The following is a 72,089-nucleotide window of genomic DNA, read 5'->3' as shown; positions in this document are numbered from 1 at the left end:
ATGACCCACGATATGTGTTTATGTCTGACCAACAAAAGGTATGGCCGCCGTGATTTCAATATTACATAATGTACTTGGTATGTGATTTAATTTTATCTGTGATTTGATCAATACATTATGTACTGGAACTGTGATTTTGTGGTAATTTTTGTTTTTATTGTGTTGCATCAGGGCCTTGCAAAGTTGATTGTTGAGGAATTCCCACAGAGCGAGCATCGCTTCTGTGTTCAGCACATATACAACAATTTCAAGAAGAGATTTGTCGGAGAAAATTTCAAAGACCGGTTGTGGGAGATTGCCGCGAGTACCACCCTCGAACATTATGTGGACAAGATGGATGCTTTGCAGACCGAGTATCGCCAAGCACATCAGTGGCTTTTTGGAGTTGCTTCCAAAGAAAAGTGGGTCAAGGCATTTTTCTCTCCACACACTTGTTGTGATGTGCTCCTCAACAACATTTGTGAGACATTCAATTCGAAGAGTGCATTGGCTCGAGAGAAAGCAATTATCAGCATGTTGGAGGACATTCGAATAAGTCAAATGGAAGGATTCAAATAAGAGGCTAGTGGATCAAAAACTACGATCATGCAGTCCCTCCTGTTATCAAGGAGCTTGTGGATAAGTGGTACACGCGGGCTTCATCGTGGAGGGCTACATGGAACAGACAGTCTTCGTACCAAGTAACTGGGCCGTCTGGCCAATATGTTGTCAACATGCGCGATTTTACATGCTCCTGCAGATTGTGGCAGCTAACCGGAATCCTGTGCACTCATGCTATCGCAACAATCAACAAGAATGGCGACGACGTGACGCGATACGTTTCCCGCTATTATTTGAAGTCAACAATGATCATGTTGTACGAGAATGTCCTTTACCCAATCAATGGGGTGGACAATTGGCCCAAGATTTCTTCTGATGGTGTGGTGGAACTGGCGCCCCCGAGGTCAAAGTGACAGCGTGGTAGGCCGAAGAAACTGAGACGTGAGGAGCCCCAGATTCGTCTTCATGCGGACGGAGGTGAGTCATTGCGTCGAACCTTCGTGATGAAATGTCGTCGGTGCGGTCAAGAAGGTCATAATAGGAGGACATGCAACAATGATCCTCGGACAGATGCTCGTTCTCAGGTTGGGGAGACTTCGCAGCACAACGGGTCGCGTGAGCGTGGTGAGAGTACTTTGCCTGAATCGTCAAACAATCGCCGACGCCAAGAGGTGCTATTCAATAAGCATCTGCAACTATATTCTCTACTTGTACACAATGTTTTCTCATATATACTTACTGTACTATTAATTGTTGCAGCCTAATGTTTTGGATCCGGGACCAAGCACTCGGACCAGGACTCAGCCTCAGAGATTTGGTCGCCGCGGTGATCAAGATTGACGGGCCTTACTTACTCTAAAACTTTGTGTTTGTTTGGGATGGGTGAACAATTCGTATGTTACAAAAATACTTGTTTTTGGTTAATATTTTGTGGTAGTGATGATATGATATGTATGTTAACAACGAGTTGTTATATTTTGGTGGCAGTGATGATATGATATGTATGTTATGTATTATACAGACTAGTTTGTAACAAATTACTCTAGTATTTTGGTGGAAATGATATCATGATATATTTTGGTGGCATTTGATAGAGTACTTCGTCGGTTTGCATTCATTTGTATACATAGTTTGTGATTTCAGTCATAGTTGAGTAACTTCATTCTTGATTTCAGGCATAGATGAAATCAAAACGTAATCAATCAACATCAGAAGATAACGAAGGAGTGAACACGACATAGCTTTGTTATAAAAGTAGAAAAATTACAATGCATAAGAACAAGATTGTGATTTTTAGCTTTCGGAAAGTTGTTGCCGTTTTAGCAATTGTTAGCTTCAATGCTTAACACTCTTCAGTTTTCATGCCTAGTTGTAACTTCAAGGCTTCAAACTCCACAGTTTTCATGCGCAATTTCTCTTGCAGAACACCTTCAAGTAGCGATTTGGCTCGAAGTTCAGATTCGAATTGGTCTCGCTCAAGTTTCACTCTCTGAAAGTAACTGTCTTGGCTTGGGGATAGACTCGCATCAACCCATCGAAAAAACTTGCAATCATATTCCTGCATAATACTTTCTCATTAATCTTTCTGCCAATAAAATTAATGGAAAAACGAACAAAATACATGATTTTAACCTTCCATATTGGGCAGCGATAGTAACGTCTACCCGGGTTAGCAGCCGTCCTAGATGTCACAAGCTCAGCCTCAAGATCGTGATTACAATTCACATTTTCGGGACGAGGCCAATTCCAATTGATGCTTGGACCGAAAGATTGAGAAGAAGAAGACATTGCAACACGACCTGAATTCAATTCGACAGTACAAAATTCAAATCAACAATTCAATTTCGCCGAAACATAGCACATAACACAAAAACTAAAATCATAATTCCAGATGTCCAACTGTAAACTTCAACCAAGAATTGCAAAATTTTTCAGATGCCCCGACTGTAACCCTACAACCATAAAATTCGACCAAGAATTGCAAAATAGTTTTTAAGATGCCCGACAGTAACCCTACAATAATAAAATTCAACCAACAATTGCAAAATATTCCAGATGAAATCGCCTAAACCCTTGTGGATACCCTAAATTTAGCGAAATATAGATGAAATCCCCTAAATTCCAGATGCCGAACAAATGCAATCCCCTAAATTCCAGATGCCGAACAGATGTCGAACAAATGAAATCCCCTAAATTCCAGATGCCGAACAAAATAAAATCGCCTGTTATGTTTAGAGAGGGAAAGATGAAAGCCGACGAAAGGGAATGAAATCATTTAGAGAGGGAAAGATGAAAGAAAATTGGAGAATGGAAAAATAGTGTCTATTATGTTTGAAGAGACATCTCTTACACATGCAGACTAGATGTGCAGCATAGGGTGCAGGTTTGGTAGGTAAAGAGACTAAACTGCCCTTCAGCCCATTTGGGCATTTTCGTCCGGAAAATGACAAAAACACAAGGTTTATGATTATATATTTTGTTAGATACCTGTGATGGGATTTTTAAATATTAGTGGTCTCTGCTGTTACATGGCGAAAAGTTTGGGACCTTTTGTGCAGTTCACTCTAAAAGAAAATACTTCAACATATTTTGTCCCACAATGAAAGTGAAACATAAAACATTCAAGGATGTCTCTATAAAAGAGAAACAACCAAGAATGGTTTCATAAATTTGCAAGCCCATCAAATATATATGGGCTATTATGAATTTCTTGTATTCATTTATTTGTAAAAATTGTTTTTAAATTTAAAAATCAATTTTTATAAAAATTTTTTTTTAAATTTTGGTTGAACCGCCGGTTCATGAACCGGAACCGGCGGTTCAGGCCAAAAACCGGTGGTTTTGAACCACCTCGTGAACCGGCGGTTTTTTTAACCGGAACCGGAACCGCCGAGACCCTTGGCGGGCCGGTTCTAGTTCATGCATATGATGAACCGTGAACCGTTGGTTCATGAACCGGAACCGGCGTTTCCGAACCATTGTGCATGCCTAAAGAAAGCATAGTTCTTTAGTTTCAACACTTGAAGATTTGGCAGCGAACCAACAATCGTCATATCATTCCAAGAAATACATCGGCCATTCAGTTCTAACTTCATTAGCGATGCAGGAGAAACAAGATTGTCAAGATGTGGCACAAATGAACTATGCACCTCGAGTCTTAACTTCTCAAGTCGAAGCAAATGTATAAGATTGTCAAGATAATAGCCTACACTAAGTTTCTCTTCAGAGTAGCATATTCCCAACTTTATTGTGTTTGGGGTCACTTTCACCATCCTTTCACTGCAAACAAAGTTTGTTGCCATGGAAAGTGTTTGTAAGTTTTCTGGAGGAAGAGTTGCTCCTTCTTCAGGAAGGGGTAGAGGACAAAATGAGAAGGCAATAAGATGTCTCAGGCTCCAAATCTCCGCTGGCAAACGAACATCAGATCGATAAATAATTAAAGTCTGCAGATTCTGAATCTTTGCTATAGCTGGAGGGACAATACTATCAGGAATGTTGGAAGCAAGGTAAGTGAGATAAATCAATTCAAACACCTGACCTAGCTCCCAATATGAATGATCATTTCTACGTAAAACATGAAATACCCTTAGTGAACTAGAGTTCTCTACATGGCCTTTGGGCCGGCAACCTCTCTGTGGAATGCATATAATAGACGTGGTACATGAGCTATGCGTAGAGTCTTTAAGATGTAGATCATACCAAGCAACACTGATGCGCGGATGGTTTTTGAGGACTTGTGGAAGAAAAAGCCTCCTCAAGATAGGATTAGAGAAGTAGTCCATGACAGAAAGAATGAACTTCTCTTGCCCGGCCTGTCTCACACAAAAATCCCGCACCATACATTGCAGCCTGCAACTTTTGGTTTTGCCATCAATTTTTTGGCTAATGGGTAAAACCAGACTTTGCTTGATTAGACCCTCCAAGTACTCCTCTGCCACTACTTCTTTGCTAATATATGTATTTCGCCTTTCCATAACGCCCTCAGCTACCCAGAGTTTGATGATTTCAGAGGCACGGATCTCGTAATCTTGAGGGAAGCTTGCCATATACAAGAAACACTTCCTCAAGTGTGGAGGCAAGTGGTTGTAACTCAAAGATAATATCGATCCCAACTGCCCATCATTTACTTCAATTTTCTGCCACGACTCGGAAGTTATAGGAATCCTAGATAAAAGTCCCGCCACATTAACAATGGAGTGGGGGAGTCTTCCACATCCTTTTACAATCTTTCCCCAACACTTTCTAGGTGAAGAGGAAAATCTTCATCTCAGAAAACCTTCCTTTGGAACAAACGCCAACTCTGTTCGTCATCTAGGAAACGCATCGTATGAATATTGTACGATATGGCAGTAGCCACATCCATTCGCCTTGTGGTTAGTATGATCCTGCTTCCATTATGATTGTCATGAAATAGCCTCCCTACGCAATGCCAAGCTTCCTCGCTCCAAATGTCGTCCATTAACTATGAGATACCTCATCTCGGATAAAACTCGAAACATCTCTGCGTCGATTGCTTCCAATGAATCCCTTCCAATTGGATCAACTATTCCTCTAAGAGCATCTCCAATCATACTGCATATCCCATTTTTGCAGTTAAAATAAGCTCCAATCATATACCAAAACCCATCCCAAATTGTACTTTTTTCGCGTTTTTGAACATGAATACCCCATCTTTGGTGTAAAACTGTAGCAAACACAAATTGCTTTATGAATTTCAGAAAATTACAATTAAATCCATCTTGCTTTGTGTATTTTCGGATTGAGCAAGAACATGTGTACCTGATTTAGGGCATCCGCGGTGGTGCGGATGTCCCGGCGGACATCCCCGCGGACATCCCAAAAACACATCATGCCACGTCATACAGACTTCTCACTGCGGATGCCACGTCATACGGACATCCCACTGCACAGTGGCGGACATCCCGACGGACTTCCCACATTAAAAAAATCACAAATTCACCAATTTAACAATTTACGGAATTAAGCAATTTACGGAAGTAAAATTTCGACACAAATATGGAGAAAACGAGAACACTTTATTTAAAAAAACATACTTAATTAAAAAAATACATAAAAAAGTTACATAAATATATAAAAAAAACCGCCTTCTCACTCCTCGGATTCCCCGCCGCCTGTACCCTCGTCGTCGCCGCCGCTGCCGCCGCTGCCGCCACCCCCCGCCATCGCTATCCGACATCTCATCGAACCCCAAATCGCGCCGCATACTGTTGAGGAGGGGTTTAAGCTTCTGCTTGTAATGCGGTCGGTCGCTTGGCGCCATTCAACCATCGCACGTAACAAGGTTTCATGTGCGGCGATGAGGGCGTAGGATGGGTTCTCGCGATCATTTTGGGTGGGTGCTGCCGATTGGGCCTCGACGATGTGGGTGTCGGGAACTCTGCCTCGACGGGGGGAAGCTTGTAGGAACCAGCATTGCTACTGTACTCCCCGGAGGCGCTGATCCTCGTTCGCTTCGGCCAGCCAGATTCAACACCCGCAGTGAACTTGGCCGAATCTTGCACCACAAGATAGACATCCCAATTCTTGAATTCCCCGAACCCCTTTGAAGGATTGATGTATTGCTGGTGCGCGGCAAGCTTCACATCCTCGACAGACATGCCGCTGGACGCCATGCAGAGACAGTTCGTGTAAAGGCCGGCAAAGCGGCTGAGCTGCCTCCTCAGCCGATCCCACTGTTTCCGGCATTGCTCGCCGTTGTGAGGCTTCCTCCTGGCGGTTTGAACTGGAGGTAGCTTTGGCTAATGCGGCACCACATCCTGTCGATGTGCTGGTTCGCCCGGATGTATGGATCCTCCACCACACTGATCCACGCCTTCGCCAGCGCAATGCACTCCTCCATGCTCCAGATGGTCCTCTTGTTCCCGCTGGACCCCTCCCCCACCTCAGCGGCCCCGGACCCACCATCATATACCGCCGCAGGCGATGTAGTGCCCCGTCCCCCTCCCCTTCCCCTTCTCCTAGTGGGCGTCGGCGAGTTAGTGGGAGAATCCTGGATCGGAGACAGCCCTAACTCCTCTAGCGAGAACGTGTCGAGGCCAGTGAACTGGGTCTCGACAGGAGTACTCACCGGGTTGTCCGGCGACAGTTAATCCATGTAGGGCCGGTAGACGTTGTCCACCGGTGATTGGAGGACCCCTACCTACTCCCCCCGTACCCGCCGGCAACCCTACATCATCCCCGACATCATCATACCGGGCATCTGGGGCATCATCTCCGGTATTCCAGGCATCATACCCCGCATTCCGGGCATCATCCCCGGCATTCCAGGCATTCCGGAACTCCCCCCAGGCATCTGGGACATTTGGCTCATCATCCCATACCAAGCGGGTACATGTTGTAGCACCCGGGCATCATCCCCGCCGGCATTTGAGTTTGGGGCATCATCCCCGGCATTTGGGGCATCGCGGCGGACATCGACGCCGTCCCGACGATGGGAAAAAAAGGCGACAGTGAGTCACTTGAAGCGGGGGAATCGCTAACGTGGTGCTCCATTGTTCTTCGGAAGAAAAGTGTGTTAGAGAGAGAGAAACTTGTTAAAACAAGTGGTGCGATTGAAATGAAGTGCAACGAGACGTGTTTATAGAATTTTTTACCGAAAAAAATTTAATGCAAAAATCGGGAATTCCGCGCCGACGTCCGTGGGAGTCAACGCAATGGCGGAAGTCCCGACGGACGTAGCGATAGACGTCAGTGAAAAGGCGCGGACATACGGTGTCCGCATCGGACGTCCGTATCTGCTGAACAGTTGCACAATGGCAGACGTCGCGCGCGCCGGTCTGACATCCGCGCGGAAGTCCGCCATTGCGGATGCTCTTATGGAAAACTTCTTGTCTGCAAAAGTGGAGGAAGAAGATAGAGAAGCAGAATGGGGGAGAAGACCGAGAAATGATTAATTTCTATAATTAGCTACAAATTTCTATAAATATGCCCATGTAAAATATGAAATCATTACTTCAATTAAACTATAATCATAAATTTTCCACTTTTCGATATTTTTTTATTAGGATTTGTTTAAATATGCCCATGTCAAATTAGAATTTTAGATTTATATTTGAGTATTTATTCAAGGATTTGTTTGAATATATTAGGATTTTGTGTGATTTGTGAAATTATATTTAATATAATTTATTAAATAATTTATTGAGTAATAGTTATTTTATTGAGTATGAATTGTAATAATAGTATTTAATATTATAATACAATAAATTAAATAATAGTATAATATTTAGTAATAAAAGCACTCCTATTACATAACACGTCCGACAAATGGAAATTACGTTCCAATGACATAAACTAAAATAAAGACAAACGACAAATTACAATAACAAAATGAAAAAACACAATCTAATAATCCGGTAAACCAAAACCAGAACCTCCTATATTATCGAAGTACGAAGGATATGTTCCAGTTGCATAGTCATTTGGTTGTTCTTATTGCTGAGCTCTTTTTTGTAAAATGTGTCTTCTCTCGGCTTGAAAATAAGCACGACTATCACGGTCGACTATGGAGCTCAAGTCCATAGCAATGATTTTATTTTCTTCCTTCATAGTTTTGAGATCATGGCTATTCTTTTGTTGTTTAAAAAACATAGACATATTATCGTTTGCTTGTTTCATGCCTGCAGTATATTGTTCATTTTGTTTTTCTAGAGTAGCAATAATTGATTCCGAGTTATTAGACTGCTTTTTCTTCAGTTTAGCCCTCTTCACCCCGATAGGCCTTGATGAAGAAGAACCACCAAGGATTTGTTCCTCGCCATCATCACAACTCATAGGAGATGAAGACAAAGTTTGTGAGCCATGCAAAGTATGAGCCTGACTTTCTGAATCAGAACTTTGCATCCCACGTGATGCTTGTTGTCTAGAGCTCCATGCACAATCTTCAAAATTTTTCAAAATTTTTAATCATTTCCCAAACATGAGAAAATTTCCAACCCGATTTGTATTTTGAATCTGTCTTGAGCATTTGCATGGCTTCATTCATCTACAAATAATTACAATCAATTAATCGCATGTACAAAGAGAAAATGAAACATTAAAATATGATTAAACACTCACTATGTCTGCATTTGAAGAATCGTTTCGATTTCTTACTTCAGCAGCTCGGATACATCCATGGAATTTTTTTGTTGCTTTCTCGATGGCTTGAATACGAGCCTGAATAGATCTTTGCGTATGTTCTGGCCAAGTCGGATCTCTTTCTTCAGCTTGATTGAATCCATCTTCCACGCGCTGCCAGAATCGTTGTGCTGATTGTGATGTGCCTATGCTAGGATCTTGTGAAATTTCCATATAAACTTTATGTTGGGATTCGCACACACAAGGCTTTCACACACTCAAGAAGATCACACACACACTCACTGTTGTATGAGATCACACAATGCAGAAACACACACACTCACACTTTGAGTATTGAAGATGATAATCTTGGAGAGAAACTGGAAAACTCTTTATTGATAAAACTACTACTAAACTACATACACGGTTTATGAGCTATTTAAAGCTCTACAAACAAGTAGCAACTGCTACTAACTAACTACAACAAGAATCAAGAAAACAAGAAGAATAACCGCTACACCTCGGCTAACTAACTGCTTCTTCCTTCTCGGCTCAAGACCGAACTGGTTGCTTCTTCCTTCTCGGCTCAAGACCGAACTGGTTGCTTCTTCCTTCTCGGCTCAAGACCGAACTCCCTTCTCGGCTCAAGACCGAACTCACTTATCGGCTCAAGAACCGAACTCCCTTCTCGGCTAGTTCCAGCTCAAAACCGAGCTTCCTTCTCGGCTAGTTCCAGCTCAAAGCCGAGCTTCCTTCTTCTGCCTTCTTCTTCCAACTGAAATGAGCACTCCATTATTACAATTCTCCACCTGAGGGCTCATCTCAGTTTTTGCACAAACATTGATCAACTTCTTGCAATGATCAAACTTGTCTCTACCTAGAGACTTTGTTAGCATGTCAGCCGGATTGTGCAAGGTGTTAATCTTAATCACCTTCACTCTCCCCTTCTCAATCTCGTCTCTAATAAAATGCAACTTTATGTCTATGTGCTTGCTCCTTTCATGAAAACCCGGATGTTTAGCCAAGCACATAGCTGAGCTGCTGTCACAATGAATCACCATTGTCTTTTGGTCAAAACCAAAGTCAGAAATCACTCCCTGAATCCAAAAACTCTCCTGTACAGCTGCAGTGAGAGCTATATACTCTGATTCTGTTGTTGAGAGAGCAACTACACTTTGCAAACCTGATTTCCAGCTGATTACAGTTCCAAACATGGTGAAAAGATAACCTGTTTGGGACTTTCTGTTGTCCAGGTTTGCAGCATAGTCTGCATCACAATAGCCCTGCACAACCTCCTCAGATTCACCTTCCCAGCCATTGAAGACAATTCCCCAGCCACTGGTTGACTTCATGTACCTCAATATCCACTTAAGAGCATTCCAATGCTCCTTCCCCGGGTCAGCCATGTATCTGCTAGTCACTGAGATAGCATGTGCCAGATCTGGTCTGGTACAGATCATAGTATACATAACACTTCCAACCACACTAGCATAAGGAATAGACTCCATCTCCTCAGCCTCTTGCTTAGATTTAGGGGCCTGCTCCTTTGAAAGCTTAAAACTCTGGGACAGAGGAGTTGATGCAGCTTTTGCATTTTCCATTTTGAATCTCTGCAAAACTTTCTCAATATAGTCAGTTTGCAGCATCCACAGCTTCTTGCAGCCTCTATCTCTCTGAATATGTATGCCTAGGATCTTCCTTGACTCTCCTAGATCCTTCATTTCAAAGCTTGACTTCAGATCTTGTTTAACTTTCTGAATTTCTGTCATAGAAGGCCCTGCAAGTAGCATATCATCCACATAGAGTAATAGGTAGGCAATGGGAGTCCTGCCTGCCTTCTTGATGTAAATACAATCATCATATTCTGACTTGGAGAAGCCAATCTTCTTCATCTGTGCATCAAACTTCTTATTCCACTGTCTAGGACTTTGCTTAAGTCCATAAAGACTTTTCTGTAACAGGCACACCTTGCCTTCTTCTCCAATCTTCACATAGCCCTCTGGCTGTTCCATGAAGATAGTTTCCTCTAGATCTCCATTGAGGAAGGCTGTCTTCACATCAAGCTGTTGTAGCTCCCAGTCAAGCTGATTCACCACAGCCAATAGGATCCTAATTGAAGTGTGCTTCACAACAGGTGCAAACACTTCATTGAAATCGATTCTCTCCTGCTGTGTAAAGCCTCTAGCCACCAGCCTTGCCTTGAACCTGACTCTATCCTTATCAGTGGTCTCAATCTTTCTTTTAAACAACCACTTACAGCTTACCAGCCTCCTTTCCTTACCATCTGTACTCAGCTTGGATTTGTCCACCAAAATCCATGTTTTGTTCTTGAGTAAAGACTCTATTTCCTCATTCATGGCTTCAATCCATCTTTCTCTATCTTTACTCTGCATAGCTTCTTTATATGTGAGTGGATCTGCACCATCAATACTTTCAGCTGCACACAGAGCATAATACACAACATCAGAGAACTTTGTTGGTGGCCTTGTTTCTCTTCTAACTCTGTCCCTTGCATGATTATGGCTTAGTCAGTTTGTCTACGTGATCTCAATCGACTTTTTAGCGTAGATCTAAAGTTGCAAGTTCATTATGTTAAGTTTGTTTGGTTGTAAGTAGTAAGGAAATGTTCGAGATCTGGTTATGTTCTGTTTTATGCTGATCCTGTGAGGAAGATGAAGTTGTTAGTAAAGTTTACTTTATCGTACATTCTGCAGGGAACTGACACCCGCTTACTTTCACTTTGTTTGGGTATTTCAGGAAACTACAGTATGAGTTCTTCCGTTCAGACAGGTTGATCAATTAGAGTTCACAAGTTTAGTCAAGTTTTACATCAGTTTAGTTAGCTTAGTCTCTCAGTTCGTCTAGTCAAGTAGTTTAACTTAACCTACTTTGAATGCGTGGCAGCAGCCATCCCCAACTTGTCCTCAACAAATGTAAACACATCATCTCTATTGGATTCGACCCTTACTTCCCTTTACTAGTTCATAGTATCGTGGGTTAACGTTTTAAAAGCCCTGAGTTCTTCCCTTTGCACACTCAACAGAACTAGAGTAAGTTGGATTAAGTCAAGTTGATTAGTTTGAATTGTCACTGGATCTGTTCACAGGCATCTGCAGGTAAAAGCGTACATCAGCCAGCTGGATCAACTCAGTACTCTAACTTGATCAATCCACAATGACAGGAGAACTCAGAAGACAACTACAAGACAGATAACACAAACAAAACATCCGAGCTTTCAACAAACTAAGCTTCTGAAGAAGGGGTAATGCACTTACCTTTCCCAATATGTCTTCCATTCTAAATATTTTAAGAGTTAGACTTTTCAGGGAGTGAGAAAAGGTAAGCTGTCACGACAGCCCTTTAGGGTTAATAAATGCGGGCGATCGTGATTAAACGAATTTAATAAACAGACGAAGAGAACTAGGGTTTCAATAACGGATTGGACCAACAATTAATATTCAAAGAAAATGAACAAGAGTTTGACATTAACTAATAAAATCTCAAGTATTCAATATCCAAATAATTTAAGTTGCAGGCTCAATAATGATAAGTAAAAGAAATGTCACAGCGGAAACGACCAAGAGAAAGAGTGACATCATGTGTGAAGACACAACGACACTCATAATTCAAAGGTAAACAATTCATTCTCCAATTAACTTGCTCAACACCACCATACTCTCGTCGCTGCTCAACCTGCACATAGGGAAAACACATGCAGGGCTGAGTACTATAAAAATACTCAGTGGGCTCATGCCGAAAACATTTTCAATAAAACTATTATTTATCATGCCATACGTAAGTAACCATCGGGGTTTAGCTTTTGAAAGGCCCGAGGCACTCAAAATCATTTCCCATAGTAAAAGCCGACTGATCAGTCATTTTCCCATAGACGTTAACCATATCTGCCAATACATGACATGGAATGTGGCCACAAACCAAGTCACTAGACCGGCCAGCCCGTACGCTAGCACACGGTCTACCATAGGTGTACACTAATCTAAGTAGGGTTTCCGGCCCTACGAGGACTCGAATTCAATTTAAATAATAATGGCAATAGCCACATCAGATAGGCACGTTAAAATCAAAACACGGCATGATAAACATAGTTGCATTTCCGTCGATAAAAATATTTGAGACATTGTCCTTATTTAAAAGAAAGCCCACCTCGACCGCTCAAATTTCAAGTACTTTCTTCCCTTTGCTATCACGCTTCGCGCGCGAGTTATCACCTTTAGATAATATGTATCACGAATCAGTCTCAATCAACGAACTTAAAATCATGCATGCCCCCAAACGTTTCCCTTTTTCCACCGATTGGTTTTATATTAACATTCACAATCATGGCATGCTCATAATATCAATATATTCATACTTCAATGTTAGATCTACCATCACAACATGGTCACTGACGATATGCTTTCAGGTTTGTGCATGTGTCGTGTCAAACAAGGGTGTGTCCTACTGATTAGGATAGAAGCCCTGGTTAATCCTGAACCTGATCGTCAATAATTCCTCAACCCCATTCTACTGGGTAGTATAGTGGAGGCAAGGGTTGAATCCCACAGAGATGATGCGTTTTGGTATTGTGGTGATATTCTGGAAAGGTTGGTTAGCTACCACGCTTTGGTTGAGGTTCTACCTAGACAAGAATTAAAGGGGGTACTATACTGACTAGGAAGAGAGGTGAAAGGTGATTGACATGTATCTGTGTACGTGAGAGTGGGGAACATGGGTTTCAGGAACATGTGGAAAGTACTAGTTTACTATAAAAGGCTAAACGGAATATCAGAGAAAATGTGGTAGTTAGGTGCCTAGGCTGACATATCTATAAAGTAACAGTTGAAAAGTAAAGGACAAAAGCAAAAGTGGTTAAAAAGCAAAGGTGGTCCCAAAAATGGATGTGGATGTCTTCTTCTTCGACATGAACAAACTCAGATTATCAAACCCAGATTCATCAACATGAAAACACAGATTAACAACTTCATGAACACAGATCTACAATTAAAACTCCTAATCAAAAGATCAAACACTGAAACTGCAACTACGCCTACTGGGTAACATGCAAGGTGGTAAGAAACACGTAACTGAACTTCGCACGTAACAATTCCCAAACACAATCAAACAGTAAATAAACTAATAAACTCAGAGAAATTAACTACCAAATGAAAACATGCGATTCAACACTGAAAATTACCGAAAACACTAGATCTAAACTAACTAGGCAAAAGAAACTGGATCAAACAAGAACCGATGCACAAAAACAACTTCATATCATTAAAACCGTTTGGATAAGAACTAAAACTTCAAAGTACGAAAGTATTAAGAAAACAACAGATCTAACGTAAGAAAACAAAGTGCGATTAACTAGGAAAGCGATTAAAGATTGTTTTGCCACTCCGGGAGATGGAACTGCTAAACTACGATCACGCTGACTGGAACGAGAGAATGCTGAACTCCGTCGAACTGGTGAACTTCAGGTGACCATGGCAGTTGGCGAGGAACAAGAATATGAAGGATTTTGCTGAAGGACTCGATCTGCCGAGAGAGAAATTACTCTACCTAAGAGTGTTTTCTAAAGTTGATCCTTCTTCTTCTCTCCAAGTGGCTCCCTTTTATATGGAGGCCTGCCCTTGATTTTTAGGGTAGACTCTCTTCGCGAAATGACCTCTCTGCCCTTACTTGTGGTTGATCTTCCCAGCAATCCTTCTTCTCCATCTCGAGCCTTTCTGGCATGCATCCTGGTCAGTATTGCACCCTTCTAGCGCCCTTTCACCTGAGTTGTCTGAACCTTCCCATACTGGCTAGAACACTTCCCCTGCACACTTTAGCAACTGTTTTGCAGATATATACCAATTATGCACGTTATACTGACCAGTAACCAAGGCCTAGAATACGACTTATCAAACTGCTCACACTTACCACATGCTTGTCCTCAAGCGTGAAGAACAAACAAAAAGAAATAAGTCGAATTCTAGCCTGGTTACTCCCCTAACCGACTCTATCCTAACCTATACTCTAAACTATGGTGCAAAGAAAAACACAAAAACGACAAACACACAAAACAGACACAACAAACACTTAAACACATTAATCGGGCTATATTTTCAACCATCCCTCCCCTTGGGATTAGGTGCAATCCGGCCTTAGACAGCCTTGAACTTCCGCCGACCCCTTTTCCTTCCCAGCCATTATATCTGCTCGTCAAGATCGCCCAAACTCTCGGCCAAACACTAGGTTCGCTCAGTCACTCATTCCTCACCAGGGATGTTAGGACTGCATTTTCTCATAATGCTAAACCACAATTGTTTCGGATTTAGATCTCACGTGCGGCCACTGAAGGTCTTTAAGGCTTATAACGGGGCTATTGGTTTATAGTGTTTGGGGTGGTTGTTCCTAAGGCTCTAAGGTTTAAAAACTACTACTTTATTCTGATGTGGGGGAACTGTGTGCACTTGGGGCTTCTTGGTTGTTGCTTCTTTTGGCCGACGTTTCTGACTCTGACTTCCAACTGGTCAGTAGCTTCTTGTGGCTTTGCCACCCTTATTCCTTCTCATTTTTTTTGTGGTCAAGTATTTTCGACCATTTTCTTCACATTTTTCTTCTTTCTTTCCTTGTGGCTTCTCCACCCTTATGCCTTCTTATTTTTTTTTGGACCTGGAATGATTTCCTGGTTAATTTTCTCCTTCCAGTTTATCTCTTCCTCCAGTTGGTTCTTTTTCTTTTTGTATGTCCTTCTGGCCAGTAGCCTTCTTGCATTATGCCTTGCACACACAGTCTCAATGGCTGGTGGGTTATATCTGGGTACATATGGCTAGAGAGTTGGGTTCTAAAGGTGAGGTTTTTTTTTATGGGGGGGGGGTTTCCTACTGCCTTCAGTGTTTGCTACACGCGGTCACTTCACCCTAGGCGTCTTGTGGTAGCCACTCGTTTCTTTTCTGAATTAGTGGTTCCACTTTAGGCTTTTTAACTCACATTTTAAGAGGGCTTTTGTGTTTGGCTCTAAGGATGGGACTTTTCTCTCATACTCGCATCATCTATCCTGACTAGGAGATACTAAGGGGGGTGGTTTCCATTTTCCAGCATGCCTTATCTCCTTCAATTCCCCTCACCGTCAGTTCGAGACAGTTGAGTTTTAAGCCCAATCAACACGTATAAGAAAAAAAAATAGACCTAAAAAAAAAACTAACACAAACACCAAACACAGACTACACATATATACATATGTCATACTGGCCATTGCATCCCCTCTCCCACTTCACAAGTGTCTGCCCTCAGATAAGGCTGTGAAGTGGAAAAGGTAATGGCCAGTATGGCTGACACACAGACATACCAAACAAGAAAAACACATGCTTATTCTAAAACTTCTCACACTTAGACTATGTAATAGGCTAAGTGGGAGAATTTTATCCTAAGCAGAACCCAAACAATCACAACACATATATACATAAACTCCTCACACTTAGGCTATACAATAGACTAAGTGTGAGCTAGCATGCATACGGAAAACAAATAAACATAAAAACATGCGCCAGAATAGCAAACCCTTAACTTCTCACACTTAGACTATTGACTAGGCTAAGTGTTATAAACGGGTTTGCACACACAAAACACACAAATTATGCTACCTAAAAAAACGAAACACTAAATACGAAAACTAAAAACTGAAAATTAAAAAGAAAACTAACTGGTCAACGGGGGTGGTCATAGGTTCCTCCTGCTCCTCCGCAGGGCAGGGGTTGGTGCGGGTGGTTCTTCCTCAGCCTCGGACTGCACATCTCCAGATTCTGCTGACTCCTCAGCATCTCCTTCTTCTGGTTTCTCCTCTCCTGCCTCGGGTCCCTGTGATCTGACTTCCTAGCCTCCACGGCCACTTGATCCAACTTCTCTTACTAACTTCCCAGCAGCCAACTCCTTTAGGATTCCTTCCATCACGTTAGTCAGGCGAGCCAATTCTGCCCTAGCTTGCTGATTCTCTTCCGCTAGCTCTTCCATTTTCTTCTCTAATCTGTCCTGCCTCTGCTCTTGCACTTGTGTTCCTCGGCTCGCTGCAGCTCTCCCAGTTGGAATAGCTTCCTCTCCCATACCGTAGAAACGCGGTACCCCCTGCCTCACGTAAACTGTATTCGTTCGGACGAAGAATGGTGTGTCGAACAGACCAGGAGGGTCCACCATTTTGAGGGGGGATAAATCTTCAGCTTCCGAGATTATGAGGTTGTTCCTCACGAATACGCCCAGGATATGGCAAAGAGTGAGGTTTCTCGCTGGGTGGGTGGCTATAAGATGACACTGGTACGCTGTCCAGAATCCTAGATGCAATTTCTTCCCTCGCTTAGCACACCACAAGAGGTATAGCTCTGTCATCGATGTACGGACAACGGAATTTGACTGCCCCAGCAAATTAAAATCTAGGAGGAGTTGTACCAGACGTAAAATCGGGTTATTAAAATGGATAGAGCGAGAGAGAGTGGAAGCAAACTGCCCAGCCATCGGGTGAGTTATCTCTTCCCACGCCTCTTGGGGCTCAAAATCAACATGCCTACGAGGAATTCCCCGCTCTCTGCTCCTCCACTCTGGCCCAATGGCCTCCTCCAGACTACACATACCCAAACGTACGGTCCATTCAATCAGACTCATGCGTATCTCTCCACCAAACAACCTAAAGCTTATTGACTCCTCATCCAAATCTGTGGTCACCTTAAATCGGAATGAAATGAAAAATTCCTTCGCTAGCTTAACAGGGATATTCAGATCCCCATTCTCCAACAACCAATCAAATCCTAATGCACGCATATAAGATAGAAAAGGCTCACGAGCATCCAACTCATCGAGGGAAGGAAAATGGAGTACCTTTCCATGCTTAACCTGCTTGTTCTTATCATCGAAGGCATCTTGTAGCTTTTTGGAGTCGAACAGCTTCATCTCCTCCGCCCGCTCATCAGTGAGATCCACTGTCCAACGCCGATATTTTAGCCTCTCCACTGGAAGATGTAGGAGTTCCCTATGGTTGTGAGAGAGTTGTTGTTCACCGTACTCCTCGTCCTCCAAGGAGATGTCGCTGTCGGAGTCTGATTCCTCGCTGGCAGCATAATCGGTATCGCTCAACTCACTGCGGCCTGGTGGGGTTCTCCGAGCGGCTTCAGTTATGACCACGTCTGTGTTGGCTGTTCGCTGCCTCTTACTGCTGGGTTTCTTCTTCAAAGGGGCCTTCCCCTTTCACTTCCTTTCCTCTTGATACCTTGCTTCATCTCCATCATCCTCGACGTCCTCTTCTCTGGGATCCTGCTCAGCTTGTGTTGAGGGCTGCTCCTGGGCAGTAGGGCTGGTCTCTACGCTGGTACGGGTATTGTCAATTCTTTGGTCCACGTGGCCTACTGACTTGGATGCTAGGTCCAGACCCTCAGCCATCCCGCCAGTTTCTTCACCTTGGCCACTTGGCGCTGGAGAGACCGCTTCGGTTTCCATTGCAGTATCCTCTAAGTTAGTAGTAGGTACGGACTCCTCCCCAGGTTTTGTAGGAGTGGCCATTTCCTCTTCACTCAAGATCTCCACAGGATCTGCCGCCGTGCTCGGCTTCACCTTACTAGCTGCCCACTTTCCTAAGCACCTTTGTGACACCCTTTGCGGCTTCGGCCGTTCCGCCTTGGGGTCATTCTTCAACACTAACTTCCGCTTGACGGCCTTCAGTTTCACTATTGGAGGCGCCACTGGGATGGGTTCTTCTGGTCTTGCTTCTGTTTCTTCTGCCTCCTCATGCACACCGTTCTCCCCTGCTTTTATCTGGGGAATCACTGACTCAAGTTCATCGGATCTAGCCTGCTCTTCCTCCACTCAGTCTACTGGCTGGATAGATAGGCTCTCTATGATATTCTCAGCTTCGGCTTCCTCAACTTCTCTTACTGCCCTAGATGCGAGGTCTGGACCCTCAGCCATCGTGGCAGTTTCAGCTTCTTCCCGGTTTATCCCATCCAGAATGGCTGCAAACTCATCGTCGGTCATTAGGCCTTGTTTCTTGGCCGTCTCATTCAAATCTATTTCCTCCCTCGCCATTTCTTGGGGAACTGTCTCCGCCACCGGCGTTTTCTCTTGCTCATCTCTCTACTCTTGGTTCCCCTGCTCCTTGCTTTTCCTCGCCTCACGCTCCTCTGAATCGGAATCGTAATAGGCGGAGATGGGATCATCTTCCATTGAGTCGCTCGGTTGTGGAGTTTGAGAGGGTTCCGACGGTGCGGTCGCCGATGGAGATTCTCTTTTGGGTGGAATTTCGGAGGAAGTCGGAATGGAGATGGGTGGTGTAGCCGTGGATGGCACAATCAGTTCCGATGGGGTTTCTTCGGTCACGCTCCCTTTTTCCCCGATTTGACCAAAACCGGCCAGCGCCACCTAAAGAAATTCCGCCATTGGTTCCAAGGAGACCATTGTTGGCGCCTGAGGGGTCGGCTCCGGTGGTTTCGGGTTCGGTGGCGGTTCTTCCCGTGGCGGTTGTGTTTCTGGGATTTCTTCCCTGCGGGTTGAAGGGGGTTTGATTTTCGTCGCCCATGCTTTCTTCCCCATGGTTTAAATCGGTGATTTCTGGGGTGAATGTGGGTGGTGGTTTTTTTCTGTGGAGCGATGGTGGAAATTTGCAGAGAGAAAAAAATTGCAGGTGAGGGTTTGGAATTGAAATGGGAGCGACGGTGTGGGTATGGGTTGGAATAGGGCAGTTGTGGGTTGCAACCGGTTATAGGCGGTTCCAAGTTGCGTTGTTTCGAGTGAGAGACGGTTTAGAATGTTGGCTCCTGATTGGTTGGCACGTCTCCTCTCTCTGCTCACGCGCCCCTTCCAGCCGCTGCCACCCTGCAAAGGCTGCAAAAGTTTAAATTCAAATTTGCCCCCTTAATGATTTTCCCCCTATAATTTCCTAGATTAGTAACAAAGTGAAAAAGGACACTTAAATAAATTCAGAGTTTCACCAAATTGGCATCCTGGTGGTCAGTACGTACTCCAAATAAATATTTGAGGTCCGAAAAATATTTTTGGGTTTTAAAACTTAACTTGCATGCAAAGATTAAAATTAATTAACTACCACATATTTACAATATTTACATTTTCCCTAGGAAATTTGGAATTCTACTTGGCCAGCGTATGTAAATTGCGCTAAAAGGAACTAGCCTAGTGGAATCCCAAATTCCTATCCTACTGGTCAGTATGTAACCTGAGTATGTGGTTGCAGTGGAATCTCATCCACCACAGCCACATCACCATTATCCCTAAATACTTTTAGCCTATGTCCATTCACAATAAAAGGTTCAGAGTTAGGAGGACTCCCTGAAATCTCCACCGCTCCATTAGAACGGAGTGCGGTTATGACATAAGGCCCTGTCCACTTCGACTTGAGCTTCCCAGGCATTAGCTTCAATCTCGACTGGAAGAGTAGTACTTTCTGCCCAACATGGAGATCCTTGGTCCTCAGATTCCTGTCGTGCCACAATTTGGTTCGCTCTTTATACCACATGGCTGAGTCGAACGACTCCAATCTAAGTTCCTCTAACTCCTGTAGCTGCAGCTTCCTTTCCTCTTCACAGTCCTTAGCATCCATATTCACTTGCTATACTGCCCAGTATGCTCGATGTTCGATCTTCACTGGTAAGTGGCACATCTTTCCAAAAATGATCCGGTAAGGGGACATGCCTATGGGGTTTTGTAGGCTGTCCGATACGCCCATAGAGCATCCTCTAACCTCACACTCCAGTCCTTCCTAGAAGGGTTGACGGTTTTCTCCAGAATCTTCTTTATCACTCGGTTAGAGATCTCTGCTTGCCCGTTTGCTTGCGGGTGGTAGGGGCTAGACAATCGGTGGTGTACACCATACTTCTTCATCAAGGCATCGATTGTACGGTTACAGAAGTGGGTTCCTTGATCGGATATGATGGCCCTTGGTACACCGAACCGGCTGAAAATGTTGCTTTTGAGGAACTTGGCCACCTCCTTTGCTTCACATGTGCTCGTGGCCTTCGCTTCTACCCATTTGGAGACGTAGTCAACTGCAACTAAAATATATAAGTTTCCATAAGATGAGGGAAAAGGACCTATGAAGTCCAACCCCCATATGTCGAACAACTCACAGAAGATAACCGGTACTTGTGGCATTTCATCTCGCACTGATATCCCACCTGTCAGTTGACAATGCTCGCAGCTTCTACAGAATTCGTAGGCATCTTTGTTGAGGGTTGGCCAATAAAAACCGCTATCCAGAATCTTCCTTGCCGTCTTCTTTGGACCGAAGTGTCCTCCACATGCCAAGGAGTGGCAATGTGTCAAGACGTCCCTTTGCTCCCAGTCAGGAACACACCTCCTTATCACTTGATCTGCTTCTACTTTCCAAAGATATGGGTCGTCCCAAAAGTAGTATTTCGCTTCACTCCTGATCTTCATTCTTTGAGTCTTGGTGATGCTTGGTACTTCTGGAAGCTCCCCTGAAACTAGGTAGTTGGCTAGGTCCGCATACCATGGTTCCTGCACTACCTTCTCCTTTCCTTTCGCTGTACTATCCTGGCCAGTAAGCTTCATCACTTCCTCCCAATCTATCTTTCTAACAGCAAAAATTACCTCGCACAAGTGTTCCTCCGGAAATCTGTCGTGCACCTCCCCGCTGTTTCCATCTTGCACTATTCTCGACCCCTTTCTTATCTTCTACCTCCCAATCAAATTCTTGCAACAGAAGTACCCATCGAATCAAGCGGGGTTTGGATTCCTTCTTGGCAATCAGGTACTTAATGGCTGCATGGTCAGTATACACGATGACCTTGGATCCCAACAAGTACTGCCGAAACTTCTCGAACGAATACACCACGGCCAATATCTCCTTCTCCGTGTGGTGTCATAATTTCTTTGGGCCGGATTCAATGTTTTAGATGCATAAAAGATCACATACCTTTTTCCTTCGATCTTCTGACCCAGGACAGCACCCAATGCGTAATCACTGGCGTCGCACATAATCTCGAATGGATGATCCCAGTCAGGAGCCCGGATAATTGGTGCAGACACCAACTTTTCCTTGAGAAGGTTGAAAGCAGCCTTACACTGTTCATCAAAAATAAACTCTACCTCATTTTGAAGAAGCCTGGTAAGGGGTTGGGTGATTTTGGCGAAGTCCTTGATAAATCGTCGGTAAAATCCTGCATGCCCGAGAAAACCCCTTATCTCCTTCTGGTCAGTAGGGAATGACAGTTTGGGAATTATGTCCACCTTGGCTTGATCCACCTGGATATCTCTTTCTGACACCACGTGCCCTAGGACGATCCCTTCTGTGACCATGAAATGACACTTCTCAAAATTCAAGACTAGGCTCTTTGCCTGACACCTCTCCAAAACTACGTCCAAATGATGAAGGCATTAGTCGAAGGAGTCTCCGTAGACCGTAAAGTCATCAATGAATATCTCTATGCACTCCTCGATCAGATCGGAAAATATACTCATCATTCATCGTTGAAATGTCCCCTGAGCGTTGCAAAGACCGAATGGCATACGTCTGTACGCATAGGTTCCAAATGGACAGGTGAAGGTGGTCTTATCCTGGTCTTCAGGATCCACGTTAATCTAAAAATACCCGTTGTACCCATCCAAAAACAAAAGTATTTCTTCCCAGCCAGTCGCTCCAACATCTGGTCGATGAACGGTAGGGGAAAGTGGTCCTTCCTGGTTTCGACATTCAGTTTGCGGTAGTCAATGCACATGCGCCAGCTAGTGACTAACCTGGTCGGCACCAGTTCATTCCTCTCGTTTTGAACCACTTGAATCCCGGACTTCTTGGGAACCATATGGATGGGACTGACCCACTCGCTGTCGGGCACCGAATAGATGATACCCAATGATAACAACTTCAAGATCTCCTTCAATATTTCTTCTCGCATGTTGGGGTTCACCTTCCTCTGCGCGTCTCGATGTGCCTTTGCTCCTTCTTCTAGCCGGATGTGATGCATGCAGACGTGGGGCTTATTCCCACCAAATCTGTAAGACTCCAGCCAATTGCTCTGTTGTTCTTGCCTAGCACGGTCAGTAATCTTACCTCTTGTTCTGTTGTCAGACTGTTGCTGATAATCACCGGATATGAGTCTTCCTCCCCGAGGAAGGCATACTTAAGATTCGCTGGCAGCTTCTTCAATTCAACTTGTGGGGGTAGTGTGTCAGCTGGTAGGACGCTCCTTGCAGCATCCCCCTCGTTTTCCACTCCTGCATCTGAAAAATCTTCTGTACTGACTGGTAGCTGAGCCCCTGCGGCTCCAATGAATTCCGATTTCTGGCAGAAGTCCTTAATTGCTCCTTCTATCTCTTCGTCAGTTAACCCTTGGTTACTGATCAGATCACACCATGCAGCTGCTTCTACATCAGCCTACCCATACACATCTAAAGCTTGGAGCTTCTCTTGCAATAATTCGGTCTCAAGAAAATCTTGGACAAGGGGGTCAATTACATCAACATAGCATAGATTTTCAGAATCGATAGGCTTTTTCATGGCCTCATTGATATCAAAGGTAAACTTCTCTCCATGAAAATCAATGCAAATTGTACCCTCGGCCATATCCACGATCGTCTTGGTTGTTTTAAGAAACGGCCTTCCTAACAATATACCGCTAGACTCCCTAGCTTCAGATTCACTCATCTTGATCAGGTAAAAGTCAGCAGGATAAGTAAAATCATGTACTCTTACCAACACATTTTCTAACACACCCTCAGGACTTATGCATGATCTATCAGCCAGTTGGATCAACACCCTAGTATTTGACAACTTTACTCCCTTCAACCGGTTATAGATCGACAGTGGCATAACATTTATGGACGCACCCAGATCACACATTGCATGCTCGACTTTTACATCTCCTATAGTTATAGGCAGAGTGAACATACCTGGATCGGCTCTCTTGGGCGGTAGCTTTTCCTGCACTATCGCTGACGCTATCCCTTCCACCATGATCTTTCCATTCTCCTGGGCCTTCCCAGCTATGAAGTCTTTGATGAATTTTTCAAGTAGGGGTAGCTTCACGGCCTGGACGAATGGTATGGTGACATCCAGCTTCCCAAAAATCGACAAGTAATCCACTGGGTTTTCCTTCTTTCTCTTGGTTACGAATCGGTAGGGAAATGGTTTCTTTCCTTTTTCCTCGTCTACCGGTCCTTTCAAATCCTTCCCGGGGTCTTTCTGGGGTACATTCTGGGCAGGAGTCTCCTTCGCGGGTTCTGCTTCCTTAGGAGGGTCTTCCCTAGGTCGTACGCCCTCGGTTTCATCTCTTCCCAGTGGTGCTTCCTCCAAGAAGAACGGATCTTGCATTTGAGGTAGAGGTCTTTTGAGCTCTTCTTCTGAGACGACGTCTCTCAGTATCTTCGTCCTACTAGGCTCTCCGCTGGGCTTCCTTGGTTGGGGTCCCTCATAGGCAGTTCCTGACCGTAGTGTAACCTTACTCACGTTTGCCTTCTCGGGTACATGGACTGTAGACGGCAGCTTCCCGGAATTTCCCTTCAATTCACCCATCGAACTCGCCAGCTGGGCCAATTGCCTATTCATCATATCTATGTTCGCCTTATGCTCCTTCTGGGCATTCTGCATCCCCTGCACCACTTCGTTATGGGATTGTAACTCACCCTTGATACTTTGCTGTGAAGCGAGCAATTCTCCCATCATGTCCTCCATTGATCGCCTTGACCTGTTAGGATATTGGGACTGACTTGGCCCTTGGTGCTGGTAATTTTGGAAGTTTTGCTGGTTCTGGTTAGGTGGGTATTGGTTATACTGGGCAGGAGGGTTGTACTGGTCTTGGTGATATTGGTTCTGGTTTTGCCCTTGGAACTGGTTCTGATTCTGCTGAAGTTGGGGGCCTGGGTTGGGCTGATTCTAGAAATTTTGGAAGTTTCTCTAGTGGGGTGGTATATAAACAGGGTTCGAGTTTTGGTTCTGTGGGTTTTGGTTGTGGGGTTGGGGATTTCTTCCTGACTAGTTGAATTGGTGGTCTTGATTTATTGGGCGACGGCTTAGGTTTTGGTTCGGGTTGGGGGTTGAATTGATTCTGACCTGGACCTTGGTTTTGATTCTGGTTCCCATCTCCCCATCGAACGTTTGGATGGTCCCTCCATGGTGCGTCCCGTTGTCTCCCCTGGATCTAATGCCCACTAGAATTGTAGTACCCGGCAGCATTGACTTGCTCCATATTCACGAAGTCATTAGGCTGATCATAGCTCGGCCCTTGATTTCCATGCTCTACACCTTTGTAGTTCCCAACTGGGGAAGGTGGTGGTTTGCTCTTCTCGATTGCGCTCAGGAGCGTCTTCTTCAGTTCTTCCATTTTCAAGTCCATTTTCTGTTCTATCTTCTGCTCCTGGTCAGTAGATGAGGCACTTGCAATCCTTTCCCTGCTATAACTATCCCTTGCATTGTCGTATCTTTCTTCGCGCTCAAGAGTTTTCCTAGAACCCTCTTCGCTTCGCTGACCCTTAATTGCGTGAAGCTTCCTCCTGACGAGTAGTTTGCCAGATCCTTTGTTACCTTGTTCATCCCTTCATAGAACGTATGATGTATCTCTATATCCGTCATACGATGGTTAGGACACGCATCCAAGAGGCTCATATACTTCGCCCAATAATCACTTAAGGGCTCATCGTACCCTTGCTTTACACTGGTTATCTCTCTCTTGAGCGCGCTTGTCTTCGACGACGGAAAGAACTCGCCTAAGAAGGCTGACTTGAAATCGGCCAAACTCTCAATGGAGTTGGGGGGCAGTCGCATGAACCAGGTGTTGGCCTCCCCTTTTAGAACAAATGGCTACGCCTTCAATCTATAATCATCCTCGGTCGCCCCTGCTGGCCTTCTTTGTGCCCTACAAATCTTGCAGAACTCATGAAGGAATTCGTAAGGGCCTTCATAGCTCTTTCCGCAATACGTAGGCAGAATTGCGATAACATGGGGCTTCACATCACAGGCAGTCTGCCCCGGGGTGACAACAATAGCCTGCGGCGATTCTCCTTCGGTATGTACGTTCAGCGTCCCGATCTCCGGGTCATCATCTCCTTGGGCGGCCATCTCCCTTGGGTTGCCTTCCAACAGTGGTATCTCTTCTGGTATTGGTCCTTCTATGGTGTCTTGCTCTTCGTCACTACTCGTGCCTAGGTCAGACAAGGCAGTCGACAGGCCAGAATGAGTGGTTACGAGTATAGATCCTGGCTGGAGTATTTTCGGTCTCCACTGGTCAGGAGCCGAACTGCTTCTCATAAACTGAAATAAAAAGAAAGAGAAAAATTATGCACAGTATATACGCCAAAGTATCACACACAATAACAGTTAATAACGTCATTCATCCCCGGCAACGGCGCCATTTGACGAGATGCTTTCAGGTTTGTGCAGGTGTCGTGTCAAACAAGGGTGTGTCCTACTGATTAGGAGAGAAGCCCTGGTTAATCCTGAACCTGATCGTCAATAATTCCTCAACCCCATTCTACTGGGTAGTATAGTGGAGGCAAGGGTCGAATCCCACAGAGATGATGCGTTTTGGTATTGTGGTGATATTCTGGAAAGGTTGGTTAGCTACCACGCTTTGGTTGAGGTTCTACCTAGACAAGAATTAAAGGGGGTACTCTACTGACTAGGAAGAGAGGTGAAAGGTGACTGACATGTATCTGTGTACGTGAGAGTGGGAAACATGGGTTTCAGGAACATGTGGAAAGTACTAGTTTACTATAAAAGGCTAAATGGAATATTAGAGAAAAGGTGGTAGTTAGGTGCCTAGGATGACAGATCTGTAAAGTAAAAGCTGAAAAGTAAAGGACAAAAGCAAAAGTGGTTAAAAAGTAAAGGTGGTCCCAAAAATGGATGTGGATGTCTTCTTCTTCAACATGAACAAACTCAGATTAACAAACCCAGATTCATCAACATGAAAACACAGATTAACAACTTCATGAACACAGATCTACAATTAAAACTCCTAATCAAAAGATCAAACACTGAAACTGCAACTACGCCTACTGGGTAACACGCAAGGTGGTAAGAAACACGTAACTGAGCTTCCACGTAACAATTCCCAAACACAATCAAACAGTAAATAAACTAATAAACTCAGAGAAATTAACTACCGAATGAAAACATGCGATTCAACACGGAAAATTACCGGAAACACTAGATCTAAACTAACTAGGCAGGAAGAAACTGGATCAAACAAGAACCGATGCACAAAAACAACTTCATATCGTTAAAACCGTTTGGATCAGAACTAAAACTTCAAAGTATGAAAGTATTGAGAAAACAACAGATCCAACGTAAGAAAACAAAGTGCGATTAACTAGGAAAGCGATTAAAGATTGTTTTGCCACTCCGGGTGATGGAACTGCTAAACTACGATCACGCTGACTGGAACGAGAGAATGCTGAACTCCGGCGAACTGGTGAACTTCAGGTGACCATGGCGGTTGGCAAGGAACAAGAATATGAAGGATTTTGCTGAAGGACTCGATCTGCCGAGAGAGAAATTACTCTACCTAAGAGTGTTTTCTAAAGTTGATCCTTCTTCTTCTCTCCAAGTGGCTCCCTTTTATATGGAGGCCTGCCCTTGATTTTTAGGGTAGACTCTCTTCGCGAAATGACCTCTCTACCCTTACTTGTGGTTGATCTTCCCAGCAATCCTTCTTCTCCATCTCGAGCCTTTCTGGCATGCATCCTGGTCAGTATTGCACCCTTCTAGTGCCCTTTTCACCTGAGTTGCCCGAACCTTCCCATACTGGCTAGAACACTTCCCCTGCACACTTTAGCAACTGTTTTGCAGATATATACCAATTATGCACGTTATACTGACCAGTAACCAAGGCCTAGAATACGACTTATCAGTCACGCATGAGTGTTCTTCGCACAACACACATCATACATATACATCGACACACACACACGCCGACACACACACACACGCCAACACACACATACACATACACACATATACATGCTTCCCTTTCATCAATTGTTTTCCCCCCTTTCACTTAATATATATGCATGAGGGTTCAAGAACACTGATTGATCGGTTAGATGAGAAAAGATAGATCTAAAATACCCTTCCTTGATAGAACGAATGGTAGAACAAAGTAATAGCCTTGATTTTTCAACAAATTCTTGAGTTTCTACTTCAATTCTTTGCAAGGAATGAAGAGATCTTGAGTAAAATAGAAAACAAGCTGAAGAAGAGTGGAAGAGAGAAAAGTGGCGTGTGGGAGTGAGGGAGACGTGTAGTTTGGCTAGGGTTAGGGTTTTCCTCTCTTATTTATAGGGTTCAAGAATATAATCCCACAATTAAATAAATAAAGAGTTGGGAAGATATGAGGGAGAGAGGTTGGTGTGATTTTTTGGGGAGAATTAAGGAGGTTTCAAATTCTATGCTAATTAATTAGCATATGAAATAGTTCTCACGGAGTGAAATAAAATATCACGGAGCAGAATAAAATAATAAAATCCCACTATTAAATAGGGAGTAGGCGATTTTTGCCTATTAAATATGTGTATGATTTATTTAGATTTTCGCGGAGAGCAAGAAATCACGGAGCATAATAAAATAATAATTCCCTCAATAAAAAAAATAGGGAAGTGGCGTGAATTATGCTTCCTCCACAAGGAATCAATTTCAAATCTTTAATTTGAATAAGATAAGGCAAGATTTGCTAGGGTATTTGAATTTATTCATGTGAGGGAATAAACAAGGGATCAAATAATATAATAAATAATTCATTCTCCCTATAGATAGGAGATTTTCGAAATCTCCCTAGGAACAAGCATGGGGGTCGATTTTCTCATGAAGAAAATAAAGAATAATTGGGTTTTGGATTTAATTTGGATAAATATCTCTAGCAATTAATTAAATCCAAGAAAATAGGATTCCTCTCCAATAAATAGTCATGGTCGAAATTTCCAAAAAAAAATAGGTATAATAGTTATCGATGAACCTATTCAATCTCACTCACCCTTAAGAATATTTTACCACAATAAATTTCACCCTGCATCAATTATTCGCAGAGCCACGTCATAAAACTCAACCAGATTGACTATTCCACCTCCACGTCACATATTCAACGATATTGACCATTCAAACCAAATCTCAACTCCAACACACAATTAGGTCACAAGGAAAACATGCAATTAATTCACTCATCATTTAATCCACATACTTCACGGCATTAAAAGCATTTAATGCACAAATTTTAGGGTTCGAAAATTAGGGTTCAAAAAGTGGGGCGTTACATCCTACCAACCTTAATAAAAATTTCGTCCCAAAATTTGGTACTCTCAAGGAAAGAGTTCAGGGTACAATTCTATCATCTTGTCCTCATTCTCCCACGTGGCTTCTTCGTGCCCATGATTTCTCCAAAGTACTTTCACGTAAGCAACCGGTTTATTTCTCACGTTCTGGATCTTTCGGTCCAAACTCATTTGGGGTCTCTCTTCGTAGCTCAAGTTCGGGTTCAAAGCGACTTCTTTGTAGTGAATCACGTGCTTTTGGTCGAACACATATTTCTGCAATTGCGACACATGAAACACGTTGTGCACATCTCCAAGGCTTGGGGGTAGCGCCAAACGGTATGTAACAAGACCCACTCCTTCAAGGATTTCATAAGGCCCAATAAATCGCGGTTTTAATTTTCCCTTGACACCAAAACGCGTTATCCCTTTCGACGGGGATACTTTGAGGAAAACTTTGTCGCCAGCTTGAAATTGTAAGTCGGTTCGCCGAGCATCCGCGTATGACTTCTGTCTGTCTTGAGCTTCTTTTATCCTTTCACGAATTTGTCAAACAATTCCAACCATCTCTTCAACTGTATCGGGCCCAAGCACTCTTCTCTCGCCAACTTCGTCCCAGTAGAGCGGGGATCTACACTTTCTCCCATACAAGGCTTCATACGTCGCCATGTTTATTGTTGCCTGTAAACTGTTGTTGTAGGTGAACTCAATCAGTGGTAGTACGGACTCCCAACTTTCTCCTTGGTCGAGCACCACAGCTCTCAACATATCCTCGAGAGTTTGGATCGTTCTTTCAGACTGCCCATCTGTCTGCGGTGAAACGCTGTGCTAAAATTCAATCGAGTTCCTAGCTCACGTTGTAGGCTGATCCAAAATCTTGAAGTGAACTTCGGGTCACGGTCAGACGTGATCGTCACTGGGACTCCATGCAGTCGCACTATTTCCCTTATATAAATTTGAGCTAGCTTGTTTGATCCATAGGTTATGGGAATCGGTATGAAGTGTGCACTCTTGGTGAGTCGGTCTATAATTACCCAAATGGCAGTGTTCCCTTTAAGAGTCCTTGGCAATCCCGTCATGAAATCCATGGCGATGTGCTCACATTTCCACTCGGGAATCTCTAGCGGTTATAGCTTTCCATACTGTCGTTGATGTAGAGCCTTCACCTGTTGGCAGGCTAAGCAGCGCTCCACAAATGCCGCTATATCCCTCTTCATACCATTCCACCAAAAGGACTTCTTCAAGTCTTGATACATCTTCGTACTCCCCGGGTGAGCGGTGTAAGGAGTCTCATGTGCTTCACTCATGATTTCATTTTTGAGTTCCTCGTAACTCGGTATGCAAAGTCTCCCTTCAAAGGTGAGGGCATTGTCGGATTCTTCACGGAAATTCCCAGATTTGCCAGTTCTTACTTCGACTCGAATTTCTTACAATTTCGCATCCATTCGTTGGGCATCAGCAATTCTTGTTCTTAGATCAGGTGCAACCACCAAGGTGGCAATTCGGCCTTCCACCGTTCAGGTGCCCTTACCACTTCCAAACGCATCTTGCTAAATTCGCGTATCAAGCTTTCTTCTTTGGTGAGAAAGGTGGCCAGTTGGGAATGGCCCTTCCGGCTCAAGGCATCTGCCACTACATTTGCCTTGCCAGGGTGGTAATTGATGCCACAATCGTAGTCCTTTACCAATTCGAGTCATCTTCGTTGTCGCATATTTAAATCCTTTTGCTCGAAAAAGTATTTCAGGCTTTTGTGGTCCGTAAAGATTTCACATCGTACCCCGTAGAGATGATGCCTCCAAATCTTTAGGGTGTGTACAACCGCTGCTAGCTCCAAGTCGTGGGTTGGATAGTTCAACTCGTGTGGCCTCAATTGTCGTGATGCGTAGGCAATCACTTTGTTGTTTTGCATCAAAACACACCCAAGTCCCACTTTCGAAGCGTCAGTGTAGACCACGTAGCTCATTCCAGGCTCTGGCACAGCTAAGATTGGTGCAGTGGTCAGTTTCTCCTTCAAAAGTAGAAAACTTGCCTCACACTCCGTGGTCCAATTGACTTTTACCCCGTTCTTGAGTTGTTGGGTCATTGGTCTCGCTATCTTAAAGAATCCCTCTATGAACCTTCGGTAATATCCTGCCAAACTCAGGAAACTTCGAATCTCGTTTGGTGTCGAAGGTGCCTTCCATTGTTGTACCGCCTCAACCTTGGCGGGATCCACTCGGATTCCTTCTGCCGACACAATGTGGCCAAGAAAGTTAACTTCTTTCAGCCAAAACTCACACTTGCTGAATTTGGCGTATAACTTCTCGGTCCTCAACGTCCCCAAGGTGATTCCCAGATGCTCCTCGTGCTCTTTCTCATTTTTCGATTAGACAAGTACGTCATCTATGAAGACCAAGACGAATTTATCCAAGTATAGGTGGAATACTCGGTTCATCAAATCCATGAATACTGCGGGTGCATTTGTCAATCCGAACGGCATTAAAACAAACTCATATTGACCATATCTTGTGCGGAAAGCGGTCTTCGGTATGTCTTCCCTTCGGACCCTCAATTGGTGGTATCCGGACCTCAAGTCCATCTTTGGGAACACACCGGCTCCTCGGAGTTGATCGAATAGGTCATCTATCCTTGGCAGTGGATACTTGTTTTTTAGGGTCATTTTGTTCAACTCCCTATAGTCGATACACATCCTCATCGACCCATCCTTCTTCTTGACAAAAAGCACAGAAGCGCCCCACGGTGTGACACTGGGTCTAATGAAACCCAGGTCCATAAGCTCTTGAAGTTGTATCTTGAGTTCCGCTAACTCTTTAGGCGTCATTCGGTATAGTGCCTTGGACACAGGTGCCGACCCTGGCTCTAGGTCGATTGTGAACTCTAATTGTCGATCTGGCGGTGGTCCAGGCAAAGCTTCAGCGAAAACGTCTGGAAATTCTCGTACAACAGCAACATCTTCCACTTTCCTTTGTAGATAGACAAGATAAGCAGGACGCTCTTTTCTCACCATCGTACTAGCTTGAAGCGCGGAGATGATAGATGTTCGCCGGTTCATCAAGATTCCATAGTATATGGTGGGTTCCTCCCCCGGGGCTTGCAGAGATATTTGTCTCTCCTTGCAACGAATAGTAGCAAAATTCGCAGCTAACCAATTCATTCCCAAAATTATGTCAATATCCTCCATTGCCATGACTTGTAGGTTGTGAGCGACTAACTTAAGTTCTCCCATAACGATTTCTACGTTCGAGCATGCTCGAGAAACCTCTATTACCCCTCCCACTGGTGAGGATACCATCATCTTATGTTCAGATTTGTAAGCACACGAACTTAAGGTGTCCACACATAATTCAGATATGAAAGAATGCGTTGTGCCCGTATCAAACAATACAACAATAGGTGTGTCGAGGATTTTTCCCATACCTGCCAGGTTTCCGTTCTCGTGACTCCCTTGTTCAATCTTGGGTTGTTTCTGACTCAAGGCATATGCTCTAGCCTGGGGAAGAAGTCTTGGGCGGTAAGATTGTTGTTGTCGCGGAGGTTGATCGCGATTTCCCCTTGATTCAATTTGCGGTGCCCTTGGCTGCTGGCGGGATTCTTGAGTGTTCTGCCTCGACCCCATTCCCACGTTCTTGCTCGGACACTCTCTAGAGAAGTGGCCGTTTCCCCCACAGTTAAAGCACTTAGTGGTGTTCTGAATTCTACACTCTCCAAAATGGTACTTGGAGCACACATTGCATTGGGGTGGCTTGGGTCGGAAGTCACCTCTCTGGTTAGATGAGTTTTGCCCTCCCCCATACTGTGGTTAGTTCTGAGTGGGCTGGTACATCTTGTTGTCGTATGGGGTCCTATTTCCCTCCCACTTCCTCTTCTCTCGAGAGTGGTGTGGTGGAGGTAGTGCCAAAATAGTGTTTTCCTTCATCCTCTCCTTGGGCATAGCTGCCTCAATATCTAGTGCAAGGGCTAACGCTTCCGTGTAGGGGAGTCTCCCACGACTAGCCAACGACATCCTTATCTCATGCCTTAGTCCCTCACGGAACTTTTCCGCCAGCTTTTTGTCAGTATCGACTTGATCAGGTGCGTACCGGGTCATGCTGTTGAGCGCACGGTCATATTCGGTCATGGTCATGCGCCCTTGGTTGAAATTGTAGAATTCTGATGCATTTGCCTTCCGATAGCTCTTTGGCACGTACTTATTATATATTTCTGTCTTGAAGCCTTCCCAAGTCATCCCACTGCTTGATCTCGGGGCATTGTCTTCATCTCGGTATCCCACCAGAAGTCAGCAGACTCGGTTAGTTGGTAGGTCACACAACTCAACCGTTCTCTATCATTGCACCCCTAGGATTGCGAAAATGCGCTCCAATGAGCGTATCCATGATTCGGCGGCCTTGGCCGGTTCTCCCATTCCGTCAAAGACGGGAGGTTTTTGCTCTAGGAATAGCTTCACAATTTCACAGTCAACCGGAGGTGGAGGAGGTGGTGGTGGCGGGATTAGTTGTGTCACAGTTTCTTCTTCCATCGTCCTCACGTCTTATGTTACGTCTTGGCAGCATTCTGATTCATTGTCACACGAGTTATTATCGCATTTATTCAAAATCCAAGAATAGTCATGTGGTATAGTTGAAAAGTGGGGACCAAGGGACAATTGCATCATAGGATAATAAAGGGCTTTTGCAAGGATATCAAAATACAATTGCACAAAATGATAGCAAGAGAGAAATTGCAAAATAGCATAGCAAGAGGCAATCGTACCATAAGATAGCAAAAGGCGATTGCTCAACAGGATAGTAAAAGGTAATTGTTCAATAGTGTAACAAGAGACAATTGTACAATAGAATAGCAAAATATAAGGGCACAATAGGATAGTAAAAGGCAGTTGCACAACAGAATAATACAATTGCATAATAAGATGGCAAAAAGGCAATTGTACAATGGAGTAATCAAAAGATAATTGCACAATAAGGTAGTAAAGGATATTTGCACGATAGTATAACAAAAGACAATTGCACCATAGGATAGTAAGGAATAATAAAGGACCATTGCACAATAGGATAGCAAAAGATGAAAATTCCCACAATATGTCAAAACGTTGCCTCCAAGAAGTTTTAATATCAATATAACGAAGGCAAAATGAGTAAAGCAAAACGTGGAAAGAAAATGGTAAAGGTCAAGCCAAACAATAGAGTATCAAAACATGGGGAAGGTGAAACAATCTATTCAACAATTATCATTTCTAATTATCTCCGTCCTCATCCTCTTCCGGCTCCTCGGACTCTCCAACACTTTCCATATTTGAGTCCCGTGCCCCCTTGACTGGTTCCTCTTCCTCGTTTTCCTCCTCGGCACCTAAGGGTGGAGGGGTCATCTCGAGCATCCTATCGACCTCTCTGTCTATTCTTAGAGGGGCTGAAGTACGCATCTCGAGTCTCCTTCTCTTAGGAACACGGGAGACATGTAGCTCCTCGTCGTAGCAATACTTCCGCATGAGGGCTGGACCCGGCGGATAGATATGTGGAGGTGGATCACGTGGCGGTCCGTCGGAGGCAGCTGTCATGGCCGGAAGTAGTACCTTTAAAAGGCCGATCATGTCCCCCCGCGGTGTGTATTCGGGCGGGCTATACCATGTGAACGATTCCGCCGCCTCGGCGACCCACTCGCTCCAAGGAGATGGTAGAGTGTGGATGAGCTTTACGATTCCTGCGTGATGGGTGGCTCCCCCATACGCGTAGGCGTTCATCTATTGATTGTAAAACTCGGTGACGTAGGACATAAGGAAGATCTCCCCATCCCACTCGTATTCTCGGTAGCTCTCAACTGGGAGGTTCTTATTGCCAGCGTAACGATTACGCATCGGAGCATAATACTGTTGGACCATCTAAAAAAAAAAGAACTCAGCATCATCCCAAGGATAGAAGGAAACAATGGGGTTTAAGTTTCTAAAAAGATGTTGAGAATATGATACATATGAAGATGGTTATATATCAAAAGATTGAGGTAGTAGCATCATGTCAAGAATTTATATTCCAAGGTTATTAGTTCGTGCATTTTCGTGTTTCGTCGAATCGTAGTATGTTGACTTCCCCATAGGCTACTCGCCTAGCACTAAGCATTTCGCACCTCCACGTTCATTATTATCGTAAAGTTTTACATTCATCGTACAATTTGTAAGGTTGCAAGGAAAGAAAAAAAAACACGTTTCCAATATGAGTTGTTTCATAGTATAGTCTAACAATTGCAATCATACTTCGCGTTTCACAATCTCACGAGAATTATGTAATCCCAAATAAAATTTCATTTTTCACAAGGGTAATGTATCCCATCGAAATTTCCAAACTTCTGTTATTCAATCCAAAAACTCACAAAAATATTTTTATCTCTTTCTTCGTGGTTGGGCGGGGCGAGATGCGGTGTTGAGCATTCGATGTTTAACACTTAAGCCAATTAGTACAAGGATAGATTTTGACTAAAAAAGACTCTTGGGTCCAGAGCGGAAAGAAACTGAGGCTCTGATACCAAACTGTCACGACCGCCCTTTAGGGTTAATAAATGCGGGCGATCGTGATTAAACGAATTTAATAAACAGACGAATAGAACTAGGGTTTCAATAACGAGTTGGACCTACAATTAATATTCAAAGAAAATGACCAAGAGTTTGACATTAACTAATAAAATCCCAAGTATTCAATATCCAAACAATTTAAGTTGCAGGCTCAATAATGATAAGTAAAAGAAATGTCACAGCGGAAACGACCAAGAGAAAGAGTGACGTCATGTGTGAAGACACAACGACACTCATAATTTAAAGGTAAACAATTCATTCTCCAATTAACTTGCTCAACACCACCATACTCTCGTCGCCACTCAACCTGCACATAGGGAAAACACATGCAGGGCTGAGTACTATAAAAATACTCAATGGGCTCATGCCGAAAACATTTTCAATAAAACTATTATTTATCATGCCATACGTAAGTAACCATCGGGGTTTAGCTTTAGAAAGGCCTGAGGCACTCAAAATCATTTCCCATAGTAAAAGTCGACTGATCAGTCATTTTCCCATAGACATTAACCATATCTGCCAATACATGACATGGAATGTGGCCACAAACCAAGTCACTACACCGGCCAGCCCGTACGCTAGCACACGGTCTACCATAGGTGTACACTAATCCAAGTAGGGTTTGCGGCCCTACGAGGACCCGAATTTGATTTAAATAATAATGGCAAAAGCCACATCAGATAGGCACGTTAAAATCAAAACACGGCATGATAAACATAGTTGCATTTCCGTCGATAAAAATATTTGGGACATTGTCCTTATTTAAAAGAAAGCCCATCTCGACCGCTCAAATTTCAAGTACTTTCTTCCCTTTGCTATCACGCTTCGTGCGCGAGTTATCACCTTTAGATAATATGTATCACGAATCAGTCTCAATCAACGAACTCAAAATCATGCATGCCCCCAAACGTTTCCCTTTTTCCACCGATTGGTTTTATATTAACATTCACAATCATGGCATGCTCATAATATCAATTTATTCATACTTCAATGTCAGATCTACCATCACAACATGGCCACGCATGAGTGTTCTTCGCACAACACACATCATACATATACATCGACACACACACACGCCGACACACACACACACATACATGCTGACACACACACACATACATGTTTCCCTTTCATCAACTGTTTTCCCCCCTTTCACTCGATCTATATGCATGAGGGTTCAAGAACACTGATTGATCGGTTAGATGAGAAAAGATAGATCTAAAATACCTTTCCTTGATAGAACGAATGGTAGAACAAAGTAATAGCCTTGATTCTTCAACAAATTCTTGAGTTTCTACTTCAATTCTTTGCAAGGAATGAAGAGATCTTGAGTAAAATAGAAAACAAGCTGAAGAAGAGTGGAAGAGAGAAAAGTGGCGTGTGGGAGTGAGGGAGGCGTGTAGTTTGGCTAGGGTTAGGGTTTTTCTCTCTTATTTATAGGGTTCAAGAATATAATCCCACAATTAAATAAATAAAGATTTGGGAAGATATGAGGGAGGGAGGTTGGCGTGATTTTTTGGGAAGAATTAAGGAGGTTTCAAATTCTATGCTAATTAATTAGCATATGAAATAGTTCTCACGGAGTGAAATAAAATATCACGGAGCAGAATAAAATAATAAAATCCCACTATTAAATAGGGAGTAGGCGATTTTTGCCTATTAAATATGTGTAGGATTTATTTAGATTTTCACGGAGAGCAATATATCACGGAGCAGAATAAAATAATAATTCCCTCAATAAAAAAAAGGGAAGTGGAGTGAATTATGCTTCCTCCACAAGGAATCAATTTCAAATCTTTAATTTGAATAAGATAAGGCAAGATTTGCTAGGGTATTTGAATTTATGGGAGGGAATAAATAAGGGATCAAATAATATAATAAATAATTCCTTCTCTCCATAAATAGGAGATTTTCGAAATCTCCCTAGGAACAAGCATGGGGGTTGATTTTCTCATGAAGAAAATAAAGAATAATTGGGTTTTGGATTTAATTTGGATAAATATCCCTAGCAATTAATTAAATCCAAGAAAATAGGATTCCTCTCCAATAAATAGTCATGGTCGAAATTTCCAAAAAAAAATGGGTAAAATAGTTATCGATGAACCTATTCAATCTCAGTCACCACGTCATAAAACTCAACCAGATTGACTATTACACCTCCACGTCACATATTCAACGATATTGACCATTTAAACCAAATCTCAACTCCAAAACACAATTAGGTCACAAGGAAAACATGCAATTAATTCACTCATCATTTAATCCACATACTTCATGGGATTAAAAGCATTTAATGCAAAAATTATAGGGTTCAAAAATTAGGGTTCAAAAAGTGGGGCGTTACATAAGCGTTAGTAAAAAATTAGCCCTATGAGATTCGATATGTAATCCTCCTTAGCTAAGAGATTCAAGCTTCTGTAGACGTTCGATGTTGTGAATACAATAGCCATCATCCAACTCAATTCTCTTATCTTCATGATAAACTAATCACAATTTTTTGATATTGGGAATTCTACGAACCATTATCTCATCACACTTAAAAATTCTTTACTCCTTTGAGCGTATGTAGATTCTCCATGATAACAATGTTGTCACTAGTAGGATCTAGGAGATGCAATGCGCCCCTCCATGGATCATGTAAATGAACATGTCTAAGTTGAGGCATGTTCCAAATTTCAATAGGTGCATTAATGTCGTCTGTAAGACGTGAAACAATTAATGTTTGTAGACTCGAAAGAAGATTGATTGAAGAAGGAAGGTGGGGATACCCATGAGATCTAACAACAGGAAGCCGCAAACTAATTAACTCAAACATTTTCAATAGGTCCCGAGCGACCATTGTCACATGCTTTCAGTGTCCTTAATAATCTTAGATTGGGCAACAGTTGAACTCTTTCATGATCACTTGTATAGGGACGGATATGTGGTGTAGATCGCATCGCATGGAGGACCTCTTTCTTTGAAGTGCTTCTTGGAACTACTACACGGCGTTGGCTACGTGTGCCTTGAGGACTATGTTTCCCTACCACATGATAAAACATCTTCTTTTCGGCATCTCTCAACATATCATGAATTTTCAAGTACTTCATGTTTCCAGTATTCCCCAACCTGTGGACAAGAATTAGATTTCTATCAGCTAGTTCATCTAAATACTCTTTTGCAACTGTTTCCAAACTCTTGTTCCTTACTGGTTTTAGAAATCCTTCGGATGGATGAGTCTTGAGACTCGAATTTCACTATCCTCCTCAGACATTCCCATATATAAAAAGCACGGCTTAAGATAAACTGGCAAATAGCTATAACTCAACTTCAGTATTTTCAAGCAATGTTTATCCTTCTCCAAATTCACTACTGAATTTATGCTTATCTGTATAGATTGTCAACAATTTTTGGTTCTTTCCACTTTTTCCAAAAGACCTCCTATCACACCGATTGATAATGGAAGTCATCTGCAACTCACTACAATCTTCTTTCCAATTTTCTCCAATTCCAAAGGACAACTTGTCCCCCTAAATACAATTTTGCAGAACATATTCCAACTACTTTTCTCGTCCATATATTTCATTTTAATGCCATAAGAGTTATCTAGTTGATATCCCACACTAGCATTACTATTGTTAGGAAAATAGCGTTGTAGCTTTTCCCATGCCTCAACACTCCACGTATCATCCAACACAATCAAAAACCTTCTATATGATAAACATTTGTGGACTCCTACTCCTATTTCATCTTCACTCATTCTACTCAACCAATTCTTATTCACCCGAGACAAATTTTCTTTGTCAGCTCTCATTTTACTCAACCTTGAGATAGAATTTGACAAAGAAGTTCTTTTGTGTTATATTGTTGAGAAATTGTAACCCAAGCACATATATCAAAATGGTGAGCAATAAATGGGGTTGCATAAGAGTTTGAAGTAATTATTGGACCATCATTTTGGGTCTCCTTTGGGCCTCGAAAGCAATTGAAGATTCCAAGCGGATCCCTTTTATCTTCAGAGGCGGCAGAAAGAGTTTGATCCACAATGTGAGATTCGATAGCGTCTTCAGCCGTGTAAACTGCGTCTGCGATGCGCATCTCCAGCGGATCTGCTTCATCGCCGTCAGCAAAAGGAGACTTGTAACCTTCGAGAAATTCCTGCAGGAATGCAACAATTTGAGTCAGAGATTCAACTTGCATATTGTCCAGTGAAATTGGCGGGGAAGGATGAAGCTCGATCTGATCGAAAATCTGCATTAGACAAACCAGAGGCGACCATTCATATTTGTTCTTCTTTTTCTTTTCTTTACTCTGGAAATGTCGTGTAGGTTACAGATAATGCTTTGAGGATGTGGAAGTACAGACAAGTTGAATCAAATTATCAGCCTTCATAATTGACGCACTGTCTTCAAGTAGATATTTAAAAATTCATAGTAGTTGATTCAATTTGTCTATAGCTACTGGCCCACTAGTGTTTCTTTATCATACTCTAGTTCATCCCTAATAATTTGTCATCATACACGACTTTTAAAAAATGTTACTTCCTACATCCCACTTTAGGAGTCTCATTTGAGTTCGACACAGATTTTAAGAAATGAAAAAAAAAGTGGGTAAAAATAGATAATGGAATGTGAGTCCTACTTTAATACAGACTCTTTTAGTCTGATGTCACACTTGGTGATTGACACGAGATTTTAGGAGATGTTGTTTTGTGTGTTGAGTAGAGAGAGAAAATAATATATTTATATTAATGTGCGACATAACTTTTTCCTAAAAAGAAAATGTGATATCTTTTGTGGGACAAACTAAAAAAGGAAAGTGTGACATCTATTATGGGATGTAGAGAGTATTAGTTTTATAATAAAATGTGAGTGGAAAAAATGTTAGTCGAATGTGGGGCCTATATTACCATTTATGGAATATTTCAACCGGGACTCCCAAAGTGGGACACCCAAAAATGGTCAACCGAGACTCCTAAAGTGGGACGGAGAGAGTAATAGAAAATGAGTTGAAAAAGTTATTAAAATATACATTCTACTTTTATATATTACTTTTATAATAAAATATGAGTGAGAATGAGTTGGTGGAATGTGAGGTCTATTACTAAAAATAGTAAAATTGAAAGGTGACAAATTTTTAGGGGCGAACAAAAATGCAAATAAGTGACAAATTTTTAGAGACGAAAGGAGTATATCATTACTAACCTAATTATTTAATATTTAGAATTGTAATCAATTGCTAATTAATTAGTAATTCCAAACTAAGACCAATTCTTAGTCATTAGATTATGAGATCTAGTGGTTGAAATGATAGCAAGTGGATTATGTTTTAAATTTTTAATTATTAAATAAACTCAAAGGCTATTAATGCAATTCTTATATATGGTAGATAAAATTTTATAACTTTAGATTATGAGATCTAGTGGTTGAAATGATAGCAAGTGGATTATGTTTTAAATTTTTAATTATTAAATAAACTCAAAGGCTATTAATGACAATTCTTATATATGGTAGATAAAATTTTATAACTTTAAATTTACGCAACTATCTCGATTTAAATTATTTTTTTGGTAAAAAATATATCAAATTATAGTAGGGGTGTGCATTCGGGTTTCGGTTCGGTTTTTTGTCAAAACCGAACCAAAACCGAAAAACCGAATTTAGTTCAAAATCCAAACCGAACCGAACCCGAAAAACCGAAAAACCGAAACCGAAAAACTGAAAACCGAACTTAAAAAACCGAAAAACCCGAACAAAACTGAAAAAACCGAAAAACCCGAAAAAATAAATATAATATTAATATATGTGTGTGTAATTTATTTTATTTTATATATACTAATAGAATATTTATATATAATATAAATTAATAATACATATAATATATATAATATAGTAGAATTTATTAAAAGAATATACTATATATTATATATAATATAATATATTAAATTAATAGAATATATATATATAATTCGGTTATTCGGTTTTTTGGTTTTTTTCTTCGCCCGAACCGAACCGAACCGAAAAACCGAAATTTTTGTATTTTCAAAACCGAACCGAACCGAAAAACCGAAATAACCGAACCGAATTTCAAAATTTCGGTTTGGTTCGGTTCGGATATTCGGTTTCTGGTTTTTTTGCTCACCCCTAAATTATAGGTAATTTTATAAGGATTCTAACGAGATCCCAATTGCATATGTTCCGACGATGATGGAATGATGGAATTTTATAATTTTTCTTATATATTGGTAATCATATTTTATATCAATAAATGTATCTAAAGTTTCAATATAACGAAGGTACAATATAAATAAGTGTGCTGAAGCTTCCGAGTACGTATGTTGAAATATCTATATCATTGTGTAGATATTTTTAATACACTATTTTGATATAAGGAAAAACCACGAAAATGATCATATTTTTTATGTGTTGACGATTTTACCCTTTTATTGATTATAGATCTACTATTTATTAAAATTTGTGAAATTTAATATCATCCACTCATTTTAACATATAATGGTGTATGATTGGTCTTAGTTGTATATTGGATAACTAAATGCATTTTAGCATGACCCTAAATATTTATATTTATTATTAAAATAAAATTATTATAATTAATCTCTATTTGAAATTTTTAATTTTATAGAAATCATAAACTCTATTTTTGAATTAATCAAGACTTATTAATTAGGATTAATTTTTTATTTTGATTTTCTAGAAATAATAATCTCTATTCCTGAATTAATCAAACTTATTAATTATTTTTTGTTTAATGAAAGTGATAGATATATAGGGTTAATCAAACTTATTAATTAATTTTTGTTTGATATATACATATATAGTTGGGATCAATGTCGAACCCTTCTTAAAGTCCAAACTAGAGACCAAATTAGGGCCCTCCATTTTCTTAATCTTGTGGTTAGGATTAATTTACAATTAATTTAATATTTTATTAAACAAAAACTTTTTTTTATTCAATAAAAATTTGCCGGAGTAAATAATGAACTATATTCACTAAATAATGAACTAAATGAACATATGTTATGAAGTCATTTTGACATGTTATTGAAATACATTAATGATACAACAAATTTTAGTGTTAAACATTAAGCGGTAGTAATGAACTATATTCAATAAATAATGAACCAAATGAACTTATTACTTCATTCAGTCATGCTATTACTTCATTTCATTAGTTTATTACTTCATTCAATCATGCTATTACTTCATTCCTTTAGTTTATTACTTCATTCCATTAAGTTATTACTTCATAATGTGTTATGACATAATTATCTTTCAGTTTTAAGTAAATTCGGTATGTAATGAATGCGAAAAATTACTTCATAACATACGTTCATTTAGTTTATTATTTAGTGAATATAGTTCATTATTTACTCCAGCAAGTTTTTATTGAATAAAAAAATTAATTTTTTTTACAAATTTAAAAAAAATTAAAAATTATAATAATAAATAATAAAAACATAATTAAAAATTGAATAAAATATTATATTAATTGTAAATTAATCCTAACCACAAGATTAAGAGAATGGAGGGTCCTAATTTGGTCTCTAGTTCGGTCTTTAGGACTGGATTTGTGAATAATGAGACTCTAGGGTTGTGATCCGTTGCTAACTTTTCTTAAATTGCTAACTTGCTAACTCATCAACGTAGTCTATTAAAAATGTCAACACGATGATACTGAAATGTCAACATAAACTTAATACATTGTGTTGACATTAATATTTAAATGTCAACACCGTTTATTTGTCAACACAAATATGTGTTGACATTTTAATGTGTTCGTGTTGACATTTTTAATTCACTACCTTGATGAGTTAGCAAGTTAGTAATTTAAGAAAAGTTAGCATTATAACGCACCCCTGAGACTATATATATATATATATATATATATATATATATATATATATATATATATATTGTCCAAACATTCAACTAAATCTCAACCCCACGATTTTGTCATCCAACGGGTTAGATTAATGCCACGTGTCGTTTAATAATGCAGATTTTCAGTTGAATAATGCACACCGACTAATAATGCACCATTATAATGTAATAGTATAGATTTTCATTCTAATAATGTACACCGACCAATAATGCCGATTTTTCGTCAAATAATGCAGATCATCACAACCATCCAATTCAAGGATCCAAGGGTTGTGATCTGTTTGAAGCTTACACCAAAAAGCTGTGAAGGACCCTAACACACCCCTATATATATATAGGATTATGTTAAGATGACAACCCTTCTTAAAGTGACAACGTACCAACAATCTTGTGCTGCCACGTGGCACGTTATCCAGCAATATTAGAGGCGTTATCCAACAATATTCATTTAATATGCGTTTACAGATTGCATGATAGTAGTAGGTGGATTGCAGTGTGGATTGTTGAGTATTGCAGTATAGGCATAGAATGTTTCAGTTGAATCCATCTAAAACGCTTACTATGATATTGTTGGATACGCCCCTAATATTGCTGGATAGCGTGCCACATGGCAGCACGAGATTGGTGGTACGTTGTCACTTTCACAAGGGTTGTCATCTTAACATAATCATATATATATATATATATATATATATATATATATATATATATATATATATATATATATATATATATATATATATATATAGGGTCCTGTTAGGTTGAGATTTTTTAGCTTAATTGAGAAATGAGATGCAATCTCAGCCACTAATCCACAAGATTAACGACATGTCAACAGCTATCACATTATGTCAACACGGGGGTATAAGTGTCATTTCGTGTTATAATGTGTCGGATTGTTGACATGGCTTGTATGTCTAGTTGACATGACTTATAATTGTTGTTGGCATGGTTTCTATGTGCAGTTGACATGGTTGTACGTGTAGTTGACATGACTTGTAACACAGTTGACATGGCTTGTACGTGTAGTTGACACGATATGTACCGTAGTTGACATGACATGTCAATATTTTATACGATCTCATCTACCAAATTGGTATTTTATGGATATGTCTTACGAAGCTCAAGGTATGTTCTCATGCTAATTCCACAAATGTCAGCAAAAAACATCCCATAATGTATTCATAAATTTCAGAGAAATGTCACTAGCAACGCAAATGTCAATATGTCAACAGACCTCCAAAGGCACCTACAAAATGTCATCCTAAATTTTCATCTTCGATTCACAATGTCAACAAACCAGCATCTCCTACATTTCAACATGTCAACAGCAAATGTCTACAACTGAAGTTTCAGTATAATGTCAACAGCAAATTTGTTCACCCAAAAACCAACAGCCAATGCTGCAGATTTTCAACAAATAAACAACATCCGACAAAAACGCCGCAGAGACAGATTTTCATGGGATTTAGGGATTTAACATTGAAAGATGTGGAAGACTTGTTCTGTTGTTCACAATAGAAGGCCACAAATTCGACGTACTCGCCGCCGCCGCGCAGCGCGCAATCCAAATTAGCGCCGCCGAGGAGTATAAGGCAAAATTCGCCGCATCAGGAACATGATCGGCCGCTGCCGCCGCAGCTGCCGGAGGAATTCAGGAGGGCGATCGAGGAGATGGCGCGCGGGAAGGAGCTGACGGCGCCGGCGACGCTGGTGATTCAGAAGGAGCTGTTCCGCACCGACGTGAGCAAAAACCACAACCGCCTCTCGATCCCGGCGAGCCAGATCAGCGACGGCTTCCTGACGGAGGAGGAGCGGCGCCGCCTCAGGGCGAGGAGGAAGGGCCGCGTGGACGTGAGGGTCGTGGATCTGCGTCGGTGATTTGGGAAGGAGAGGGAGAACACAAGCTGAACAACCCATTTTAAACATGAAATTACCATTCCGCCCTTTTATAATTAATTAATCTAAAAATATTTTTCATGTGGCAAATTCTGGACCACTCATTTAATAAAAATGAGTGGCTAATATTGCATCTCATTTCTCAATTAGCCTAAAAAATCTCAATTGATCATGGACCTATATATATATATATATATATATATATATATAGGGTTGTGATCAATTGAGATCAGCCACTCATTTTTATTATATGAGTGGTCCAGAATTTGCCACATGAAATGTATTATAGGATTAATTAATTATGAAAGGGCATAATGGTACTTAGCACCCATCTTCTCTCTCCCTCGGCAACCTAATTTCAAAAGCAATTGGTAACCTCCGTCTTCCCTCAATGCATCTCTCATCCGTCCCTAAATTCAGAGAGCAAAAATCCGTCGCCTATCACTTCTCTCTCTCGCTGCACAGCCAAACGTTTCCACTACTCGGTTCAGGCAACGTCATCGCGCCTCACTGACAGCCGGTGTCGCCCTCTAGATGCTCAGCGCCTCCAGCCCCTCTCGATGCTTGAACTCCTCGAGCCTTCATGTTCTCGTCGAGCAGGACGTTCTCAAGCTTCATGATTCGTGGGTTATGCATTTGGAGGCGACGGTCTTTTGCCGTGATTTGGGTGAAAATAGAATAAGATTATTAAAATTGTGATGAAAATATTAGGCTTTGCATTATCAATTGTGTTGGATGTGAACTGATTTGAGAGATTGATTTTCCAAAATTTGCTTTTGTTATATGATTTGAACTTTGTGCTAGCTTAATTATTGATTCGTTTATGGAATTGGAAGTTTTAGGGTTTAGATTATCAATTGTGTTGGATGTGAGCTGGATTGGGGAATCAAACTTAATCATAATGCACTCTAGGTGTTTGGTGATATTCCCCAGTTGGGAATTAGTTGCTAAGAGTTAGATTCGAGGTTTAGCTATCTCCCTTTTTTAATGTCAATTACACACATATAATGTCAACTACATATATAATTCATGTCAACTACATACATATAATGTCAACTAAGTGTGTACAATCCATGTCAATTACATATATAATCCATGTCAACTACATTCATATAATGTCAACTACATATATCTACATATATTATATGTAAAACGTTGTTGTTGACATAAATAATATAGGTCGTTGACATGGAAATATTTGTTGTTGACATTAATTATTTGTAAAATGTTGCTGTTGACATCGCGCGAAAATAACAATTATGTGCCCTATTCGACATAATGTCTCTGTAGTTTATATCGCGCGAAAATTGTGAATGAGTGGCTGAAAATGCATCTTAGTTCTCAATTAGGCCCAAAAATTTCAACCTAACAGGACCCTATATATATAGGGTCCTCTTCTAATGCTTATAACACCATAATACAAAACTAAGACTAAATCTACTCCCTTAGATTTTGAAATGAGTGGATAAGATTAAAGCTCACAAATTTCAATAAATAGTAGACAAAATATCAACAAAAGGGTAATATCGTCATTATGTTTTCATATGATAATTTTCGTGGGTGTTTTTTTATATCAACAGAGTGTATTACAAATATCAACAATATGACATGAGAATATCAACACAAGTACAAGAAAATATCAACACATTTTTATTGATATTTTACTTACAATATATTGAGATTTTGCCTACACTATATTGAGATTTTTTTACATTTGTTGATAAAATCTGCTTATCAACATGTACGAAAATTGAAATATAATTTATTAAATTTCATCACCCGAACATTCGGAACATATGCAATTGAGATCTCGTTGGAATCCTTATAAAATTATCTTTAATTTGATATATTTTTTGTGAAAAAATAATTTAAATCGAGATAGTTACGTAAATTTAAAATTTTAAGATGATTTTGATGAGAGAGAATTGACATTAATACCATTTATGTTTATTTAATAATTGTTTTTAATTTAAAATATAATCTATGGACTATGGGGCATTATTTCAACCACTAGATCTTCTAATCTAATGGCTAAGATTTAGTCTTAATTTGTGATTGCTAATTAGTTAGCAATTGATCTTCCATTTTTGGGAGGAAGAAGAAGAAGAAGCTTGAGGCTAATTCTTCCCTAATCTTGCCCATATGGTAGCATTTATTTGTTTTCTTGTATTGTTACCTACTATGAGTGACTAGATTTTAGGGATTACTCCTAGTTAATTAGGGAAGCTTGTAAATATGAATCCATGATTGTGTTTTGATTGATTTCCGTATTTTAGTTCTTGTCTATGTGTTTATTTCAATTCGTGTTGGGTTTTGCTAGCAAACTTAATCCGGTAATGGCCGTAACTTCAATGTCTCTTTAACTTGGAGTAGGGAGCTAACATAGATAAGAAATCCTAGGGCTAAAACTGATCGGGGGATAGTCCAGTGTGGATCTTGGGTGTTGAATGTTCGTAGAAGCCAATCCCGAGCTTACTATGCGACTGTAAGAGTGAGGGGTTGGTGAGTAGAGCCTAGAGGACGTGATCAGCTTATCCTAGGTGTAAAATTCCACGATCAGTGATTAGCTGCGCGAGAGCGTAAAATCAACACGATCCCGATAAATAATGGAAATTAATTAGACATTAGGATTCATGTGAACAAGTGGCCCGAAACAAGCTAGGAGTAGTCTACCCTCTTTATCGTGATTTCCTTGCATTTCACTTTCTCGTTTCGGCCTTCAATCGCCTCTTGATCAAAAACCCAAAATCAAACAACTTTACTGCTTTTTAGTTAGGTTTAATCGTTTTAGCAATAAATCTCCTCCATTTGGGTTCGACATCTTTTATACTGCATTGCACGTCTGTATACTTGCAGAAGTAGTATATTTAGGGATTTATTACTTGTTTTGCGTACTTAAATTGCACCCTGAAAATTACAACACAAGTTCACCCAGTAAGGAACGATTTTATGTTCAACAGAACCTAGTTTCAGAAATCCAAAACACATAAATTTATCCAACGAAATAATTTGTTCATTTTGTCACGAAATCACTTCATTGTATACTACAATCAATTCTTACTACAAACTTAATATGAAGCAAATTCACACCCATGAAATTTTGCAAGAAAGCTACATGACACTCAGAAATCCATAACTGATAACTAAAACATTAAAAAGGGAACACAAATTCAAACCAACAACGAACTAATTTTACAAAAAAACAAGAATTAAAACCGGATAAAGCAGAACTAACCGGTACTAGATGAGGCCTTTGAACACAACTGTTGCTCATCTAAAACCGAAAGATTCAAAAATTATTAGATACCTTCGAACTAATTTCAAAGAATGACTACAAGTTTAGGACACAACCGATACCTTCGATTTCCATCCGCCTCGTGTCAACCATCTAGTCCTAGAAGGAAGAAGAAGGGGTTGAATAGGATAGTGAGGACGAATGGCTGGTGGAGTTCTCCATTAGTTAAGGAAAAGGTTTCGCTTCACAAGGTAATATCGTATTTCCATCCTTGAATTTTCGCCTAAATTCAGCACTTGACAACATTGCACTACCTTTGTAGAATGACTATAACTTTCTGCATAATACTCCGATCGAGATGATCAAGGTACCAACGTGAAGCTCTTTCAAAGACGAAGAGAATAATATGTAGAAAGCCCTAATTAGCCTTCATAATCGCTGAAAAATAGGATAAAACTAAGGCTGTTGTACGCGACCAGGCCCAATGGCCGCTGGGACGGGCCCAGCAGGCTGCTAGGAAAGTTTCCGTGCTCTCTAGACATGTTTCAGTGACCGCTGGCTAGAATCCAGCGGACCGCTTGAATGCGATTCTTCTCCAACTTCCAAATTTCGACCTTTTTCTGTCCTTTTTGGGCTTTATTTTGCACATTTATCACAAAACAAGTCAAAATACCAAAATAGATAAAATATGCAAATAATGGACATGTAATGTAACTTTGACACTCATAATGGACCAAAGAATGGCCTCAAAATCTGAGCGTATCAGCGGTTTCGAATTGTAACCATGGGTTCCAAAACTGTGGGCATCTTTAGGTAGAATATTGTTGACAAAACAAAAAAAACAAAAAGCAAAAAAACAAAAGGGGGAGATGGATAGGTGTTCGGATAAGTGTTCTACAGGTTTAAAATGAATAAAACATATTTGGAGGTCATTGTACTAATACATTTTAATTTATTAGATATTTTTACAAATTGTTGGTTTATTAGATTTTTTTATTCTAATGTATTTCATTTCATTAGTTAATTTTACAATTTTCAGTTTTATTAAGTCGTTATTCTAATCCATTTTATTTAAAAGGTTCTTTGAATTTTACCTTTCTTTCGTTTTTTTTATGTAATTCTCTTTTATATTTTACTACTTCTTATTTAATTTTTAATTTTTAAACATTAATCTTATTTAATTTTATATTCAAAATAAATGCATCAATTAATATAGGAGGGGAGGGTATTTAATTAACAGCTAGCGCCGCTCTACTTGGGTTATATAAGTACAACCACTTGGGTAATATAAGTACAATCGTAATAATGAATACTAAATATCACTCTAATGAAAATTCAGCTTGCCTCTAGTGTTCCTAATTTCTACATACTATAAGTAGATTGTATGAATAAGTAAATTTTGTATCACAAAGATAAGTCGCTTTTCTTGTAGTTTGGTTAAGGCCTTCTAAATTGCGGTTCTAGAATAATAGAAATGTTTAATGTACTAATACTAGTATTTAAATAAGTAAAGGAATTATGAGGAGTAAAAATGGTATATATAAAGAATTTCTCTCAATATTTTGTTTAATAAAGCATTTATATATCTAAAAGAAAAAAAAGTAGATTAAACAAAAAGCAAAAAAAAATTATTGTTAGTTAAATTTCATTCCAATGCAATTATACTTAAAACTCTCTCTGTTAGCCAATAAGTGTCTCAATTTTGACCGGTGTGGGTTTTAAGAAAATTGTTTACGAAAGAAAGTGAGGAAAAAAAGTTAGTGGAATGTAAGTCCTTACTTTTATATATTGATTCTATAATAAAACTTGAGTGGAATGAGTTAGTGGATGTGAGGTTCATTCACCAAAAAGAGTAAAAGTAAAATGAAACATTTATTGGCCGACGGACGAAAAAGAAAAAATAAGACATTTAATGGCAGACTGATGGAATACTATCGATGCAAGTATACTAACTTTCTCATAACAAGTTTTTTTATTCTAATTAAAACATATACTCCCTCTGTCCCCTAAAAATATAAATTCTTTCATTTATGGTCCGCCTCCAAAGATAGAAATTTTCTATTAAGGAAACTTCTTTCTCTATAATTAGGTGTGACCCATTTTTCACTAACACACTTTTCTTTCTATATATCTCTCTCTTACTTTACCAATTTTACATTAAAACCCATGTCGTTTCAAATATTTCTATTTTTAGGCAATGGAGGGAGTATTTAAAATAAATATTAGAGAATCATTTTAGCTATTCGATCGTCAATTTAGTGTTTCTAAAGTTTTGACCTGTCAGCTTATTTGCGAATTTCAAGTCATTCCAACACGTTTATAGTAGTACTCCCTCTGTTCCTTGTTAATTGAGTCACTTTTCTATTTTGAAAGTTCCAAGATAATTGAGTCATTTCTATTTTTGACAAAAATTAACACTCCCTTTTACTTTATTCTCTCTTAATCTCACTTAATAACACATTTATAGTAGTACTCCCTCTGTTCCTTGTTAACGTGTGTTTGAATTGAAATTTATCTTTCATTTAGATAAGAATACAACCATTTTGTAGCAATGCTTTTCATGGTTTTCCATTCCTATTTATGGTGTTTGAATTGATGGTATGTTATCTATAGTCTTTAATAACACATGTTTGGTTTGTTATTTAAATAGGGAATTCCAAAACTATCCTCTGATTTTTGTTATATTTCCAAGACCGAGGGCTATATTAGTAAATTTCAGGTAATTTAAGATTGAAATTGTGTTGCACATATTATTATGGCTGAATTTTTCATGATAATAAAACAACCATTTTCAGCCTCAATTCAACGGATCATTGCCCATTGAACAGGCCACACAGAAATTTAACCAACAAATCAAACACCAGACTGAGACATTAAATGCACTCTAAATGTCCCTATCTACCAATTCAAGCACACCTTTAACAAATTATTCTTAAACTTCGTGCCAAAAAAGTCTATTAAAAAGGAACGAGGGAGTATTTCATTTCCTCACCCCCTTTTTTTCTTTGTAAATGATTTTAAAAGTTAAATAGAGCCTAGACATGTCTAGGATAGGACATTAGGTGAGGGTTGAAAATGACTATAAAAGTAGTAAGAGAGAGATGCAAGGAACAAAACAAAACAAAACAAAAAAAATGGAAGTAGTTGTTATGTCACGACCGCACTTCCTAAGGATAGGAAGCACGGGAAATCCGTGACTAGTGGGGGAATTAAGAAGCGGGGAAGAAGGGGGAAAACAATCAAGACAATGCAACTTAACGATCAAAGATGAAATTCCATTTATTTAACCAAAGTTTCAATCCCGATATTGCATAATGGAGAATAACAGAGTTCAACAATTTAACGAGAATAATAGAAATTCTTAAAACATTGAGTAGCGGAAGCAATATGAGAGTTTAGCTACTACTATGTATGAAGACACAATAGTAACCGGAACAGTTCTTGGATCATCACTCAACATCCTCCGCCTCCCGACCTCGCTCAACTTGCACATAGGGAAAACATATGCAGGGGCTGAGTACTTGATGCACCCAGTGAACTCATGCCCGAAATACATTCATCATTAAGATATGTCAAGCCATCATCGAGTGAATCCCGGGTTTTACTTTAAAAAGGCCGAGAAACACTAAAATTCATTCCTTAAAATAGTGTCCGCGTGGACAATCGTCATCCTCCATCATATACCATATCTGAACCATCATGTGAAACGAGAATGTGGCCACAAACTCGATCACTGGACCGGCCGACCTAGAGGACGGCTCACGATCCCCATCAGTGCACTAGCCTAAGTAGGGCTTAGACCCTAGTTAGACCCGAATTCGTTAACCATCAAAGTCTAGTAGAACATTATTCTAGTAGACAATCAGATAGGCAATTCAAAAACATAAAATACGGCATGACATACTATTTAAAACCACCCTTATTTCACCATAAACATAGCAATTGCAAATAAAAATTTAAGTAATAAAGCCCACCTCAAAGTTTAGGATTTCCGTACAAAGTTCCTCGTTCCGACTTTTAGCGTGTGTGCGAACCACCTTTTCGGAAAATATATAAAATTCATATCAATTCTCGGTAACGACGATACTTAGAATGCATGCACTCTAATTAAAATATTTTAATTCTCTTTCTCGATTTTTGTGCATTTTTGGTTATTCGGCAGCCGCCCAAGGCGTCGTGTGCGACGCCGGTCGGCTGCTTACGCTCGTTTTTTTCCTCCGTTGGCTCCTCATACTTTCCATGACGTCGAAAATAATTTCTAAAATTATTTAAGCGCATACTTAAATTTTCGTAATTATTTACTGTTGAACAAGTATTATTTCATGCTTAGGGTAAATTATTCATTCCTCAAAAATTATTCCGGGAATTAATTAAATATTTCCCCCCATTTATCTCTAATTACCGGCCCAAAAGATTAAGCTACTTAGCCACTTTATTCCTCCATAAACAATTAGGGAGCCCCAACAATTTAAAAGTGAGCCCAAGAATTTAACTAAACCTCCAAATAATTATTAAAAAGGCCCAACAACAAACAAACTAATCCCCGGCCCAACTAATCAAAAATAAAAAATAAAAACATGGCCCAATATCACTCTCTATCTTCTTCCTCCAACACACTCTCTCCCTCCCTCCTCTCTCCCCGTCTCTCCCCCTCACTGCCGTTTGCCACCACGACGAAGGCCCACCGCCGTCGCCCTCTTTCCGGCTCGACGCCATCGACGGGATCGTCGCCACTGCATCGTCGTCGAGAAGTCGACGCCTTCAGCCGGTCGCCGTCGTTGGGTTCGCCATCAACTTGGCTTCGCCGTCGCGCCACCGCCGCCGCGCTGCTACTGCTGCTTCGCCAGGCCGCGGCCACGGCGGGGATGGGGGGGGAAGCTACTGCCTTCGCTCACCGGAAGCCGTCGCCCACCGGAACGTCGAGCATGGCTGTCCACCGCTGCCCGTCGACGGCGGCGGCTTCTCTTCCACCGAAACCACTCCGAATCGTCCTGCAACGCACGTTATGGTCATAAAGCTATATTCTTTCTAAGTTTCGGTTACGTACGGCGATCGTTTGGAAGGTTCTAAGTTGGTTTCTACTTAATTTGGTTATGGAAGAGTTATGACACAAGGAGGTATAACGTGTATGCAAAGCTGCTATGCAACTCATGCTTTAGGATAGGGAAGAGATTATACCTCAAGAGTTTAACTTGGTGGTGGTGGAATAAAAAGAATGGTGAAAGCAACTTCCTCCTTCTCCTCCTTCCTCTCGGCAATCTCTCTCGTCTCTTCTCCCCCTCTCTCTTTTCTTTCTTTTTTTTTTGTGAAGTGTAAATGGTGAGGGGTTAGAGAGGAGGTTTAAGAAAGGAGTAGTGGGTGACTCTTGGATTTGTGGGAGTAATGGTAGAAGATGGAAGGTGGTAGGAAATGGAGAGTCTCCTTCATGAGTAGGAAGGCCGTCGGCCATGAAGAAAAAAAAAAGGAGAAGAAAGAAAGAAAAAGAAAAGGGTTTTGGGCTTGGTCCAACTTAATTTAAAACCATACTTGGGCTTTAAGCTTTTTAATTAAATTGGTTTTGGTTTGGGCTTAAATCAATTGGAAGCCCAAGTTAGAAAACAGTACTACTACTTGGTGGATTTAAAAGAAAATCTAGGATCCAAATATTTTGTATTTAATTACACTTCAAATTTATTTTGAAAAGTCCAAAATAATTTCATACATTATTTTTCACATTTTTCCTTCGTAAATTAAAATTCACGGGTCTTTATTTTATTTTGTTATCTCGTTCTTCACAACCAAAATTAAAGTACGTTTAACGGCATAATTTATATTTGGTGTTGTTCCAAATATACTATCCCTTCAACCATTCCTCGATTTACGCGCGTCGTTATCCATAGATAGAAAATATATATGCCTTTCCACGTATTTCATTCGTCTTGCTAAAAATAGCAATTTCGTCGTCAATCTTGCAACGAGACCTTAAACGTGTCTCCCATCGTTCACAATTAGAATAAACACATTCCTTTTCACATGAAACACATAAAATCATACGATTTTTTCCAAATCACAATTATCGAGAAGCATCATATTCCGAAATAATTTTATCAACTATTTCGTTTCATAAAATTAATTTCGTATTTAAGGTACGGGCGTTACGTTCTACCCACCTTAACAGAAATTTCGTCCCGAAATTTACTCATTCCTAACGAAAAGCTCCGGGTATTTCTCTTTCATTTTCTCCTCGAGTTACCAAGTAGCCTCCTCGTGGCCATGGTGTTTCCAAAGTACTTTCACGGACGCGATCGATTTATTCCTCAATTCTTGCACTTTCCTGTCCAGAATAGCTTCGGGCTTCTCCTCATAACTCAAGTCGGGATTCAATATCATTTCCTCTTGATGAACCATGTGTTTGGGATCGAACACATACTTTCGTAATTGTGACACATGGAAAACATTATGCACAGTCCCAAAACTTGGCGGTAATGCCAACCTATATGCTACGGGTCCCAGCTTCTCAAGAATTTCATAAGGCCATACGTAACGCGGCTTCAACTTCCCTTTTACGCCAAACCTCGTTATCCCCTTCGATGGAGATACTTTCAAGAACACCTTATCTCCTGCGTTGAACTGTAAATCGGTACGCCGGACATCAGCATACGACTTCTGTCGGTCTTGTGCTTCTTTTATCCTTTGTCGAATTTGTCGCACAATCGCAATCATTTCTTCGACTGAATCTGGCCCGAGTATTATTCTTTCACCAACCTCATCCCAGTAGAGTGGTGATCTACACTTCCTCCCATACAATGCTTCATATGGGGCCATATTTATTGTCGCCTGGAAACTGTTGTTGTAGGCGAACTCGATCAATGGTAGTACAACTTCCCAATTTTTCTCCTCTGTTGAGAACCACGGCTCTCAACATATCCTCGAGAGTTTGAATCGTTCTCTCGGACTGTCCATCGGTTTGTGGATGAAAAGCAGTATTGAAATTCAGTCGTGTACCCAGCTCTCGTTGTAGACTTATCCAAAATCTCGAAGTAAACCTGGTGTCTCTGTCTGACATGATTGTCACTGGCACTCCATGTAGTCGAATGATCTTTTTCACATAAATCTGGGCCAGTTTGTCGGATCCATGAGTTATAGGGATAGGTATAAAATGTGCACTCTTGGTGAGGCGGTCTATGATCACCCAAATGGCTGTATTCCCTTGCCGGGTCTTTGGTAATCCCGTCACAAAATCCATGGCGATATGTTCCCATTTCCACTCCGGGATTTCCAACGTTGCAGCTTCCCATAGGGTCGTTGATGTAAAGCTTTTACTTGTTGACACGCCAAACATCTCTCCACAAACGAAGCTATGTCCCTCTTCATTCCATCCATCCAGAATGATCCCTTCAAGTCCTGATACATCTTTGTACTTCCCGGATGAGTGGTGTATGGAGTCTCGTGCGCCTCAGTCAGAATTTCATTTCGAAGTCCTTCGTCGCTTGGCACACATAGTCTTCCCTCGTAGGTGAGAGCATTATCAGCCTCCTCTCGAAACTTCTCTTGTTCGCCCTTCCTCACCTTCAGTCGAACTTTCTCTAAATTTTCATCATTTCGTTGTCCTTCTATTATCCTTGTTCGCAGATCGGATGCAATTACTAAGGTGGCGATCTTTCCCTTCACGGTCTTCGGAGCTCTCACTACTTCCAATCGCATTTTGTTGAATTCGCGAATCAACTCCGCTTCTTGAGTGAGAAAGGTTGCCAATTGTGGTTGGGCTTTCCGGCTCAATGCATCTGCCACTACGTTTGCTTTGCCGGGATGATAGTTAATGCCACAGTCGTAATCCTTGACTAGTTCGAGCCATCTGCGTTGCCTCATGTTCAAGTCTTTCTGCTCAAAGAAATATTTTAAGCTTTTGTGATCGGTAAAAATCTCACACCAAACTCCGTAGTGGTGGTGCCTCCAAATCTTCAATGCATGCACAACGACTGCTAATTCCAGGTTATGCGTAGGGTAGTGTAGCTCGTGTGGCCTCAATTGACGCGAAGCATAGGCAATCACCTTACCATTCTGCATCAAAACACATCCGAGTCCAACCTTAGACGCGTCAGTGTAAACCACATAGTCTACTCTCGGTTCCGGCACGGCTAGAATAGGTGCGGTGGTCAACTTCTCTTTCAACAACTGGAAGCTAGCCTCACACTCCGGTGTCCACTTGACCTTGGTCCCCTTCTTCAGTTGTTGAGTCATCGGCCTTGCGATTTTAGAAAATCCTTCAACAAATCTCCGGTAGTATCCTGCCAGTCCAAGGAAACTTCGAATCTCGTTTGGGGTCTTTGGCGCCTTCCACTGTTGTACGGCCTCCACCTTTGCGGGATCAACTCGAATCCCTTCGGCCATCACAATATGCCCCAGAAAATTTACTTCATTTAGCCAGAAATCACACTTACTGAACTTGGCGTACAACTTCTCCATTCTTAGTGTTTCCAGCGTGATCCTTAGGTGCTCTCATGTTCTTTTTCAATCATCGAGTAAACCAGCACATCATCTATGAATACCAGGACGAACTTGTCCAAGTATGGATGGAATACTCGATTCATTAAATCCATAAATACTGCAGGTGCATTTGTCAGTCCAAACGGCATTACTACAAACTCATAATGCCCATACCTCGTTCGGAACGCCGTCTTGGGTATGTCTTCTCTTCGTACCCTCAGCTGGTGATATCCCGACCTTAAATCCATTTTTGAAAATACTCCTGCTCCCCTGAGTTAGTCGAACAGGTCATCTATTCTCGGCAGAGGATACTTGTTCTTGAGAGTTAATTTGTTCAATTCCCGGTAGTCTATGCACATTCTCAGTGTCCCGTCTTTCTTCTTCACAAACAGCACAGGTGCTCCCCACGGCGATATACTCGGTCGGATAAAACCCAAGTCCAGTAGTTCTTGTAGCTGGATTTTGAGTTATTCCAACTCCTTCGGTGCCATCCTATATGGTGCTTTCGATACTGGTGCGGCTCCTGGTTCCAGATCGATAGTAAACTCCAACTGTCGGTCAGGCGGAGGGCCTGGCAAAGCATCGGGAAATACATCGGGAAACTCACGTACCACTGCCACATCTTCAACTTTCCTTTCTCCCTTATCATGTCCTTGTAGGTACACGAGATAGGCAGGACGCCCCTTTCTAATCATCGTAGTTGCTTGAAGTGCCGATATCACACAAGTTCGCTGATTCATTGAAATTCCGTGGAAGGTAGAGGGCTCCTTCCCCGGGGTTTGTAATGAGATTTGTCTCTCTTGGCATCGAATAGTGGCATAGTTTTCAGCTAGCCAGTCCATCCCCAAAATAATGTCAACGTTTTCCATTGGCATAACAGGTAGGTTGTGAGCCACTAAGTTAAGTTCTCCCATCATAAATTCTATGTTCGAGCAAGATTGTGAAAGGTCTATAAGGCCTCCTACCGGTGAGTTCACGTTCATCTTAAGTTCAAGTTCATCAACAGGAAGTCTTAAAGCATTCACGCAGGAGTGCGATATAAAGGAGTGCGACGCACCTGTATCAAACAGAATAGCAACAAGCATGTCAAGTAGTGTTCCCATACCTGCCAGATTATCTTGTTTTGGCTCTCCCTGTAGGGCTTTAGCTTGCTTGCGTCCCAAGGCATAGGCCCTAGCTTGAGTTGGGTATCGTTGGCGACGCTGCTGCTGCTTCTGAGGTGGTGTAGGATTCCCTCGAGGTCCGTTCGGTGTTCCCTCACCTCCAGTATTATTGTTGCTCGGGCACTCCTTGGCGAAGTGTCCAACTCCCCCACACTTGTAGCACATATTGGTCCCGACTCTGCACTCTCCCATGTGGTTCTTCTGACATTTGGTATAAGGAGGTGCTCTCTGACGGAAATCTCCACTTTGGAATGGAGTAGCTTGCTTTCCTTTTCCCTGGGAAGAGTTTGGGGTACTCTGGAACCTTTTGTTGTCAAAGGGTGCGCGGTTCCCGTCCTATTTCCTCTTATCCCGGATATTCTGTTGTGGGGTCGGCGGTGTTGGAGTAATGGGTGTAACCGTCTTTTCCCGTGGCATTGCTTCCTCTACGTCCAATGCACGAGACAATGACTCGGCGTACGAGAGTCTTCCACGGCATGCCAAAGCCATCCTGATCTCGTGCCTCAGACCGGCACAAAACTTTTCCTCCATCTTCTCGTCGGTATTCACCTGCTCTGGTGCATATCGAGACATGTCGCATAGGGCACGGTCATATTCAGTCATTGTCATCCGTCCTTGCTTCAGATTGTAGAATTCGGCCTCCTTAGCCTTGCGGTAACTCCTCGGAATATATTTGTCATACAGTTCCTCCTTGAAGTCTTCCCATGTCAGGGCGTCCAGTTGTTCCTGCATCATCGTCCACTGCTTGGTCTCCCACCAAAATTCCGCAGACCCAGTGAGCTGGTAGGTCACGCACGATAGGCGCTCCTGATCGGTGCACCTTAAGAACTTGAAGATGCGTTCTATGGTCCGAATCCAGGTCTCAGCCTTGGCTGGATCTCCCATTCCATCGAATACGGGAGGACATTCCTTCCGAAACTCCTTCTCAATGTTTCGTTCCGGCTGTGGCGGTAGTGGAGGTGGTGGTGGTGGTGGTGGTGGTTGTCCTTCAGGACCCACACTGCTTTGGGTCTCGTTGCTTGCCTCATTCTCATGGTGAACGGCTGCACGTCGGGGAGGCATTCTGTTCAACACATGCGTTAGTACAAAAGTCCGATTTTACCATCACCACACCACACCACACAACCTTTCCAAAAGTGATTTCACAAACTTTCCCACACATAACAAGGTAAAACGAACACAACGATAAAACAACGGGAAACTTTATTAACTTAGAACAAAACAGTACGTGTTTCCACAAGGTCTTTGCAACAAGGAAACCAAAACTTCAAGGAAACATTACATCGTTCGTCAAAACAAAACATTTAAAGCTAGCAAAACAGTAAAAGGAACACTACTCCTCGGGAGCTCTCTCATAATTCGCCCCTTCCTCACTTTCAACCTCAACCTCCCTTCCAAGGGACTCTTCTTCGGGATCATCCTCATCCTCCATGGGATCCTCCTCGTCTTCAAGGGATTCTTCCTCATCTTCAAGAGGATCTTCCTCCTCTTCCTCATCATTCTCCCGCACATAAGTAGCGACGTCGATATGCTTATCGACCACAAGAACTTCCGTCGCGGGAGGTGCGGAGGTGCGCATCCCAAGCCTCCTCCTCTTGGGGAAGTTTGGTTGCGGCGTCTCACTCTCGTACCGACCCCCGCTGTAGGGGCTGCGACTCAATGAGGATGCCTCCCTCCTAGGTGGGGCATAGGGTGGTGGTCCGTCACTAGCATCGACCAGGGCTTCCAAGAGGACCTTCAGGAAACCATGCATGTCTCCTTGCATGCTGTAGTCGGGGAGCTTATGCCAGATGTATGACCGTGAAGCCTCGTCGGCCCACCTATTCCAAGGTGCCGGTAGTCCATCAATCAGTCTCTTAATTCCCTCATAGTGTCTCACTCCACAGCCATGAGCATCCCGCCGTAGTGTCAAGTAATCGGCGACATAAGATATCAAAGGGGCCCTCTCGTCCCTCTCGAACCCGCGATACATTTCCACCGCCCGCAATCCATTCTTGACGTACCTTCCCCTTAGCGGTGCGTGGATCATGATCGCCATCTACATAAAAGTAAGTGCCCTTATCAACCAGTGGTAGAAAAAGAAATAAAGCAAGGTAGAAAAAGATAAAACGCGTAGAGAACGTCATACGTGCTACCGTGCATCTACCTGTCGATTTCCATAAGGAAAAGTCATAACAATTCTTTTCTTTTTAGGTTATCATCTAAGGATAGATGTTTCGTATTTTATAAACGTGGTACTTTTGTAATTTCGTCATTCCTTCAATCTAACGCCAATCGTGCTTTACAAGGTTACCCTTGCTCTCGTCATTTCAGCATCCCTTGGAATTTGCGCCTTTCCGCGCCCCATTCGTTCTATCACTTCTAATATGCTTCGTTTCAACTTTTGCCTTCTTTCGTGTTGAGCGCGGTGAGACGGAGTGTTGAGCTTTAAATGGATACTCTTTTAGTTTAGCGAAACGAGTCTAGACTAGATTGAATAAACGACACTCGGTCCAGAGCGGAAGGAAAAATTGCTCTGATACCATTCTGTCACGACCGCACTTCCTAAGGATAGGAAGCACGGGAAATCGTGACTAGTGGGGGAATTAAGAAGCGGGGAAGAAGGGGGAAAACAATCAAGACAATGCAACTTAACGATCAAAGATGAAATTCCATTTATTTAACCAAAGTTTCAATCTCGATATTGCATAATGGAGAATAACAGAGTTCAACAATTTAACGAGAATAACAGAAATTCTTAAAACATTGAGTAGCGGAAGCAATATGAGAGTTTAGCTACTACTATGTATGAAGACATAATAGTAACCGGAACAGTTCTTGGATCATCACTCAACATCCTCCGCCTCCCAACCTCGCTCAACTTGCACATAGGGAAAACATATGCAGGGGCTGAGTACTTGATGCACCCAGTGAACTCATGCCCGAAATACATTCATCATTAAGATATGTCAAGCCATCATCGAGTGAATCCCGGGTTTTACTTTAAAAAGGCCGAGAAACACTAAAATTCATTCCTTAAAATAGTGTCCGCGCGGACAATCGTCATCCTCCATCATGTACCATATCTGAACCATCATGTGAAACGAGAATGTGGCCACAAACTCGATCACTGGACCGGCCGACCTAGAGGACGGCTCACGATCCCCAACAGTGCACTAGCCTAAGTAGGGCTTAGACCCTAGTTAGACCCGAATTCGTTAACCATCAAAGTCTAGTAGAACATTATTCTAGTAGACAATCAGATAGGCAATTCAAAAACATAAAATACGGCATGACATACTATTTAAAACCACCCTTATTTCACCATAAACATATCAATTGCAAATAAAAATTTAAGTAATAAAGCCCACCTCAAAGTTTAGGATTTCCGTACAAAGTTCCTCGTTCCGACTTTTAGCGTGTGTGCGAACCACCTTTTCGGAAAATACATAAAATTCATATCAATTCTCGGTAACGACGATACTTAGAATGCATGCACTCTAATTAAAATCTTTTAATTCTCTTTCTCGATTTTTGTGCATTTTCGGTTATTCGGCAGCCACCCAAGGCGTCGCGTGCGACGCCGGTCGGCTGCTTACGCTCGTTTTTTTTTTCCTCCGTTGGCTCCTCGTACTTTCCATGACGTCGAAAATAATTTCTAAAATTATTTAAGCGCATACTTAAATTTTCGTAATTATTTACTGTTGAAAAAGTATTATTTCATGCTTAGGGTAAATTATTCATTCCTCAAAAATTATTCCGAGAATTAATTAAATATTTCCCCCCATTTATCTCTAATTACCGGCCCAAAAGATTAAGCTACTTAGACACTTTATTCCTCCATAAACAATTAGGGAGCCCCAACAATTTAAAAGTGAGCCCAAGAATTTAACTAAACCTCCAATTAATTATTAAAAAGGCCCAACAACAAACAAACTAATCCCAGGCCCAACTAATCAAAAATAAAAAATAAAAACATGGCCCAATATCACTCTCTATCTTCTTCCTCCAACACACTCTCTCTCCCTCCCTCCTCTCTCCCCGTCTCTCCCCCTCACTGCCGTTTGCCACCACGACGAAGGCCCGCCGCCGTCGCCCTCTCTCCGCCTCGACGCCATTGACGGGATCGTCGCCACTGCATCGTCGTCGAGAAGTCGACGCCTTCAGCCGGTCGTCGTCGTTGGGTTCGCCGTCGCGCCACCGCCGCCGCGCTGCTACTGCTGCTTCGCCAGGCCGCTGCCACGGCGGGGACGGGTGGGAAGCTACTGCCGTCGCTCACCGAAAGCCATCGCCCACGGGGGGGAAGCCGCTGCCATGGCTGTCCGCCGCTGCCCGTCGCCGGCGGTGGCTTCTCCTTCACCGAAACCACTCTGAATCGTCCCGCAACGCACGTTATGGTCATAAAGCTATATTCTTTCTAAGTTTCGGTTACGTACGGCGATCGTTTGGAAGGTTCTAAGTTGGTTTCTACTTAATTTGGTTATGGAAGAGTTATGACACAAGGAGGTATAACATGTATGCAAAGCTGCTATGCAACTCATGCTTTAGGATAGGGAAGAGATTATACCTCAAGAGTTTAACTTGGTGGTGGTGGAACAAAAAGAATGGTGAAAGCAACTTCCTCCTTCTCCTCCTTCCTCTCGGCAATCTCTCTCGTCTCTTCTCCCTCTCTTTCTTTTCTTTCTTTCTTTTTTTTTTGTGAAGTGTAAATGGTGAGGGGTTAGAGAGGAGGTTTAAGAAAGGAGTAGTGGGTGACTCTTGGATTTGTGGGAGTAATGGTAGAAGATGGAAGGTGGTAGGAAATGGAGAGTCTCCTTCATGAGTAGGAAGGCCGTCGGCCATGAAGAAAAAAAAAGGAGAAGAAAGAAAGAAAAAGAAAAGGGTTTTGGGCTTGGTCCAACTTAATTTAAAACCATACTTGGGCTTTAAGCTTTTTAATTAAATTGGTTTTGGTTTGGGCTTAAATAAATTGGAAGCCCAAGTTAGAAAACAGTACTACTACTTGGTGTATTTAAAAGAAAATCTAGGATCCAAATATTTTGTATTTAATTGCACTTCAAATTTATTTTGAAAAGTCCAAAATAATTTCATACATTATTTTTCACATTTTTCCTTCATAAATTAAAATTCACGGGTCTTTATTTTATTTTGTTATCTCGTTCTTCACAACCAAAATTAAAGTACGTTTAACGGCATAATTTATATTTGGTGTTGTTCCAAATATACTATCCCTTCAACCATTCCTCGATTTACGCGCGTCGTTATCCATAGATAGAAAATATATATACCTTTCCACGTATTTCATTCGTCTTGCTAAAAATAGCAATTTCATCGTCAATCTTTCAACGACACCTTAAACGTGTCTCCCATCGTTCACAATTAGAATAAGCACATTCCTTTTCACATGAAACACATAAAATCATACGATTTTTTCCAAATCACAATTATCGAGAAGCATCATATTCCGAAATAATTTTATCAACTATTTCGTTTCATAAAATTAATTTCGTATTTAAGGTACGGGCGTTACATGTTATGATTGTTGTATCCCTCTTGTTGTTAGCAGCATCAGCATGGGTGGTGCGACAGGAGTGGAGGCGGCAGCAATGCCCTCCGGGGCTGCATGGTTGGCTGATCATAGGCAACATTTTACAAGTTGGCTCAAAGCTGCACAAGTCCCTCGCCCACCTCTCTAAAACCTACGGCCCCTTGATTTCCCTCCAGCTCGGGACTCAATTCGCCATTGTTGCCTCCTCCCCTCAAACCGCGATGGAAGTCCTTCAAAAGCACGGCCTCGATTTCGCCAACGGATTCACCCCCAACTCGGCGCGCGTCCTCGGCCGCGAAAACATTTCCTTAGCTATGTCGCCCCTCACCTCTCCTGTATGGAGAAAACTTCGCCACCTAGCAAGAGAGGAACTCTTCTCCAAAAAAGCTCTTCAAGCAAGTCGAGCTCTCCGCGAGACATTCTATCTAAGCTGGCCGACCACGTTTCCGTGTGCAGCGGCACAGTCATGAACGTCGGAGAATCGACCTTCGTCACTATGTCCAACCTCATGTTTGCTACCATTTTCTCCATTGAATTCTTCCAGTACACCACCTCCGATTCTGGTACGAGATATCTCCATATCTCTATTAATTTGTCTATCAATTATTTTCCATAACTTTCCATATATGCTTATGATTATTTTCTTGGTCACTAAGTTAGGGTATTAGGGAGTTAGGATTATAAATAGGAGTCTTTGTTATCTTTTGAAGGAATCATTGAAGAAATACAATTATCTTATTTTCACGGTTTATTTCAATTATGTATTGTTCTTGGTTTGATCGACGGGCAAAGCTCGCGCGACTACCTTTTATCCCTCCGCCGATCGCAACCGCGACGCCGGAATCTTGTTAAGAGAAATCATCTCTTAATAATTGGTGCTTTCATCTTCGCAACTCATGGCTTGTACCAACGAGGAAATCATTTCCCTATGTGACCGGATAATGGCTTTCTGCAACAGATTAAACAAGAAGTTGGACGAGTATGGCGAGTTTCCCTTGTCGTTCCACGAACAGCCTGTTCCACAGCAACCATACGGCCACCCGCCATTAGTCGAGGTGGGATTTCACCCACCGCACTCTCAACCGCCCGAACCGCCGGATTGGCAGCGGCCATACCGGCCACACACAGCCCATCAGCCGGATAAGTACCTACCGCCGCCTCCATACCAACCGGAGCCACCGTCTGACCTGCCTGCAACATTCGTCGACTGCCATACAACCGCGCTTCTGCAACACCAAAGCCCCAATTTTTGTGCACAGCCACAACCTGCACCCGGACCACGGTATGCCTCGACAGCAGATATGTTGGGATCCACTAGACCAGCGGCAGGCGCTCGTAGCCACACCGACGCGCTACACGATTGCCGGTTATCAAGACCTTCTGCCCGAACAGCCGCCCCAGCAGCACACCTATTGGCAGCAAAACCATCAGCACCAGGAGCCCGTGCTCGACCAGCCACTGCCGCCACGCTGGCCCTCCTTTTGGCATCCACCGAGCCACCACCGTTCAGCAGCACTGCTGCCCCAGCATTAGCCACGATCTCCCTGCCGTGCGGCCCAGATATAAGGTATGGTTCAATAGAGTCACTTGCCGATGATATTGATGATCATAAATCAGTACAATTTCATAAAATTATTTATGATGATATTTTAACTGATCAATTACTTAATCAAGATCCAATTGGTGATGAAGAGGTATTGACAGAAGTTGAGGAATTTTTGCAAGTAACCAATGAAAAACAATTTGATCTGATTTGTCGAATGTGATTGCACAGAAAGATGTTATTCACTCTAGTGTTGATGTTAGTGGATCAATTTATGGCAGTAATGATGACATATATGATTATGTAATGTTGTTTTTGCACGCCAAAATCCTCCGCACGATGTGGAGCATGATAGGGTGGATAGTACAATGTTAGGCAATTGGTTTGATTCTTTGAAAGAGGACACAGATGGTTCCATTGAGGATGTGAAGAAGGTAATTGCCTGTGTATATGTGGATTTTCATGTCGGTAATGTTGCAAGTACTGTACATCATTCAACAAAGCTCGGTCAATCCCTCCGCGCAACGACATGCCGTCACCACAGCCGTGTTTAGGCATTCAAGGCCATTTGGACAAGCTCTCTGTTTTGGGGCTGAATAATCACAAGCACAATATGGATAGACGTAGATCACCATTCACTCTCGCAATAGTCACACACCATGATTCATCCAATCTTCAATTTGAGGTGCAAGGGGTTCATTATTTACAATCTGTTACAGATGAGGGTGGTAGGCTATTGGTGTTAGATAGGAGTTGTAAATGTCTTTCTCGGGAGAAGACCGAGAGCCTTGCTAATGCTGGAGTGGAAGAAGGGGCTATCATGCCGGAGTTAGACGTTTCCCGACTCTCCTTCCCTCAGTATGAGCCTTTTGATGTGTGGGATAAAGTCACGCAGCTAATAGAGGTGGTTGCTATGGGAAATGCTCTCGACCTTATTGTTTTGAGGAGTTGGTTGTCCGTGTTTTATTATTTTACAGGTGGTTATATGTTCTCTGTGTATCACAAACAAGGTGAAAGGGGACCGAGGTATCGCCGTCCTTCTCTAGCGACCTTTTGTGGATTTAGTAAAAGGGGACGTTCAACTCTTCTCTTTGGTGCAAAAAGACGATCATGCGTATTTGATCCAGGAGGTTGTGTTTTTCTTCAAGTATTCCTTCTAGTTCATGGAGTTCTAATGGTGCAAGGGATAATTGTAAAAAGAAAAGAAACTTCTAGGCTCAAGCTTATTAGTTCACATGGCAAGGATATGTTGGAAAAGGAAGATGATGACGTTGAGTATGTGGATGACTATCCAGAGATTCCTCCTTTGCTTTACCTTGGAGCAGTTGATATGAAGTTGCAACTTGATATATCGAACGAAAGTATCCCCATGGTAGTTGCTAATGCATGCCAACTGAGTGATTTGTCCGCAAAACAAAGCTCTTGTTCATTTGATCCAGGAGGGAATATCTCGCTCGAGCTTCTGTTCGTGACGCTCGTCCTTGTGTCGTGGTTCCCACCTTGAGGAAAAGGTGGATTTTAACCGTGGGGGAGTTGATACGAGATATCTCCATATCTCTATTAATTTGTCTATCAATTATTTTCCATATTTTTCCATATATGCTTATGATTATTTTCTTGGTCCCTAAGTTAGGGTATTACGGAATTAGTATTATAAATAAGAGTCTTTGTTATCTTTTGAAGGAATCATTGAAGAAAAACAATTATCTTATTTTCACGCTTTATTTCAATTCTGTATTGTTCTTACTTTGATCGACGGGCAAAGCTCCCGCGACTACCTTTTAACCCTTTTATCCATTCGCCAATCGCAACCGCGACGCTGGAATCTTGTTAAGAGAAATCATCTCTTAACAGATTCCGTAGCTAATAGGAAATTCAAGGAGCATGTTAAGGCCATCACAAGGTACATGGGTGTTCCAAATATTTCAGATTTCATCCCCATATTTTATCCTTTCTATCCGCTGGGACTCAGAAAGAAGATTGAATATCACATCGAGGGTGTGCTCGAGTCAGTGCAGACACTTATCGAGCAACGATTGCAAGCGCGAGGAGCCTCCTCTAATTACCACAGGAAGAATGATTTTCTTGAAACCCTAATTGACCTCTACGAAGGAAACGAGTATGATTTGAGCATCCAAGAAATTAAGCATACTCGTGTGGTGAGTAAATATGTATAATGCAAACTACATATATCCCACAATCTCACAACTATAATCCAGACCATTAGATTTTAAGATTTAATGTCTAACAGAGGATAAATAACGTCAACACAAAATGTCAACTCAATGTCAATCGGTTGACATTTTTTTGTTGATATTGATTGTCATCTGTTGACATCAAATCACTACATCTATTGATCCAGATTATAATTTGAAGTTTGTAATATATATGTAGCTTACATTTAATTACACCTTTATTTAGTTATTTATAAAAAGACTGGACTACGACTAGGTCCTCTACATCTGCTCACAAAACTTTGTGGTCATATTTGTTAGCTTGTGGTCCTAAATAAGTTTTGATCAATTATTAACGGTCACTCAAAAATTGATGGTCAATTGCGTTTTGACCAGATTAGTGGGTTAATTATCGTTCGAATTAACCATTTTTAACCAAATTAGCTTTATATTAAAGACTTACTCCCTCCGTTTCATAGTAGTGGAGGCGTTTCTTTTCGGCACACGATTTAAGAAAAAGAAAAAAAGAGTAAAGTAAGTAAGAAGAACTGTGTTGACTTTTACTAAAAAGAGAAATGACTCAACTACTATGGAATGTACCAAAATGACAAAATGACTCTACTACTATGGAATGTACCAAAATGACAAAATGACTCTACTATTATAGAACAGAGGGAGTATAAAATATTTATTTTACCTAGAGCTAGAACAGTAAATGATCAAATTTTTAAAAAAATCATTTTGATTAACTCATTAATCTGGTTAGTTAGAATGATAATTAATTCACCAAAATGCGGTTGACCGTTAACTTTTAATGAAGCTGTTAATAATAAACTAAAACATACTCCCTCCTTATGCTATTAGGAGTCCCGGTTTACTATTATAGTCCGTCCACCATTAGGAGTTGCGGTTTATTTTTACTATAAATGGTAGGTAGATCGCACATTCCACTCCCATTTTATTACTCCTTTTGGTCCCTTATTTGGACGGTCCCCAATATATGTCTCATTTCACTTTTACTAATTTTGATAGTGGATCCTACATTCCTTTAACTCATTCTCATTCACATTTTGTTATAAAACTAATATATAAAAGTATGACCCTCATTTCACTAACCTTTTCTACCCGCTTTTACTAATAAAGTTAAACAATTTCTTAAAACCAGCACAGATCATGTATGAGAAGAGTATAAAACTAATATCTAAAAATGGGTCTCACGTTCCACTAGTTTTTTCCATCCACTTTTCTTCATATTTCTTAAAATCCGGCCTGAACTTGAATTGGACTTCTAATGGCAGAGGGAGGGAGTATTGTTTAAAACTACAAGTTAACACACTTAAGCCACCATCAAAGAAGCTCCCCGGTACCACCCCGCCGTGCCTCTATTAGTTCCTCACATCGCACAAAAGGAAATGCGACTAAATGGGTATACAATCCCCCAAAATACGCAAGTGTTTGTCAATTATTGGGCAGTTACAAGAGACGCAGCCGTATGGAGAGATCCCGAGTGTTTTGAACCTGAACGATTTTTGGACAGCGGGATAGATTTTGGCGGACAACATTTCGCGCTTATTCCGTTTAGTTCTGGCCGGAGAATTTGTCCGGGCATGCCGTTAGCTACCCGGATGGTGCACTGCATGGTGGCAACCTTATGTCATAACTTTGATTGGCAACTTGAAAGTGGGGATCAGTCCAAACAATTCCATAGAGAAGATGTGTTTGGTCTTGCAATGCACAAGAAAACCCCACTTAGAGCTATTCCCATCAAGGTTTGATGCTACTTATCTTATTGATATGAATAAGTTGGCTTCTGCCCAAAATAAGCTTTGTTGAATTAAGCAACCTTCATTCCGTTTTTCTTAATTATGCAATTGTTTACAAACATTTATGGCCCTTCAGTTTGAGCCAACTTAAAACATTTCGTTTACATTTTTTTGTTGTGAGGATGTGCCTAAATTCAGGACAATGATTAGATGACCTATCCGGAATTAAGGGAATGAAAAATGATCCATACCTAATAAGGTGCAATGACGTTTGATAAAGCGATATGAACCAACTTTGAAACCAATTCTGTAAAGCGAATTTTGTTCAATCTGGTAATTCTCTGACAGTGGCGGACCCAGGACTCGAAAATGGAGGTGGCGGAAAAAAATAAAATGAATTAAATCCAGTACTTTAATATATATTTTCATAATAACATACTTCCTTCGTCTCATAAAAATATGAGCATTTAAGTCGACACAAAAAATTAATGCACAATTGGTAAATTAATAGAGATGGGAGGAAGTATATTTAAAGTAGTGTTAGTGTATAGTTGAATCCATATTATTTTTAGTGTTTAAAGGTGGGACCTAATGAGTTGTAAATAAAGTGATGTATAAGGAAAACGAGTTGGTGACAAATTTCCATAATAGAAGTGGTCATATTTTTCCATTTTGGGTTGTCTCCCAAAATTAGACCAAATTTAAATATGTAAAGTTTTTAACCAATTACACACTACTAATAATGGGGAGCTCACAATCCACTAACATTACTTTTTTTCTCTTTCTTACTTTTTCTCATCTCTCTCCTACTTTATCAATTGCACATTAAAACTCTTATTATTTACAATTTTATTTTTTTTTTGTTTTGGTGGATGGAGTACAATTTAATTAATATTACCATATGTTGATTGCGGTAATTGATTTCTAATAATATTCATCCTATTTCTCACGTCAACCTTGGCAAATTTTATCAAAGGAAATAAATACTCTTATCCAATACTAGCACTAAAATATCAATTAAAACTATTGGTCTTTTCATAATAAATTTGCCTAATTTAATTGATAAAAGAGAAATACTACAGAATTTCAGGAATTCAACCAATAAAAATACTTGCAACTAACTAAACTAATCTTGAACATCTAGCTCCGAATTTTATAAGTATACTACTACTATATTTTAGAAGGACCCCAACTGAATAACTGACAATTTACTAGATGTTAAGACAATTAGTATGCCAAAGTAAAGACTACTGGGTTTTTGTGGAGGTTTGTGATATGGACTTATATATTTATTTTATTTTTAAAGAGAGTTGATAATCTTTATATTTTTATTTAGCTTTATTTAGCTTTATTTTATAATTTATTATAACAGTGGTCAAATTTGATTTGATTTAATTTCATTTATTGTCATGTTAGAATCTGGTTCAATTTACTTTAGGACATCTTTTTGTAACAAATATATTATAGATATGCATGGATTATTTAATCAGAAGTAAGAATGAAGAAATAAACCATTTTTATCATTACTTTTTTTACATCTGAGAAACCGTCCTTCTCTAAAACTTTTTCTTTTCTTCTATGCTCTCTTCCCTCTTGGAAGAATAATAATTTCTCCGGTACGTAATAGTAATAGTAATAATAATAATAATAATAATAATAATAATAAATAAATAAATAATAATAATAATAATAATAATAATAATAATAATAATAATAATAATAATAATAATAATAATAATAATAATAATAATAATAATAATAATAATAATAATAATAATAATAATAATAATAATAATAATAATAATAATAATAATAATAATAATAATAATAATAATAATAATAATAATAATAATAATAATAATAATAATAATGGTTCGTGTGGGTGGATTTTTGATTGGCTCATCAAGAAAAATTTGATCCATGCTCCATCATCTTCACTGAAATGATGCACTCTCAACGACATGAGTAAAAAATTATGTGCTTATCTACAAAAACCAACATTGTGTTTGTAACGCTTGCCTTTTTCATGCCTGATGGATCCGCGAATTTTTGATGTTAGTAAATGCTGGTAGAGAATTATGACACAATGAATTTACGTGGTTCGATTTACTGAGGTAAATCTACGTCCACGGGGAGGAATGAGGGCAGGTTTGTATTGCTTGATCTGCGAAAATACAGCTTACAATACAGACTTGCTATATGCTATTTTATCTCTAGAGAGCTTAACCCTTTTCTATCAGATCTAAGTTCTATTTATACATTGAACTAGGATCGTGGTTTGCAGCCCCACTAACAAGATCGTGGGTGAGCAATAACTGCTCAATAACTGCTTCATACCACTAAATAGATCGTGGGTATAGTGGAGGTCGTGGAGGCCTTTCGTGAGTCCACCAACTCCTAGTTCGGTCGAATGCTGAGACCGAACTGCTGGACTTTACCGATCAGCTCTTGCCGATCTGAGAGGAGAGCTTGACTGGTCGGCTTTTACCGAGCTGTAGGCTGAGTCCGAACTCTTTGGTCGTGCCGAACTCTTTGGTCGTGCCGAACTCTTTGGTGCCGAACAGATACTCTTTCTTGGGCTCTGGGCTGATGGGCCGTCACTGTTATTGGGCTTGCCATTAGGGTTTAGTTCGTACCCCATCACTACCCCCCCCGAAAAGCGAAGTGGATCACTTCGGCGAGGTGAGTCACTTCGGCATTCTGGATAACGGTAAGGGGGAGGCTGACGTCAGGGGACGTGCCTAGCGCATGCCTGCATTAAATGCGACAGTAAAATCCGGCCGTTGATTCCTGAAAAGGTGGGATTCGAAACGGCGCAACGATTTCGAAATCTTTCCCGTATCTGATAAATACGCTCTTTCTTCATCATTGAAGCACTTTTGCTGTTGCGTCTTCTATACTCTCTTTCTTGCGAAAATTCTCTCTCCGCTTTCAAGAATTTTTTTCAGACTATCTTCACCTTCAAAAGTAAGAAAAATGTCTTCTTCTTCTTCTTCGGAGTCGGGTAGCGTTAGGAAAGGGGGTAAGGGGTC

At 41.0% G+C, this 72,089-nt stretch overlaps 3 protein-coding genes and 1 pseudogene across 5 annotated transcripts; 2 read left to right on the top strand and 2 right to left on the bottom strand.

Moving 5' to 3' along the window:
• Positions 1–18,714: 18,714 nt before the first annotated feature.
• On the bottom strand, positions 18,715–24,160 carry LOC121760533 (neurofilament heavy polypeptide-like). Its single transcript, XM_042156187.1, has 2 exons — positions 23,765–24,160; positions 18,715–18,999 (listed from the first exon to the last, which is right to left on the bottom strand). Exons 1-2 carry the CDS (start codon positions 24,158–24,160, stop codon positions 18,715–18,717), a joined length of 681 nt encoding a protein of 226 aa, XP_042012121.1.
• A 13,903-nt stretch (positions 24,161–38,063) lies between these two features.
• Positions 38,064–39,832, bottom strand: LOC121760141. Of its 3 annotated transcripts, XM_042155756.1 has the most exons (3): positions 39,653–39,832; positions 39,337–39,544; positions 38,064–38,515 (listed from the first exon to the last, which is right to left on the bottom strand). In XM_042155756.1, exons 1-3 carry the CDS (start codon positions 39,667–39,669, stop codon positions 38,474–38,476), a joined length of 267 nt encoding a protein of 88 aa, XP_042011690.1. In that variant the 5' UTR covers positions 39,670–39,832; the 3' UTR covers positions 38,064–38,473. The 3 variants fall into 3 exon arrangements, 2 of the variants coding, with proteins under 2 accessions (XP_042011690.1, XP_042011689.1); XR_006041830.1 differs by having other exon boundaries at positions 38,596–39,832; XM_042155755.1 differs by having other exon boundaries at positions 39,337–39,832.
• A 4,789-nt stretch (positions 39,833–44,621) lies between these two features.
• Positions 44,622–45,168, top strand: LOC121760532 (B3 domain-containing protein At2g24670-like). Its single transcript, XM_042156186.1, has 2 exons — positions 44,622–44,642; positions 44,809–45,168. The coding sequence occupies exons 1-2, from the start codon at positions 44,622–44,624 to the stop codon at positions 45,166–45,168; spliced, it is 381 nt and encodes a 126-aa protein (XP_042012120.1).
• Positions 45,169–59,797: 14,629 nt separating this feature from the next.
• Positions 59,798–67,297, top strand: LOC121760531 (annotated as a pseudogene).
• Positions 67,298–72,089: the final 4,792 nt, after the last annotated feature.

The sequence above is a fragment of the Salvia splendens genome, chromosome 13 (genome assembly GCF_004379255.2).
Source record: "Salvia splendens isolate huo1 chromosome 13, SspV2, whole genome shotgun sequence".
Lineage (NCBI taxonomy): Eukaryota > Viridiplantae > Streptophyta > Magnoliopsida > Lamiales > Lamiaceae > Salvia > Salvia splendens.
Note: the sequence above shows the minus strand (reverse complement) of the source record. Positions and strands in the feature narration are given on the sequence as shown.

Excerpts from the sequence above, each read along its gene's own strand:
- LOC121760533 (XM_042156187.1), bottom strand. The coding sequence starts at position 24,160 with ATGATGAATAGGCAATTGGCCCAGCTGGCGAGTTCGATGGGTGAATTG. Across the intron at positions 19,000-23,764 it reads GGAAGGATTTGAAAGGACCG|GTGGCGCTGGCCGGTTTTGG; the intron begins GTAGACGAGGAA and ends GAATTTCTTTAG.
- LOC121760532 (XM_042156186.1), top strand. The coding sequence starts at position 44,622 with ATGTCTACAACTGAAGTTTCA. Across the intron at positions 44,643-44,808 it reads TGTCTACAACTGAAGTTTCA|AAGGCCACAAATTCGACGTA; the intron begins GTATAATGTCAA and ends TGTTCACAATAG.
- LOC121760141 (XM_042155755.1), bottom strand. The coding sequence starts at position 39,643 with ATGCAGATTTTCGATCAGATCGAGCTTCATCCTTCCCCGCCAATTTCA. Across the intron at positions 38,516-39,336 it reads AAAGGAGACCCAAAATGATG|GTTGGGGAATACTGGAAACA; the intron begins GTCCAATAATTA and ends TCTTGTCCACAG.